The following is a 72,089-nucleotide window of genomic DNA, read 5'->3' on the forward strand; positions in this document are numbered from 1 at the left end:
TCTTTGCATAAAAGTAAATACTGAAAAGTAAAAGATAGGCCTGATACGTCTCCAACGTATCTATAATTTTTGATTGTTCCGTGCTATTATATTATCAATCTTGGATGTTTTATAATCATTTTATATCATTTTTGGTACTAGCCTATTGACCTAGTGCCAACTGTCAGTTGTTGTTTTCTGCGTGTTTTTTACATCGCAGGAAATCAATATGAAACGGAGTCCAAATGCAACGAAACTGCACGGAGATTTTTTATGGACCAGAAGACACCTAATGGGCCAAGGCTGCGCCTGGGGGGGGTGCTCTGAGGAGAGCACAACCCACCAGGGCGCGCCAGGACGCCCAGGCACGCCCTGGTGAGTTGTGCCCACCTCGAGTGCCCCCCGGACCGCCTCTTTGCTCTATAAATACCCCAATATTCCAGAAATCCTAGGGGAGTCGACGAAAATCAATTCCAGCCACCGCGGAGTCCATAACCACCAGATCCAATCTAGACACCATCACGGAGGGGTTCACCACTTCCATTGGTGCCTCTCCGATGATGCGTGAGTAGTTCTTTGTAGACCTTCGGGGCCGTAGTTAGTAGCTAGATGGCTTCCTCTCTCTTGCTGAATTCTCAATACAATGGTCTCTTGGAGATCCATATGATGTATCTCTTTTTGCGGTGTGTTTGTTGGGATCGGATGAACTTTGAGTTTATGATCAGATCTATCTTTTTATATCCATGAAAGTTATTTGAGTTTCTTTGATCTCTTATATGCATGATTTATTATAGCCTCGTATTTCTTCTCCGATATTTGGGTTTTGTTTGGCCAACTTGATCTATTTATCTTGCAATGGGAAGAGGTGCTTTGTAGTGGGTTCGATCTTACGGTGCTTGATCCTAGTGACAGAAGGGGAACCGACACATATGTATCGTTGCTAATAAGGAAAAAATGATGGGGTCTATCTCTACATAGATAGATCTTGTCTACATCATGTCATCTTTCTTATTGCATTACTCCATTTCTCCATGAACTTAATACACTAGATGCATGCTGGATAGCGGTCGATGTGTGGAGTAATAGTAGTAGATGCAGGCAGGAGTCAGTCTACTAATCTTGGATGTGATGCCTATGTATTGATCATTGCCTGGATATCGTCACGATTATTTGAAGTTCTATCAATTGCCCAACATTAATTTGTTTACCCACCGTTTGCTATTTTTCTCGAGAGAAGCCACCAGTGAAACCTACGACCCCCGGGTCTCTTTCTCATATTATTTGCCTTTGCGATCTACATTTCATTTGCTTTTATTTTCAGATCTACTAAACCAAAAATACAAAAATACCTCGCTGCATTTTATTCTTATTTATTTTGTCTGGCGTTCGACCTATCAATATACTACAATTTATTCACGTCTGTTTGCCTATCTTGAGGCGCCGCTACCCAAAAGGGATTGACAACCCCTTTTACACGTCAGTTGCGAGTATTTGTTATTTGTGTGCAGGGGATTTTTACGTTGTGTTGCTTGGTTCTCCTACTGGTTCGATAACCTTGGTCTCATAACTGAGGGAAATACCTACCGCCACTGTGCTGCATCATCCCTTCCTCTTTGGGGAAATGCCGACGTAGCTTCAAGCCGCAATCAAGGCCCTTCGCAGAGGAAAGCAGAGGTTGTCATGCGCTTTTTATTTGGATGCCCAAGCTCTTAATGCAAAGGAACGTAACGTTATATTGCCCCTTATGATAGCAACCTTTATTGTACAGTCCTTCGCTTTTATTACTTTTCCATCACAAGTTCGCACAACACTCAATTTTCCCTTACAATAAAAGATCAAACATATTTAGGAGCAATTTTTATTGCTTTATGCACCGATGACAACTTACTTGAAGGATCTTATTCAATCCATAGGTAGGTATGGTGGACACCCATGGCAAGAAACTGGTTTAAGTTTTTTTTGGATGTACAAGTAGTATCTCTACTTAGTACGAATTTTTTGCTAGCAAAAGATCCTAGGCAAACACCACATGTTGGAGGATCCATAAAATATAACTTCTATGCAAATATACCCAAACATAACTCACTATGTTGTCTTCCTTGTCCAACTTCAACTAATTTGCTCAGGTTTGAAAATAATTAATGGGTATTCACAATCATAGAAGATTCCCAAGATAATATATTTGCATGTGAAAGTTCTCTTCCTTATAGTAATCATTCATGAATTGCTTGTATGACCAATATTGTGATTGTCAAGCTTCAAAAGATTTCACTTTCTAAACCCAATGTGAAGCTACTACTAGGCAGGATATAATTTCAACTTCATGATATTCAATTCATTCAACAATTTACTCCTATATAAGTGAAGCACAAGAGTAAACAACGAACTACTCCAAAAAGATATAAGTGAAGATCAAGCGAGTAGTTTTGTAAATGGGTAGCCAATTGTGGATTCTCTCTTATTTAAAAACTTTTAGATTTAAGTATTTTCTTAAAACATCAAGCAAAACAAAATAAAATGACATTCCAAGAATAGCACAACTCATGTGAAAAAGCAAAAACTTAGGCTCAACCGATACTAACTGATAATTGTTGATGAAGAAAGGTGGGATGCCTACCGGAGCATCCCCAAGGTTAGATGCTTGAGACTTCTTGAAATATTATCTTGGGGTGCGTTGGGCATCCCCAAGCTTGAGCTTTTGCATCTTCTTAATTCCTTTTATATCACGGTTTCCATAAATCTTAAAAACTTCATACACATAAAACTAAACAAGAACTTGTGAGATAAGTTAGTATAAATCAATGCAATAACCTTATCAATATCTACTGTAGCAAATCACTAAAATTATTATTCAACATTGCATACTAGATGCCTCTGCATATTTAATACTCCTATCCTCAAGTAGAATCATTACACACACAGAATGATGTCTACTATGCAACCTTCTTCTTGTAGACTCGTGTTGGGCCTCCAAGCGCAGAGTTTTGTAGGACAGTAGCAAATTTCCCTCAAGTGGATGCCCTAAGGTTTATCAATCCATGGGAGGAGTAGGATGAAGATGGTCTCTCTTAAACAACCCTGCAACCAAATAACAAAGAGTCTCTTGTGTCCCCAACACACCCAATACAATAATAAATTGTATAGGTGCACTAGTACGGGTAAGAGATGGTGATATAAGTGCAATATGGATAGCAGATACAGGTTTTTGTAATCTGAAAATATAAAAACAGAGAGGTAGCAAGTGGTAAAAGTGAGCGAAAACGGTATTACAATGCTTGAAAACTAGGCCTAGGGTTCATACTTTCACTATTGCAAGTTCTCTCAACAATGATAAAATAATTAGATCATATAACAATCCCTCAACATGCAACAAAGAGTCACTCCAAAGTCACTAATAGCGGAGAGAACAAACGAAGAGATTATTGTAGGATACGAAACCACCTCAAAGTTATTCTTTCTGATCGATCTATTGGGCTATTCCTATAAGTGTCACAAACAGCCCTAGAGTTTGTACTAAAATAACACCTTAAGACACACATCAATCCAAACCCTAATATCACCTAGATACTCCAATGTCACCACAAGTATCCGAGGGTTTGATTATACGATATGCATCACACAATCTCAGATTCATCTATTCAAACCAACACAAAGAACTTCAAAGAGTGCCCCAAAGTTTGTACCGGAGAGTCAAGACGAAAACGTGTGCCAACCCCTATGCATAAGTTCACAAGGTCACATAACCCGCAAGTTGATCACCAAAACATACATCAAGTGGGTCACATGAATATCTCATTGTCACCACATATAAGCACATGCAAGACATACATCAAGTGTTCTCAAATCCTTAAAAACCCAATCCGATAAGATAACTTCAAAGGGAAAACTCAATCCATTACAAGAAGGTAGAGGGAGAGAAACATCATAAGATCCAACTATAATAGCAAAGCTCGCGGTACATCAAGATCGTGCCAAATCAAGAACACGAGAGAGAGAGAGAGAGAGAGAGAGAGAGAGAGAAAGAGATCAAACACATAGCTACTAGTACATACCCTCAGCCCCGAGGGTGAACTAATCCCTCCTCATCATGGAGGGCGCTGAGATGATGAAGATGGCCACCGGTGATGATTTCCCCCTCTGGAAGGGTGCCGAAACAGGGTCCCGATTTGTTTTTGGTGGTTACAGAGGCTTGCGGCGGCGGAACTCCCGATCTAGGTTCCTTTTCGGGGGTTTCTATATTTATAGGAATTTGTGGCGTCGGTTTCACGTCAGGGGGGGTCCACGAGGAGCTCACAAGGATAGAGGGCGCGCGCTCCACCCCTGTGGAGGCCTCGTGGCTCTTCTGGCCCAACTCTTTTGCTTCGGGGACTTCTTCTGGTCCATAAAAAATCACCATAAATTTTCAGCTCATTTGGACTCCATTTGATATTCCTTTTCTGCGAAACTCAAAAACAAGAAAAAAACAGAAACTGGCACTAGGCTCTAGGTGTTGGGGAACGTAGTAATTTCAAAAAAATTCACGCACACGCAAGATCATGGTGATGCACAACAACAAGAGGGGAGAGTGTAGTCCACGTACCCTCATAGACCATAAGCGGAAGCGTTATGACAACGCAGCTGATGTAGTCGTACGTCTTCACGATCGATCGACCCTAGTACCGAAAGTACGACACCTCCGTGATCTGCACATGTTCGGCTCGGTGACGTCCCACGAACTCACGATCCAGCAGAGTGTCAAAGGAGATCTTCGTCAGCACGATGTCGTGATGACGGTGATGATGAAGCTACCGGCGCAGGGCTTCGCCTAAGCACTACGACGATATGACCGAGGTGGATTATGGTGGAGGGGGCACCGCCACACAGCTAAGGGATCAATGATCAACTTGTGTGTTCTAGGGTGCCACCCTGCCCCCATATATAAAGGAGCAAGGGGGGGGGGGGGGAGGCCGGCCGGCCCTTGGGGCGCGCCAGCAGAGGAGGAGTCCTCCTCCTAGTAGGAGTAGGACTCCCCTTCCCTAGTCCTACTAGGAGGGGGAAAGGAAGGAGGAGAGGGAGAAGGAAAGGGGGGCGTCGCCCCCCTTCCCTAGTCGAATTCAGACCAAAGGGGTAGGGGGCGCGAGGCCTGCCCTGGCCGGCCCTCTCTCTCTCCACTAAGGCCCATGTGGCCCATTAGTTCCGGGGGGGGGGGGGAGTTTCGGTGACCCTCCGACACTCCGGTTTTCTCTGAAATCACCCGGAACACTTCCGGTGTCCGAATATAGCCGTCCAATATATCAATCTTTATATCTTGACCATTTCGAGACTCCTAGTCATGTCCGTGATCACATCCGAGACTCCGAACTATCTTCGGTACATCAAAAACACATAAACTCATAATACCGATCATCACCGAATGTTAAGCGTGCGGACCCTACGGGTTCGAGAACTATGTAGACATGACCGAGACACGTCTCCGGTAAATAAGCAATAGTGGAACCTGGATGTTCATATTGGCTCCCACAAATTCTACGAAGATCTTTATCGATCAAACCGCATAGCAACATAAGTTGTTCCCTTTGTCATTGATATGTTACTTGCCCGAGATTCGATCATCGGTATCTCAATACCTAGTCCAATCTCGTTACCGGCAAGTCTCTTTACTCGTTCCGTAATGCATCATCCCGCAACTAACTCATTAGTCACATTGCTTGCAAGGCTTATAGTGATGTGCATTACCGAGAGGGCCCAGAGACACCTCTCCGACAATCGGAGTGACAAATCCTAATCTTGATCTATGCCAACTCAACAAGTACCATCGGAGACACCTGTAGAGCACCTTTATAATCACCCAGTTACGTTGTGACGTTTGGTAGCACACAAAGTGTTCCTCCGGTATTCGGGAGTTGCATAATCTCATAGTCATAGGAACATGTATAAGTCATGAAGAAAGCAATAGCAATATACTAAACGATCAAGTGCTAAGCTAACGGAATGGGTCAAGTCAATGAAATCATTCTCTAATGATGTGATCCTGTTAATAAAATGACAACTCATGCCTATGGCTAGGAAACTTAAACATCTTTGATTCAACGAGCTAGTCAAGTAGAGGCATACTAGTGACACTCTGTTTGTCTATGTATTCACACATGTACTAAGTTTCTGGTTAATAAAATTCTAGCATGAATAATAAACATTTATCATGAAATAAGGAAATATAAATAACAACTTTATTATTGCCTCTAGGGAATATTTCCTTCAGTCTCCCACTTGCACTAGAGTCAATAATCTAGTTCACATCGCCATGTGATTTAACACCAATAGTTCACATCACAATGTGATTAACACCCATAGTTCACATCGCGATGTGACCAACACTCAAAGGGTTTACTAGAGTCAGTAATCTTAGGTCACATCACCATGTGATTAACACACAAAGAGTATTAAGGTGTGATCATGTTTTGCTTGTGAGAGAAGTTTAGTCAATGGGTCTTCCATATTCAGATCCGTATGTATTTTGCAAATTTCCATGTCAACAATGCTTTGCACGGAGCTACTCTAGGTAATTGCTCCCACTTTCAATATATATCCAGATTGAGACTTAGAGTCATCTGGATCAGTGTCAAAAAGTTGCATCAACGTAACCCTTTACGACGAACCTTTTGTCACCTTCATAAACGAGAAACATATCCTTATTCCACTAAGGATAATTTTGACCACTATCCAATGATCTACTCCTAGATCACTATTGTACTCCCTTGCTAAACTCAGTGTAGGGTATACAATAGATCTGGTACACAGCATGGCATACTTTATATAACCTATGTCTGAGGCATAGGGAATGACTCTCATTCTCTTTCTATCTTCTGCCACGGTCGGGCTTTGAGTCTTACTCAATTTCACACCTTGTAATATAGGCAAAAACTCCTTCTTTGACTGTTCCATTTTGAACTACTTCAAAAATTTGTCAAGGTATGTACTCATTGAAAAAACTTATCAAGCGTCTTGATCTATGTCTATAGATCTTGATGCTCAATATGTAAGCAGCTTCATCGAGGTTTTTCTTTGAAAAACTCCTTTCAAACACTCCTTTTATGCTTTCTAGAAAATTCTACATAATTTCCGATCAATAATATGTCATTCACATATACTTATCAGAAAGGTTGTAGTGCTCCCTGTCGGTGTCAAAACTGGCGGATCTCGGGTAGGGGGTCCCGAACTGTGCGTCTAGGCGGATGGTAACAGGAGACAAGGGACACGATGTTTTTACCCAGGTTCGGGCCCTCTCGATGGAGGTAAAACCCTACTCCTGCTTGATTGATATTGATGATATGGGTAGTACAAGAGTGGATCTACCACGAGATCAAGGAGGCTAAACCCTAGAAGCTAGCCTATGGTATGATTGTTGTAATGGTTGTGTGTCCTACGGACTAAAGCCCTCCGGTTTATATAGACACCGGAGAGGGCTAGGGTTACATAGAGTCGGTTACAATGGTAGGAGATCTACATATCCGTATCGCCAAGCTTGCCTTCCACACCAAGGAAAGTCCCATCCGGACACGGGACGGAGTCTTCAATCTTGTATCTTCGTAGTCTTGGAGTCCGGCTGACGATGATAGTCCGGCTGTCCGGACACCCCCTAGTCCAGGACTCCCTCAGTAGCCCCTGAACCAGGCTTCAATGACGATGAGTCTGGCGCGCATATTGTTCGGCATTGCAAGGTGGGTTCCTCCTCTGAATAATCCATAGAAGATTGTGAACACCGGGATAGTGTCCGGCTCTGCAAAATAATTTCCACATTCCACCGTAGAGAGAATATTATGTACACAAGTTCAATCTGCTGACGTATCTTGTAGCATGACATCACGCCACTACCAAGCTTTTACTTGAATCGTTTTTTATTATACCACCTCAGCGCGTTTAGCGAAGCAGTTTCCTTGGCACGTCTTGTCGAAGCAGAGATCGTGTTCCCCTTATTCCGGGATTCTCATCAATACGGACGTGGGTAACCCAACCGTGCCCGTCGCCACGCCCCCTCTATCGAAGGCGAGTCCCGAACGGTCACGGAGACGGCTCTTGGTATTCTCCCTCCTCATAATAGGACCAAGGCTCGTTTCTTTTCTTCAATCCTCCATCGAATCCTCTCCTTGCTCCAAGTTCCAACACCCAGAGCCCTAGATTCGAGCACTTTGGACCTTCAACAATGTCCGGTTCCGGCCTTCAGGGCCGGTGGATGCCCTCCTCCATCACGGAGGAAGACGTGGTAAAGCTGCGGGAGGCCAGGTACCTGTCCTACGAGGTTTCGCACAGGCTGCCCGCCGGAGGGCAAGCCATCCCCACCCCTGAGCCCGGCGAGTATGTCATCTTTGTATCCCACCTCCGTCGGGGTTTAGGCTTCCCGATGGATCCTTTTGTGAGAGGGCTCATGTTCTACTATGGGTTGGAATTCCATGACCTGGCTCCGGAGTCTATCCTCCATATTTCCGCGTTTATTGTTGTCTGCGAAGCCTTCCTCCGCGTCACCCCCCACTTCGGCCTGTGGCTGAAGACCTTCAATGTGGAGCCGAAGATGATCGGGGGGCGTCAAGAAGAGTGCGGCGGGGCGGCCGTAAGGAGGAGGGCCGATTCCCCGTGGCCCGAGGGCTCCTTCCAAGAGGAGCTCGGCTTGTGGCAGCAGGAGTGGTTCTATATCACCGCTCCGAAGGGCAGCAGGCAGAAGCCGCCGCCCGTATTCCGCTCGGGACCTCCTCGACGGTTGATGTCGTGGGTCAACCAAGGGCTCAACTGGGGGCCGTCAAAAGACGTGCCCCTATTGCAGGGCCGGATTCGAGACCTCCAGGCGAGGGAGATCGATCTGGTCGTGGTGATGCAGGTTATGCTGATTAGGCGTCTCCTGCCCTGCAAACGCCGTCCTCTCCGGCTATGGGAGTTCAATCCGGAGGGACCACGGATTCTCCAACACTTTATGGGTACGACACCCGTGGAGATGTACGAGTTGTTCTTCGGATCACGGGCGGTGTGTCCGGAATTGACCGAGGACGCTGGCCTAAGCTGCAATCGCCCGGATACTCAAGTAAGTAGCTCAGTGTTCGGACGTATCGTCTATTTGCCTTTCTACAATTCGCCCTTTAACCCGTTATCCTTCAACAGGAGTGGATAGCGCAAGCAAAGCTGATACGGTGTCCGGCCCCCCTCCCAGAGACCGCGCCGGATCCCGTGCTGGTCCAGATGCTGGAAGTTGCGCCTTTAGAAGAAGGCGGAGGGGAAAATAAGGGAGCTACCGCCTCGACCAAGGAGGCTCTTGAAAAAGGGGGGATCGAGAATCCCTCCCTCCAAGGGGAGAAGAGGACCGCCTCTGGAGACCCGGAGGCCAAAGCCCCTAAGCGGGGGAAGAAGTCTTCACCAGAGGGTCCTGCGTCCGGGGAGGCCCCGGCCGCACATCTCCCCCAAAGCATCAGCCCTCCAGCGAGCCGTAAGTAGAAAAAAGAGAGCTCGGTAATAAGAGACATCCCTATTTGTGCTTCTGAGGATAACCGAATTTTTACCTTGTAGTTCGGATCTCCGACCTTCTCAGATGAGCTCATCTTCGGGGGATCTTCGTCCGGAGATGGTGGAGAGCGAGACGCCTCCGTCCGCTGCGCCGTCGGATAGGGCGGACGAGCCTGAAGTGTCATCACGGAGGGTATCCCGAGCCCGGCAGAGCCTAAGAGTTCGGCGCCGACTAGTGTTCGGCCGGGGGAGCTGAAGGATCTGCTTGAGAGGGCGTCCATCTCAGAAGATCACCGTGCATTGATGAGTACGGTGATTGGAAGAATTTTGTCCGCCGAAAGCGGATTGCATAATGCCGTCAGGAGTTTGCTGGCGGGGTTTGAGGTATGTAAAAATGACACCCCTTTTTAACAGTTTTGCACATAAAGTGCACCCTGTATAGATAGTAGCCCCTGAGACTCGGTAGGTTGTCGAAAGCGACAGCGTGCCGAGGATCAAAATCGCAGGTGTTGAGTGTCACCTTTCCTATGCAGGTGGCGGATAGTCCGGGGGCTAGCCGGACTGAAGGAGTTGCTGAATTAAAGCGGCAACTCGATGTTGCGGATGCGGACATCGCGCTAATCAACAAGCAAGTTGACGAGTCGCAAGGTAAGTTGTTTCTCCGCAGTCATCTATTAAGGGAGCAAAAGCCCACCTCTTACAATATTTGTGCTTGACGCAGATGGTGCTGCTGCTGTGGAGGGCCTTCGGGCAGAACTTGCTCAAGCCAAGGAGCAAGCCAGAAGGAGTGATGCGGCTGCCTCGAGGGCGGCCGAGGAGTTAGAAGCCGAAAGGGCTGCACACTGCCGAAGCAGGGAAGAGATGGCCGAAACGGCCGTTAAGTTGAAGGATGCTACCGACCGTAATGAGGCTCTTGAAAAGGAGCGCCTATCGGAGCGAGAAGACCTGGGGAAGGCCACCGCCGAAGCCAAGGATGCCCGTTCTGCAATGCGGGCTATAAAGGAGGAGCTGTGCCAGGCCGGGGACATTGTGGCTGGCAAGCCTTTTCTGCTGCGCCGCAGATTTACGGATCCAAAGTATGCTCAGCTTGGCCAGCTGTGGGGTCCGGAGGATCCTTATATGGACTTAGCGGCGAGTGCGGCGGATGCCGTTGTGCACTTCCGAAGTCAGAAGGATCACAAGACGGAAGAGCTGTTTTGGTCTCAATTCCATAGTCCGGATCGTTCACTTCCGCTGACTGATCGATTGGCCGAATGGGCTGAGCTGAATAGGTTGTCCGGACTTGCCATGACGGATATCGTGACTCATGTCTGGCCGGATAGGCCCAAGCCGAAGAGCTATTTTGGCTTATTGCAGCAGTTTCTTGGGGCGGTGCCGCATATCAAGGCGATGAAGCGGTCGGCCTGCATAGAGGGTGCGCGGATGGCCCTCGCCCGTGTGAAGACACATTGGACAGAGATGGATGCCACCGCTGTTGCAACCCAGGGTTCGGACGAAAGCCGGTTACCCGCCGAGCACTATTTTGGGGAAGTTCTGCGTGGTGCTCGTGTAATAGAGTCGCAGTGCTCAAAAAATGTCACGTTCAAATGAACGTTTAATTTTGTAAAACAATGTTTATGATGTAAGCGCTTTTTATACTTGTGCGTTCAAGTATTGAAATATCTCCTATGCGGCCGTTTATGTATACGTGTGTATAACCTGAAAGATGGCAGTCTTCGGCTTCAGCCCCCACGCACAAGGTGCGGGGGTGTTCGCAAAAATAGCGCATTTTCACACTTAATCCGACGTCTCGGTCCTGTTAAGGAGGTGGTAGCGTAGCAAACGAGGCAACCGGACTATGATGCTTTATCACTTTCACTTAGCCATTGGAGTTCGAGGGTGGGACTACGATATAGCCCCTGGGGGCACCGCGCTCTCCGAATTCGGGGCGCGTGTGTGCCTGACCGGGAAACGGTCCTTCGTCAAAGCGGAGGAATTCTAAACATTCCGGTGGTCGATCGAGTGGTTGACCAGTCTCTCGCTGTATCATGACAGTCAGTTTTCGGCTTTCTCTACTGAGGTGCTCGCCCAGCCGAACTGGGGCACAATCGCAGTAGTTCTCCTGGTGCCGCGTTAGCCGATGATACGGAATGTAAGGCAGCAAAACACAGGAGCCGGGCAAACCCAACATTTGACCAAGGACATGATTCGGAGCAGATGCATATAAGGCCTAACTCGAGACGCCGAACACTCCCTAAGGTGTTCGGTCTTTATAATAATGGGCAGAACAATGCCCTAAGCCCCTAGTGTCCAGGTACGGGCGAGGTCCTCTGACGCGGCCGATGCCAAAACGTCAGTCTCCACTCTGGTTATAATGAGAAACCAAGGGATTATAGCAACAAGAGACAGTAAAAAAGGTTTACGCAGGGTCTTAATCTGAAAAGAATCCTTGCGACGGGTCCCTACTGCACGTCTGCGCCTGTGTCTCCGTTGTGCCGTTATCCTGGACGGGTATGCACGTTGTTCATCTGTAAAAAGAGAGGAACTTAGTTTGAAAGGAAATCGTGCGAAAAAGTGCATGAAAAATATTAATAAATGAATAAAGCGGAGTCTATATTAGCTCATTATTGCTTATACGCACAGCCCCTTGTGAAGGGGTGTGCGGCTAGGGAGCCCCTAGCTTATTTATGCCGGACTCGTCTAGCCGTGTCCGGGGTCTTTGAATGACCCTCTTAATGAAATGATGCCATGTGGACCGGGCATTTTAAGTGTAAGAGACGCGTAATGTGGTATGGCGTTAAAGCGGACAAAAGCTTCACGTCCCAATAGTGCTTGATAGCTACTTTTGAATGGGGCGACATGGAAGATTAGCTTTTCGCGTCGGAAGTTGTCCGGTGACCCGAACACAACTTCTAGTAATAAGGAGCCTGTGCACTTGGCGTAAGGGCCTGGCGTCACTCCTTTAAAGGAAGTGCGGCTATGTCGAATTTTAGTAAGGTCTATCCCCAACTTGCGGATTGTGTTCGGATATAGCAGGTTTAAATCGCTGCCGCCGTCCATCAGGACTTGTGTAAATTGTAGTCCGTCGATTATAGGATCCAATATCAGAGCAGTCCATCCTGCATTTCGAACACTTCTGGAATAATCCAGGTGGTCAAAAGTGATTGGTTTTGACATCCAATCTCGAGGTTCCGCTGGGGTGGACCGTGCGAGACCCATCTTAGCGGGTGCCGCATTGTTTTTCCGTATTATCACATGAAGTGAGTTTACTGCTTTGACTTCTTGTGGGAAAGTCTTTTGTTTTCCGGTGCCCTGCTGGTGGGGTTCGTCATCGTCCTCGCTTGGTGCGTCAAGCCCCTTGTGTTCGGCGTTGAGTCGGCCGGACTGTTTGAAAACCCAACAATCTCGGTGGGTGTGGTTTGCAGGCCTTCCGGAGGTACTGTGGATTTGACATATCCGATCCAAAATTTTGTTTAAGTTGGATAGCTCATCACTGTTGTCCTTAAGAGGCAGTGTTTTGTTGTTTGGCCGCGAGCTTTTGAATCCGGCGTTGACCGCCGTGTTCTTTGGGCTTTTCTCTTTATTCCGGCGCTGATCTTTTCTGCGCCGTGATTTTCCGTTTCCATCTCTGATCTCGGATGTACTTGGGTCGCTGGTGCTGCATCTTGCTAGCCAGCTGTCTTCCCCCGCGCAAAAGCGAGTCATGAGGCTTGTTAGCGCGGACATTGTCCTCGGCTTCTCTTGGCCGAGGTGTCTGGCGAGCCATTCGTCTCGGACGTTGTGTTTAAAAGCTGCTAAGGCTTCAGCGTCCGGACAGTCGACTATTTGGTTCTTTTTAGTAAGGAACCTGTTCCAGAATTTGCGCGCTGACTCTCCGGGCTGTTGAGTTATATGACTTAGATCGTCTGCATCCGGAGGGCGGACATAAGTCCCTTGAAAATTTGCTCTAAACGCGTCCTCAAGCTCTTCCCAACTTCCAACAGTGTTTTCTGGGAGGCTTTTGAGCCAATGCCGAGCTGGCCCTTTGAGCTTGAGGGGTAGATATTTTATGGCGTGGAGATCATCTCCTCTAGCCATGTGTATGTGTAGTATATAATCCTCTATCCAGACTCCAGGGTCTGTTGTTCCGTCGTAAGCCTCTATGTTTATGGGTTTAAACCCTGCTGGGAATTCATGATCCAGCACCTCATTGGTGAAACATAGTGGGTGTGCGGCGCCCCTGTATTTGGGTGTACCGCTGTCTTCGAACACTTGGCGTGTTGTGATGCTTCCTGGGGCCCTCTTTTTTGGCCCGTAAATGGACCTGGCTGGGCCATCTGTTTTCCCAGGATCATGAGTCGGCTTGTGTGCGGCGCCGCTTGTAATTTTTGGCCTATCATCTGGCCGTCTATCCGGCCAGGCGGCCTCTTTGTTTTTTGACTGTGGGGGATCTATGGCTTCCTCGTCAAATTTTGGCAGCAGCTTGCGCTTCGGGTAGCTCTTTGATTGATGGCCATTGCCGTATTTGTCTGCGGTTTTGAGCACTTTGCTCCACCTCATTCTGAGTATGTCTTCCGCTGTTTGAGCTTCCGTTTTTCCTTCTTCAGACTTCTTGCAGTGGCGACGAGTCTTTTGCGAAGGCTCTTATTCTCCGGTGGTGTGTCCGGCGTGAGGTCGTCTGGACTGTTGGTTTCGCCGGGCATGGATTGATTATCCGATTCGTCCTGTTCGGACGGTTGCTTGGTTGCCTGTTCGTCGTCCACTGGTTTTCCCTGCTCTATTGCTGGGTCATTAGGAGCGCTGTTGTTGTCGAGGCGGGACTTAGGGCGGCGTCTGCGTTGCTGTTTTGGTTGTTTATCGGCGGGATTATCCTTTGCCGCGCCCCGTTGGTCCTCGTTATCGCTTCCTTTTGGGGTATCCACCATATATACATCATGGGTTGGGGTGGCCTTCCAGTGCTCTATGAGCGCTGGTTCTTGATCGTCTCCGGCATCGTCGTCCATACCGTCGATGTCTTCGGAGTCGTAGTCTAGCATGTCGGTTAAATCGTCGAAAGTGGCTACAAAGTGGGTGGTGGGTGGGCTTTGAATTTCTTCGTCGTCCGCATCCCAACCATCCTGGCCGTAGTCCAGCCAGGGCTCTCCGGATAGCGAGAGATGCTTTAGCGAATTTAAGATGTCGCCAAAGGGCGAGTGCTGAAAGATGTCCGCAGCGGTGAACTCCATGATCGGCGCCCAATCGGATTCGATTGGCAGGGGCGCAGGAGGTTCGGAGTCCGGCAGGGAGTCCGGCACCTCGGAGTCACGAGCTTTATAAGGGACGGGGTCAGTGTTCGGCTCCATCGCCGTGGAAGTTGCAGCTCCCGAGGCGGTGTCCAGCCACCCGTCCTCGATCTGCGCGATTGGCTCCGGACTATGGGTCAGAGCAGATTCGTGTGCGGCCTCCGAGGTACTGTCCGGCGGCAGAGTTAGATCATGCCCATCGCGACAGTGCGGCACGCTCGGCTACGGATCGGATCCATCGGAGATCAAGTCTCCGCGGATGTCCACCGTGAAGTTTATGCTTCCAAATCTGACTTGACGGCCAGGGGCGTAGCTTTCGATCTGCTCCAGATGGCCAAGTGAATTAGCCCGCAGTGCGAAGCCGCCGAATACAAAGATCTGTCCGGGGAGAAAAGTCTCACCCTGGACGTCGTTGTTGTTGATTGAAGAAGCCATCAAGCCTATCGGTGACGACACAGAGGAACTCTCAATGAAAGCACCAATGTCGGTGTCAAAACCGGCGGATCTCGGGTAGGGGGTCCCGAACTGTGCGTCTAGGCGGATGGTAACAGGAGACAAGGGACACGATGTTTTTACCCAGGTTCGGGCCCTCTCGATGGAGGTAAAACCCTACTCCTGCTTGATTGATATTGATGATATGGGTAGTTCAAGAGTGGATCTACCACGAGATCAAGGAGGCTAAACCCTAGAAGCTAGCCTATGGTATGATTGTTGTAATGGTTGTGTGTCCTACGGACTAAAGCCCTCCGGTTTATATAGACACCGGAGAGGGCTAGGGTTACACAGAGTCGGTTACAAGGAGATCTACATATCCGTATCGCCCAGCTTGCCTTCCACGCCAAGGAAAGTCCCATCCGGACACGGGACGGAGTCTTCAATCTTGTATCTTCGTAGTCTTGGAGTCCGGCTGACGATGATAGTCCGGCTGTCCGGACACCCCCTAGTCCAGGACTCCCTCACTCCCACTCACTTTCTTGTAAATACAGGCTTCATCGCAAGTCTGTATAAAACTATATGCTTTGATCAACTCATCAAAGCATATATTCCAACTCTGAGATGCTTTGCACCAGTCCATGGATGGATCGCTGGAGCTTGCACATTTTGTTAGCACCTTTAGGATCGACAAAACCTTCTGGTTGCATCACATACAACTCTTCTTTAAGAAATCCATTAAGGAATGTAGTTTTGACATCCATTTGCCAACTTTCATAAAATGTGGCAATTTGCTAACATGATTCGGACAGACTTAAGCATCGCTACGAGTGAGAAAATCTCATCGTAGTCAACACCTTGAACTTTGTCAAAAACCTTTTTCGACAAGTCTAGCTTTGTAGATAGTAACACTACTATCAGCGTCCGTCTTCCTCTTGAAGATCCATTTATTTTCTATGGCTTGCCGAGGGAGTCCAGGATTAAGGGGTCCTCGGACAGCCGGACTATATACTTTGGCTGGACTGTTGGACTATGGAGATACAAGATTGAAGACATCGTCCCGTGTCCGGATGGGACTCTCCTTTGCATGGAAGGCAAGCTTGGCAATTCAGATGTGTAGATTTCCTTCTCTGTAACCGACTCTATGTAATCCTAGCCCCCTCCGGTGTCTAAACCGGAGGGTTTAGTCCGTAGGACAACAACAATCATGATCATAGGCTAGCTTCTAGGGTTTAGCCTCTACGATCTCGTGGTAGATCAACCCTTGTAATACTCATATCATCAAGATCAATCAAGCAGGAAGTAGGGTATTACCTCCATCGAGAGGGCCCGAACCTGGGTAAAACATCGTGTCCCCTGCCTCCTGTTACCATTAGCCTTAGACACACAGTTCGGGACCCTCTACCCAAGATCCACCGGTTTTGACACCGACATTGGTGCTTCATTGAGAGTTCCACTGTGTTGTCGCGATAAGGCTTGATGACTCCTTCAATCATCTTTAGCGACGCGGTCCAGGGGAAGGTTTTCCTTCCCGGATAGATCTTTGTATTCGGCGGCTTCGTACTGCGGGCCAACTCGCTTGGCCATCTGGAGCAGATCGATAGCTACGCCCCTGGACATTAGGTCAAGTTTGGAAGCTTGTACTATACTGCCGACATCCGCGAAGAATTGATCTTCGACGGATTCGAGCCCATGTCAGGTGCGCCAAACGGTCACGACGGATTCTTTGGGAGATCGCGCCTGTGGCGGCGCCGGGAATCAATCCGGAGCAGATCGTTCCTTTCGAGGACGGGTGGATAGACCCTGCCACGGAGGCCGCACACTCATCGGCGTTTGAGCTGAACATTGATCCACCTCCTGTGAGGGTGGTGTCATCGGACCCTTGGACTCGCCTCCGGCTACAGGATCCGAACCGCGTACGTCCGTGCCTATCGAATCTGATTGGGCACCCGCCATGGAGTTCACCACCGCGGATATTTTTCAGCACTCACCCTTGGGTGATGTGCTAAACTCATTAAGGTCTCTTTCCTTGTCGGGAGATACTTGGCCGAACTATGTCCGTCTTGGGTGGGAAGCGGACGACGAAGAACTTCGTTCCCCACCCACCACCCACTTAATAGCCACTGTCAATGACTTAACCGACGTGCTCGACTTCAACTCCGAAGACACCGACGGTATGGACGACGATGCAGGAGAAGAACAGGAACCACCGCCTATAGGGCGCTGGATAACCACCTCATCATATGATATATATATGGTGGACACCCCCAAAGAAAGCAATGGCGATGAGGCAACGAAAGATAACCCCTTGGAGAAGCAATCTAGACATCGGCGTCATAGGCGCCGCTCCAAGCCCCGCCATAGCAAAAATAGCAATACTAGCACAAGAGATAACAATCCGGATGGTGCCGAAGACGAAAATAATCCTGCCCAGCCAGGCTTCGAGTAGGCCAAGCAAGAGGATAGGCAAGCTAGCCCTAAGGAACAGGTGACAGATGGGGAATCAGAGGATGATAATTACATGCCTCTCTCCGAAGACGAAGAGAGCCTTAGCGACGAAGAATTCTTCGTGCCTGAGGATCCCGTCGAGCAGGAGCGCTTCAAGCGCCGGCTTATAGCCACTGCAAAAAGCCTAAATAAAAAGCAGCAACAGCTTCAAGCTGATCAAGATCTGCTAACTGATAGATGGACCGAGGTCCTGGCTGCCGAGGAATATGGACTCGAGCGCCCTAGCAAAAGCTACCCAAAGCACAGGTTGCTACCTCAACTTGAGGAGGAGGCTTTAAAGCCCACGCTACCAGCGCATGATGCGGCTGATCGGCCACCCCGTGGCTGCGACAAAGCGGCGTACCAGCCCGGAGTCCAGCCCACACCCCGGCGCCAAACAAACAGTAACAATAAGGCCCGGGGCTCCAGGCATGACCTGCGAGACAAATGGAAAAGAGCAGGACAGTCAAGGTCAATCTACGGATCAAGGGGGCGCGCCCCAACGCGTGACGAGGATCGTCACGCCGGACACACTAACAAATCCGGCCGGGCCAAACACAATGAAGCCCGGCACAGAGGTGCCGCACATCCCCTATGCTTCACTGATGAAGTAATGGATCATGAATTCCCAGAAGGGTTTAAACCCGTGAACATTGAATCATGCAACGGTACCACAGACCCAGCAGTATGGATAGAAGATTTTTTTCCTCCATATTCACATGGCCCGCGGAGATGATCTACATGCTATCAAGTACCTCCCACTAAAACTCAAGGGACCGGCTCGGCATTGGCTAAATAGCTTGCCGGCAAACTCCATCGGGAGTTGGGAGAACCTGGCAGACGCATTCCTTGACAATTTTCAGGGCACTTATGTGCGGCCACCGGATGCTGATGATCTAAGTCACATAACCCAACAGCCCGGAGAGTCAGCCAGGAAATTTTGGACCCGGTTCCTAACCAAAAAGAACCAAATTGTCGACTGTCCGGATGCCGAAGCCTTAGCGGCCTTCAAGCTTAACATCCATGACGAGTGGCTTGCCCGACATCTCGGCCAAGAAAAGCCAAAGTACATGGCAGCCATCACAACAATCATGACCCACTTCTGTGCAGGCAAGGATAGCTGGTTGGCTCGTCGCAACAACACAGCAACCAATCCTGGCACATTGAAAGCCAAGGATAGCAAAGACAAACCACGGCGCAACAAACACAAGCGCCGCAAAAACGGTGATAGTGCCGAAGACACGTCAGTCAATGCCGGATTCAGTGGCTCCAAGTCCGGTCATCGGAAGAAGTCATTCAACAAAAACAATTAAGGCCCGTCCAGTTTGGACCGCATACTCGACCGCCCATGCCAAATTCATGGCACCCTAGGAACACCAGCCAACCACACCAATAGAGAATGGTGGGTCTTCAGACAAGCTGGCAGGTCAGATGCCGAAAACAAGGGAAAGGGGTCTCAAAGAGACGATGACGACGAAGATCCCCGATCACCGAATACAAGAGGACAGAAGAAATTCCCTCCCCAGGTGAAAAGGGTGAATATGATATGCACAAGCAACACTCCCAAGTGGAAACGTGCACTAAGGAAGGTCTATACAATCGACCCAAAGTTTAACCCATGGTCCTCTTTCCCGATCACTTTCGATCGCAGGGACCATCCTACCAGTATCCGTCATAGCGGTTCGGCCGCACTGGTCCTCGACCCCATCATTGACGGATTCCACCTCACACGAGTCCTTATGGATGGAGGCAGCAGCCTGAACCTGCTATACCAGGATACAGTATGCAAAATGGGCATCAACCCCTCAAGGATCAAGCCCACAAAAACCACCTTTGAAGGTGTTATACCAGGGGTAGAGGCCTGTTGCACGGGCTCAATCACACTGGAGGTGGTCTTCGGATCTCTGAACAATCACCGTACCGAAGATTTAGTCTTCCACATCGCCCCCTTTCACAGTGACCATCAGGCACTGCTCGGACGAACCGCGTTCGCTTGGTTCAGCGCGGTGCCACACTATTCCTAGCGTAAATTAAAGATGCCCGGTCCGTGCGGCGTCATCACGGTTAATGGCAGATCAGAACCCCCCTCACCGCCAAAGAGTCTACTACCGCTTTAACAGCAAGAGCAACGAATGTCACCTTCCAGCCGAACCTCGAGTCGACGGCCAAGCTCCTGGACACCGCCAAACGAGTCCGAACTACTGCGCGACAGGATAGCCCGGCTCACCCGGAGCTTAATTAAAAACACTCCGAAAAAGATAATATAAGCCACATACTGCGGCTCAACCGCTCCGTGGCGCCAAACCATTTCTTGCATTTTCTTTGCAGATTCACCCTTACGTAGGCCAGGATGGGTGGCGTGGGAACAGTTCGAGCGTGTAAGGGAATCTCTAGATATTCCCCTCTATGATCATCCGACTACACTCCAAGTCCAAACACAACTTCCCCACGCCTGGTATCAGCAGGTTCCGCAATCATATTTCTTTTTGTCACATCATCTGTACTCACACGCATTGACGTATTACTCAAATACAACTTGTGGATTTATGTGATGCTCATCTATTGCTATTTCTTATATAAAAATATTTTGTTAAAAGGCGGCTGCTTATCGCGATATGCCTTAATATGCCAGGGGCTTCATCACCCCAATACTACGGCAAAATAGTCCGAACACCTTTACGGCAGTTCGGCACCCCGAACTTATAGCATTATTTGCATTAGCTCCGAATCATGTCTTGGGGTCAATAGTTGGGTTTGCCCGGCTTTTATGTTTTGGTACCTTACATTCCGATATATCGGCTAAGGTAGCACTGGGAGAACTACTGCGATTGTGTCCCGGTTCTTCTGGACGAGGACCTCAGTAGAGAAAGCCGAAAACTAACTGTCATGATGTAGCGAGAGCTGGTCAGCTGTTCGAGAGGTTCTAAAATCTTTAAGGATTTCTTCCGCATAATTCCATAACCAATGCAGCGTGCTATGGATTGGCCTTTTCCGATCAGGCGCTTATAGAGCTCCTCGTGCGGTCTTCCGAACACCAGGGGTTGCGCCTACCTTCCTTGTGAAAAACTCCCATGGCTAAGTGAGAGCGATAAAGCCCTATAGTCTGATTGCCTGGTTCGCTGTGCTGAGAACCTCCTTTAGGGACCCAAAGCTGGGACAAAGAGTGCTCAGGTTCATCCCGAACACCCCCGTACTCACTACGTGGGGGCGGAAGCCGACGACTGGCCGACTCTCAGGATTAATATATAAAATGGCCGCACAGGAGGAAAAACTTTCATACAACAAGCAACAAATAATAGAAAATGACCTTGTTCAAATATTAGAAAGGACAAACATGAACGTATTCATGGAAATATAATGTCCTTGGTGCATTGCTCCACCGCAAGGCGGGCTCCTTACAAGACACCTTCATAATATAGTTCCGGCTTGCGGTGCTCCTTCCCCTCCGGCGGTCCCTCGGTCATCAGCTTTTCTGCATCCATCTTCCGCCAATGCACCTTTGCGCGGGAGAAGGCCATTCGCGCACCTTCTATGCAGACCGACCGCTTGATGACTTCGAGTCGAGGGCAGGCACTCACAAGCCACTTCACGAGACTGAAGTAACTGCTTGGAATTGGCTTAGCAGGCCACAACCGAATAATTAAATCCTTCATGGCTAGCTCGGCCGCCTTATGCAGCTCGACCAACTGCTTCAGTTGATCGGAGAAAGGCACCGGATGATTCGGCGCCAGATACTGCATCCAGAAGAGCTTATCCATAGTATTCCTCTCTTCTGCTCGGTAGAATTGGGCGGCATCAGATATGCTGCGCAGCAGCTCCGCAAATACCCCTGTATACATCAAAACTCAAGCTATAAAACTTGATTTTCTCCTCTCAAATACCCGCTTTGTATATAAAAAGCCTTACCAGCCGCAATCTTCCTCGCCTCCTGAATTTCCTTCAGGGCACCCTGGGCTTCCCCCTGGGCATCACTGGCGCCTTGGCGAGCCTGGGAGAGTTTGGATTCTTTCCCTGATAAACTCTGCTCCAAGGACTCGCATTTCTTCACGGCCTCCTGAAGCTCCCGCTAAGCTTCAATAACTCTGGCCACGTGCTTCTCACGGAGAGCCTACTCTACAGCTGCCTTCTTTTCGGCTTCGGCCACAACCTTCTTCAGAGCCTCAATTTCGGCCATCACCCCTCGAGCATATTATCAAAATATTTTCATCATGCACACTCATTCATTCGTGCTAAATAAAACAAGGTTTCTGCATACCTTGGTTACCCTCCAGCTGTTTCATTTGGCCAAGTTCTCCTTTGGTCCGCCCCAGACTATGCCTCAGTCCGGATACTTCCACAGCATGAGAGGCGGCAACCGCTACAGACGCCTGCTTATAAAAAAAGTGATAGATGTCATCAAGTGAGTCTCCTATGAACATAAATTAGATCCTCTGTCCGGTTCTTTCTTTCACCGAACAGTGTATCAGGGGCTGCTATCTATACCATGACACTCTTCCAAACTTCATAAAACATACCTCAAAGCCTCTTATAAGGCTGATACAGGATTCATTTAGTCCACTCTCAGCAGACTGAATCTTCTCAATCACCACACCCATAAGGGCACGGTGTTCATCAACAATGGAGGCACCCTTCAGCGCCACCAATAAAGCATCCGACACCTCTGGTTGGACAGAGGTTGCTAGTGGAACAGACACACCTCCTCCAGCTGACGGAGGTCGCCTGCCTGACCCTACGACCTTATGGGTCTCCAGAATTGTGTCTGGCTGGGGGCTGGATTCAAGATAACCCCTGCCGTCGATGTTTACGGAAGCCTTCTCTCCCGTATGTCCGGACCCTGAAGTCTGGCCTCCTGGCGCCGCATTTGCGATCTTTTCCCCTCCCTGGCCTGGGTCCTTCTGGGACGAAACCTCGGTTTTAGACATATGTTTGGGGGAGGGGGCCTTCGGGGGTGTCCCTCTCTCCATCGCATCCGAACCCAACAAATCCTCTAACGACGATTGTTCGGCACGGGACCTCACCGGACTGAAAAAGTACGACTCAGATTAAAATATCACGTCGTGACAATTCTGGAAACATGAGCGTGCTCGGATTTTATACTCACGAGTTCACCAGGGGCTCGGCCCTGGGATCCCACTCCGGGCTGCTATCGGCGGCGGCGGTGGACTCCTCTTGAAGAGGAGTTCTCCCCTCTTAGGCGAATCGGCCTCCAAGGATGTGGAGGCCGTCCTCTTCTTCTTTCCCCCCAGCGGGGGATTTGTCTTCCTCCTCCTCCTCGTCCTCTTTGGAGGAAGAATGGGCATCGGAGTCCTCGGATTTTGTGTCCGAGGTTCCACGACGATGGAGGCCGCCCCTGGTCTTCTTGGCCGCCTTTTCGACTTTCTTCTTCGGCGCCTTATAAGGCGTAGGGACCAGCATCTTCATCAGAAGTAGGCCGGCCAGTTCTTCTGGCAGCGGGGCCGGACAATAGATCCTCCCCGCCTTCTTTGCCCAGACCTAGGAAATTGATGGGAAATGCGTTAAGGATGTGTAGATAAAACACATGAATTGTCAAACATGCAGTTACTTACCGAACTTGCGGGGCGGGACGGTTGGTACCCGCGGTCCTCGGTGGAGTCCAGCCACGGTTTGCCAGACTTAAAAAGTACCTTCCATATGTATTTATGCGTAGAGCCAAAGAGCTCTAGCAGGGTCTGGTGCTTGGCCGGGTCGAACTCCCATAGATTGCAAGCCCGGTGTTGACATGGTAGAATCTGGCGAATCAACATCACCTGGACTACATTGACAAGCTTGATGCTCTTGTCTTCCATGTCTTGGACGCACGTCTGGAGCTCTGATAGATCGTCAGACGAAGCCCAGTTCAGGCCCTTCTTGTGCCAGGACGTAAGTCGCAGGGGGGCACCGGATCTGAACTCTGGAACGGCGGCCCATTCCTTGCCACGCGGCTCGGTGATGTAAAACTGCTGCTGCTGCCACTCCTTGACGGAATCATTGGAAGTCCCTGTCGGCCATGTAACATTGGGCATCTTGCTCACCATGGCGCCTCCGCATTCGGCATGCTCGCCGCTCACTACCTTGGGCTTCACATTAAAAACCTTCAGCCATAAGCCAAAGTGCGGCCGGACGCGGAGAAAGGCCTCGCACACGACTATGAATGTCGAGATGTTGAGGAAGGAATTTGGGGATAGATCATGGAAATCAATCCCGTAATAATACATGATGCCGCGAACGAATGGATGAAGGGGAAAGCCTAGCCCACGGACAAAATGAGGGAGGAATACCACCCTCTCGTGGGGTTCCGGAGTGGGGGTGATCTGTCCCGCCGTCGGAAGATGGTGGCCAATTCTCTTGGCCAGATACCCGGCCCCTCGAAGCTTTTTGATATCCTTCTCCCGAACGGTAGAGGCCATCCACTTGCCTCCTGCTCTAGATCCGGACATCTTTGGGAAGCCTTTTTGGGCGGAGAAGAGGAGCGCTTGGGCACTAGGGCTCGAGCGGAAAGGAATGGATGAGTAGAGGAGGGCGTGGGTGAAAAAGGGAGTTCTTATCCCCTTATAAAGTCAGCAGAGATCCTGCGCCTCCCCACTTGCCCGCTAAAAACGGTTATTCCCCCAAGTGCCACATTTGATGGAACAGTTGGGTTACCCACACCCGTATTGATGAGAATCCCGTGATATGGGGACATGATCTCTGATTCGACGAGACGTGCCGATAAAGCTGCCTCGCGACATTTGCAGTGGCAGGTTGTGAAAAACGGCTTGAATAAAGACCGGACCGCGACGTGATGTCATAAAAAACCGTCAGCAGATCAGATCTTCGAATATTGTGCTCTCTACGGTGGTATGTGGAATTTGTTTTGCAGAGTCGGACACGATCCTCATGTTCAATATCTTCTATGGAGTATTCGGAGGAGGAACCCGCCTTGCAATGCCGAAGACAATCTGCGCGCCGCACTCATCGTCATTGAAGCCTGGTTCAGGGGCTACTGAGGGAGTCCTGGATTAAGGGGTCCTCGGACAGCCGGACTATATACTTTGGCTGGACTGTTGGACTATGGAGATACAAGATTGAAGACTTCGTCCCGTGTCCGGATGGGACTCTCCTTTGCATGGAAGGCAAGCTTGGCAATTCGGATGTGTAGATTTCCTTCTTTGTAACCGACTCTATGTAGTCCTAGCCCCCTCTGGTGTCTATATAAACTGGAGGGTTTAGTCCGTAGGACAACAACAATCATAATCATAGGCTAGCTTCTAGGGTTTAGCCTCTACGATCTCATGGTAGATCAACTCTTGTAATACTCACATCAGCAAGATCAATCAAGCAGGAAGTAGGGTATTACCTCCATTGAGAGGGCCCAAACCTGGGTAAAACATCGTGTCCCCTGCCTCCCGTTACCATTAGCCTTAGACACACAATTCGGGACTCCCTACCCGAGATCCGCCGGTTTTGACACCGACACTTGCCGATCAATGGGCAAGTCAACCGAAGTCCACACTTTGTTCTCATACATGGATCCCATCTCAGATTTCATGGCCTCAAGCCATTTCGCGGAATCTGGGATCATCATCGCTTCCTCATAGTTCGTAGGTTCATCATGGTCAAGTAACATGAACTCCAGAATAGGATTACCATACCACTCTGGTGCGGAACATACTCTGGTTGACCTACGAGGTTCGGTAGTAACTTGATCTGAAGTTTCATGATCATCATCATTAGCTTCCTCACTAATTGGTGTAGGAGTCACTGGAACTGATTTCTGTGATGAACTACTTTCCAATTCGGGAGAAGGTACAATTACCTCATCAAGTTCTACTTTCCTCCGACTCACTTCTTTCGAGAGAAACTCCTTCTCTAGAAAGGATCCACTCTTAGCAAAAAAGATCTTGCCTTTGGATCTGTGATAGAAGGTGTACCCAACATTTTGTTTTTGGGTATCCTATGAAGACGCACTTCTCCGATTTGGGTTCGAGCTTATCAGGTTGAAACTTTTTCACATCAGCATCGCAACCCCAAACTTTAAGAAATGACAGCTTAGGTTTCTAGTCAAACCATAGTTCATATGGTGTCGTCTCAACGGATTATACGGTGCCCTATTTAACGTGAATGTAGCTATCTCTAATGCATAACCCCCCAAAATGATAGTGGTAAATCGGTAGGAGACATCATAGATTGCACTATATCCAATAAAGTACGGTTATGACGCTCGGACACACCATTATGCTGTGGTGTTCCACGTGGCATGAATTTGTGAAACTATTCCACATTGTTTTAATTGAAGACCAAACTCGTGACTCAAATATTCATCTCCGTGATCAGATCGTAGAAACTTTATTTTCTTGTTATGATGATTTTCCATTTCACTCTGAAATCCTTTGAACTTTTCAAATGTTTCAGACTTATGTTTCAGCAAGTAGATATACCCATATCTGCTCAAATCATCTGTGAAGGTCAGAAAATAATGATACCTGCCGCGAGCCTCAACACTCATCAGACCGCATACATCAGTATGTATTATTTCCAATAAGTCTGTTGCTCGCGCCATTGTTCCGGACAACGGAGTCTTAGTCATCTTGCCCATGAGGCATGGTTCGCAAGCATCAAGTGATTCATAATCAAGTTATTCCAAAAGCCGATTAGCATGGTGTTTCTTCATGTGCTTTACACCAATATGACCTAAACGACAGTGCCACAAATAAGTTGCACTATCATTATTAACTTTGCATCTTTTGGTTTCAATATTATGAATATGTGTATCACTACTATCGAGACTCAATAAACCATTTATATTGAGTGTATGACCATAGAAGGTTTTATTCATGTAAATAGAACAACAATTATTCTTTGACTTAAATGAATAACCGTATTGCAATAAACATGATCCAATCATATTCATGCTCAACGCAAACACCAAATAACATTTATTTTAGGTTCAACACTAACCCCGAAGGTAAAGGGAGTGTGCGATGGTGATCTTATCAACCTTGGAATCACTTCCAACACACATCATCACCTTGCCTTTAACTAGTCTCTGTTTATTTTGCAACTCCCGTTTCGAGTTACTGCTCTTAACATCTGAACCAGTATAAAATACCAAGGGATTTCTATAAACACTAGTAAAGTATACATCAATAACATGTATATCCAATATACCTTTGTTCACTATGACATCCTTCTTATCCGCCAAGTATCTAGGGCAGTTCCACTTCCAATGACCATTTCCTTTGTAGTAGAAGCACTCAGTTTCAGGCTTGGGTCTAGCTTTTGGCTTCTTCATGGGAGTGGCAACTTGCTTGCCATTCTTCTTGAAGTTCCCTTTCTTTCCCTTGCCCTTTTACTTGAAACTAGTGGTCTTGTCAACCATCAACACTTGATGCTTTTTCTTGATTTCTACCTTCGCCGATTTCAGGATCATGAAGAGCTTTGGTAATCATTTCCATTATCCCTTGCATATTATAGTTCATCACGAAGTTGTAATAACTTGTTGATAGTGACTAGAGTACTCTGTCAATCACTATCTTATCGGGAAGATTAACTCCCACTTGATTCAAGTGATTTTAGTACTCAGACATTCTGAGCACATGCTCACTCGTTGAGCTATTCTCCTCCATCTTGTAGGAAAAGTACTGTCAAAGGTCTCATACCTCTTAACATGGGCATGATTATGAGGTACCAATTTCAACTCTTGGAACATCTTATATGCTTTGTGGAGTTCAAAACATTTTTGAAGTCCCGGTTCTAAGCCGTAAAGCATGGTGCACTAAACTATGAAGTAGTCATCATACCGATCTTGTCAAACGTTCATAATGTCTGCATCTGCTCCTGCAATAGGTCTGTCACCTATAGCGGTGCATCAAGGACATAATTCTTCTGTGCAGCAATGAGGATAATCCTCAGATCACGGACCTAGTCCGCATCATTGCTACTCTCATCTTTCAACATAGTTTTTCTCTAGGAACATATCAAAATAAACGGGGAGTTACATCGCCAGGTATTGATCTACAACATAGTTATGCAAATACTATTAGGACTAAGTTCATGATAAATTAAAGTTCAATTAATCATATTGGTTAAGAACTCCCACTTAGATTGTCATCCCTCTAGTCATCTAAATGATCATGTGATCCAAATCAACTAAACCATGTCCGATCATCACATGAGATGGAGTAGTTTTCAACGGTGAATATCACTATGTTGATCATATCTACTATATGATTCACGCTCGACCTTTCGGTCTCCAGTGTTCCGAGGCCATATCTGCACATGCTAAGCTTGTCAAGTTTAACCCGAGTATTCCGCGTGTGCAAAACTGGCTTGCACCCGTTATATGTGAATGTAGAGCTTATCACACCCGATCATCACGTGGTGTCTCGGCACGACGAACTTTTGCAACGGTGCATACTCAAGGGAGAACACTTGTACCTTAAAATTTAGTGAGAGATCATCTTATAATGCTACTGTCGAACTAAGCAAAATAAGATGCATAAAGGATAAACATCACATGCAATCAATATAAGTGATATGATATGGCCATCATCATCTTCTTCCTTTGATCTCCATCTCCAAAGCACCATCATGATCACCATCGTCACCGGCGCGACACCTTGATCTCCATCATAGCATCGTTGTCATCTCGCCAACTATTGCTTTTACGACTATCGCTATCGCTTAGTGATAAAGTAAAGCAATTACACGGCCATTGCATTTCATACAATAAAGCGACAACCATATGGTTCCTGCTAGTTGCCGATAACTCTGTTACAAAACATGATCATCTCATACAATAAAATTTAGCATCATGTCTTGACCATATCACATCACAACATGCCCTGCAAAAACAAGTTAGACGTCCTCTACTTTGTTGTTGCAAGTTTTACGTGGCTGCTACGGGATGAGCAAGAACCGTTCTTACCTACGCATCAAAACCACAACGATTTTTCGTCAAGTATGTGATGTTTTAACCTTCAACAAGGACCGGACGTAGCCACACTCGATTCAACTAAAGTTGGAGAAACTGACACCCGCCAGCCACCTGTGTGCGAAGCACGTCGGTAGAACCAGTCTCGCGTAAGCGTACGCGTAATGTCGGTCCGGGCCGCTTCATCCAACAATACAGCCGAATCAAAGTAGAGAGAATTCCTTATTTAACACTGTCTTAAAATTTATTGCCTTATTTAACACTGAGAAACTTTTCATTCCTTATTTAACTCTGAGTCTAAATTTTATGCCCTTTATAGCACTTTCGTCCATTTTAAGCCTTAATGGTGTTAAATTATACATCGAAAGACCTATTTGCCCCTCATGTGATATGTGACCAAAATTTTACGTGTATGTGTGTATCCAGCCAACTCGTTTTGCTATGCGTGTGACGGTGTGAGCCAATTTCTATGGAAAATCGATCGAGTGCTTCTGGTAGCTCTTTTGTACGTGCCACTGCAGGGACGTCTCCTTCTTGTGTGTGAGTTTCTGTTGATGCGAGCTGCCCACCCGTAGGTTAGGTGTATGTGTACATATCTTATTACATGAGACATGCCCATTACCTTTATGAGCTCCTCTACTTTAGCTGGGTACATACAGGTATTTAGATATGCATAGATGTATGTGTACGTGGCCGTCCAGCGCATGGTATTCAAATACGTAAGCGTACTTTCCGGCAGTGGCGAAGCCAGCTACTCCCAGTGGAGTATTTAGCTGTTGGCTTATACTCCCTCTGCCCCAAAATAAGTGTCTCAATTTTGTATTAGCTCTAGTACAAATTTGTACTAAGCTCAAGACACTTATTTTGAAACGAAGAGAGTATTATTTTATTAAGCAATGTTCTTATATTTCTTTATGGGGGAGTACATTTCACCTAGGAAAGAACTAGCTTTGCCTTCTCTCCCAGTGGAAACACATATCCTACATTTTTCACTTCCTCTCATTAATACAACCAAACTGATTACATTTCTTACATAGCATCCACACACACAGACGAGCCACAAACTGGCCCTAATATTCTGCCACATGCACATACTAACCAACTAATCATTGTTTAATTACTCGGTCACCTAGGAGGTCAAGTACCTACTTATGTTCTTCCGTTTTAGCTTCAATCATGTACGTCTTTTATTCTTCTGCTCTATCATTGTCAAAGACTAATAATTGATTACTTTATAATTTAGTAATTGGGGATCGGTCATTCATATAAGCTTCATCTAGTGGGGTTAAATTTTGGTCACATACTCCATAAGGGGCAAATAGGACTTTTCAGATGTCATTTAACACCGTTAAGGCTTAAAATGGACGGAAGTGTTGTAAAGGGAATAAAATTTAGACACGGTATTAGATAGGGAAGAAAGAAATTTCTAGTGTCAAATAGGGAAACAATATTTAAAATAGTGTTATATAAGGAATTTTCTCATCAAAGTATGACATGCTGGTAAGCAGTATGACTATTATAGCCCACAACTCACTTGTGTTAAACTTGTGCCTATAACATCTACACATAAACTTGGCTCGGATGCCACTGTTGGGGAACGTAGTAATTTCAAAAAAAATTCCTATGCACACGCAAGATCATGGCGATGCACAACAACGAGAGGGGAGAGTGTAGTCCACGTACCCTCGTAGACTGTAAGCGGAAGCATTATGACAACGCAGTTGATGTAGTCATACGTCTTCACGATTGACCGATCCTAGTACCGAAAGTACGACACCTTCGCGATCTGCACATGTTCGGCTCGGTGACGTCCCACGAACTCACGATCCAGCAGAGTGTCGAGGGAGAGCTTCGTTAGCACGACGGCGTGATGACGGTGATGATGAAGCTACCAGCGCAGGGCTTCGCCTAAGCACTACGACAATATGACCGAGGTGGATTATGGTGGAGGGGGGCACCGCATGCGGCTAAGGGATCAATGATCAACTTGTGTGTTCTAGGGTGCCCCCCTGGCCCCGTATATAAAGGATCAAGGGGGGAGGCCGGCCGGCCCTTGGGGCGCACCAAGAGAGGAGTCCTCCTCCTCCTAGTAGGAGTAGGACTCCCCTTTCCTAGTCCTACTAGGAGGGGGAAAGGAAGGAGGAGAGGGAGAAGGAAAGGGGGGCGCCGCCCCCTTCCCTAGTCCAATTCGAAACAGAGGGGGAGGGGGCGCGCGGCCTGCCCTGGCCGGCCCTCTCTCTCCACTAAGGCCCATGTGGCCCATTAGTTCCCCGGGGCGGGGGGTGGGGGGGGGGGGGGGGGGGAGGGGGGGTTCCGGTAACCCTCCGGCACTCTGGTTTTCTCCGAAATCACCCGGAACACTTCCGGTGTCCGAATATAGCCGTCCAATATATTAATCTTTATGTCTCGACCATTTCGAGACTCCTCGTCATGTTCGCGATCACATCCGGGACTCCGAACTATCTTCGGTACATCAAAAACACATAAACTCATAATACCGATCATCACCGAACGTTAAGCGTGCATACCCTACGGGTTCGAGAACTATGTAGACATGACCGAGACACGTCTCCGGTCAATAACCAATAGCAGAATCTGGATGTTCATATTGGCTCCCACATACTCTACGAAGATCTTTATCGGTCAAACCGCATAAGAACATACGTTGTTCCCTTTGTCATCGGTATGTTACTTGCCCGAGATTCGATCTCGGTATCTCAATACCTAGTTCAATCTCGTTACCGGTAAGTCTCTTTCCTCATTCCGTAATGCATCATCCCACAACTAACTCATTAGTCACATTGCTTGCAAGGCTTATAGTGATGTGCATAACCGAGAGGGCCCAGAGATACCTCTCCGACAATCGGAGTGAAAAATCCTAATCTTGATCTATGCCAACTCAACATGTACCATCAGAGACACCTATAGAGCACCTTTATAATCACCCAGTTATGTTGTGATGTTTGGTAGCACACAAAGTGTTTCTCCGGTATTCGGGAGTTGCATAGTCTCATAGTCATAGGAACATGTATAAGTCATGAAGAAAGCAATAGCAATATACTAAATGATCAAGTGCTAAGCTAACGGAATGGGTCAAGTCAATCACATCATTCTCTAATGATGTGATCCTGTTAATCAAATGATAACTCATGTCTATGGCTAGGAAACTTAGCCATCTTTGATTCAACGAGCTAGTCAAGTAGAGGCATACTAGTGACACTCTGTTTGTCTATGTATTCACACATGTACTAAGTTTCCGGTTAATACAATTCTAGCATGAATAATAAACATTTATCATGATATAAGGAAATATAAATAAGAACTTTATTATTGCCTCTAGGGCATATTTCCTTCACTAGGTTGATAGGTTAGTCCCAAAAATTATATAAAATAGCATATATATGCATAAAAAACATTTAAGATAGATAATATAATAGCATGAAATAATAAAAAAAATTATAGATACGTTGGAGACGTATCACAGACATAACAACAATCTGCCAAAACAGGACAATCTGTAATGGATGAAGAAGTATCCATACTTATTTAACTCAAAAAATTCTGAAAATTTAACACACTATAGAAAATTTATTAGAGCTTATTTTGTAAAAAGTTTCAACATTTTATCACATTCTGACTTTTCTCAGTAATTTTTGCAACAACGACAAACTTTCTGTTTTGAAACAGCAACTCATATACTTGCAAAATAAGCATGGCAAAGGCTACCCTTGCCACTTTTATTGAAATAAAAGATGCAGAACATTATTGTAAATAACAACAAGCAAATTCTAACAAAATAAAATGACGCTCCAAGCAAAACTCATATCATGTGACGAATGAAAATATAGCTCTAAATGTGGTTACAAATATTGTTGGAGACGAAAGAGGGGACGCCCTCCGGGGCATCCCCAAGCTTAGTTGCTTGGATTTTCCTTGAATATCACCATGGGGTGCCTGGGGCATCCCCAAGCTTAGTGTCTTTTCACTCTTTATTCTCCTCATATCGTCATCTCACCCAAAACTTGAAAACTTCAATCACACAAAACTTAACGGAACTTCATGAGATAGGTTAGTATGATAAAGAGCAAACCATTCACTTTGGTACTGTCAAAGACAAGATTCATAATTGTTCTCACACAATGCCTACTGTACCTTATCATTTCCACAATTTATATTGAGAAATATAAGCCATAGAAACTACTCCCTCTATCCCAAAATATAAGAACGTTTTTAACACTACACTATTGCCAAAAATGTTCTTATATTATGGGATGGAGGGAGTAGGAAACAAGCAAACTATGCACTGAAAACAGAACAATCTGTAATGATCTGGAAAACAACCATACTTCTGCTACTCCAAAAATTCTGAAAAATTAGGACAACATAGGGAATTTTTATATCTATCACCTGTAAAAACAAGTGCAACTTCAATGCATTTTTAGCTAGGCATGATGATTTCAATGATGCTCACATAAAAGATAAGAATAGAAACATAAAGAGAGCATCATGAAGCATATGACTAGCACATTTATGTCTAATATGCGTAGGGATTTTGTGAGAAAATAATTTATGGGAGAAAGAATCAACTACCATAGGAAGGCAAAACAAGTGCAACTTCAAAACTTTCAACACATAGAGAGGAAACTTGATATCATTGAGATATGTAAAAGCATATGTTCCTCTCTCATAATAATTTTCAGTGGCATCATGAATGAATTCAACAATATAATTATCACATAAAGCATTCTTTTCATGATGCATAAGCATAGAAATTTTGCTACTCTCCACATAAGCACATTTATTCTCATGAATAGTAGTGGAGCAAATTCAACAAAATAACTATCAGGAGATACTTGATTGGCATGATCAATTTAAGCATTAAAATCATGATGACAAGTTTCATGGTTATCATTATTCTCTATAGCATACATTTCATCATCATAATCATCATAGATAGGAGGCATGCTACCATTATAACAAATTTGCACATCAAATCTTGGGGGACTAAAAATAGCATCTTCATCAAACATAGCATCCCCAAGCTTATGACTTTGAATATCACTAGCATCATGGATATTCAAAGAGTTCATACCAACAACATTGCAATCATGCTCATAATTCAAAGATTTTTTTGTCAAACATTTTATAGAATTCTTCTTCTATCAATTGAGCAATATTTTCCTTTCCATCATTTTCCCGAAAGACATTATAAAGATGAACAATATGATGCAACCTCAATTCCAGTTTTTGTAGTTTTATTTTTATAAACCAAACTAGTGATAAAACAAGAAACTAAAAGATTCAATTGCAAGACCTAAAGATATACCTTCAAGCACTCACCTCCTCGGCAACGGTGCCAGAAAAGAGCTTGATGTCTACTACGCAACTTTATTCTTGTAGACACGTGTTCTCCAAGCGCAGAATTTTGTAGGACAGTAGCAATTCTCCCTCAAGTGGATGACCTAAGGTTTATCAATCTATGGGAGGCGTATGATGAAGATAGTCTCTCAAACAACCCTGCAACCAAATGACAAAGAGTCTCTTGTGTCCCCAGCACACCAAATACAATGGTAATTTGTATAGGCGCACTAGTTCGGCGAAGAGATGGTAATGAAAAGTGTAGTAATGATAGTAGATGTTAGTTTTTGTAATAGTAACAATAAAAAATAGCAAGGTGATACGTCTCCAACGTATCTACAATTTATGAAGTATTCATGCTAATATATTACCATTCTTGGATGTTTCACAATCATTTTATAGCAACTTTATATCATATTTTGGGACTAACCTATTGACCCAGTGCCCATTGCCAGTTGCTGTTTTTTGCTTGTTTTTTACACCGCGGGAAATCATTATTAAACAGAGTCCAAACACCGCAAAACTTTTTGTGGATTTTTTATGGACCAGAAGACATCCAATGGGCCAGAGCAGCACCTGGGGGGGGGGGTGCCCCGAGGGAGGCATAACCCACCAGGGAGCGCCTGGGCGCCCAGGCGCGCCCAGGTGGGTTGTGCCCACCTCAGTGGTCTCCCGCACCTCCTCTTCGCCCTATAAATGCCAAATATTCCAAAAACCCTTAGGGAGACCCTAGATCATAAGTTCTGCCGTTGCAAGGCTCAGTAGCCATGAGAAACCAATCTAGACCCTGTTCCGGCACTCCGCCGGAGCGGGAATCATCACCAGTGGCCATCTTCAGCATCTCGACGACCGCCACAATGAGGAGGGAGTAGTCCACCCTTGGGGCTGAGGGTTTGTTCCAGTAACTATGTGTTTAATCTATCTCAATCTCTCTCTCTTTCTCTCTCTCATGTTCTTGAGATGTCATGATCTTGATGTATCGCTGGCTTTTTAATATAGTCGGATCATATGGTGCTTTCCCCTCTCTATCTTATTGTGATGAACTGAGTTTTCCCTTTGAGATTTTGTTTTATCGGATTGAATACTTTTATGGATTTGAGAGCACTTGATATATGTCTCGCATATGAATACCCGTGGTGACAATGGGGTATTATTTTGATTCACTTGATATATGTTTTGGCACTCAACTCGCAGATTCCCAAGCTGACATTGGGGTAATCTACGCATAGGGGTTGATGCACGTTCTCGTATTTGTTTCTCCGGTAGAAATCTTGGGGTACTCTTTTAGGTTCTTTGTGTTGGATTGAGTATTATGAATCTGAAATATTTGGTGTTATTTTAGTACGAACTCTTGGATAGATCGATCGAAAATAATAGCTTCGAGGTGGTTTCGTACCCTACAAATGATTTCTTCTTATGTTCTCCGGTATATAGGAACTTTGGAGTGATTATTCGTTGCACGTTGAGGGGTGGTTATAAGATCCAAGTATATTAGCATTCTTGAGAGATTGCACTAGTGAAAGTACGGACCCTAGGCCTCATTTTCAAGCATTGCAATAATGTTTGTGCTCCGTTTTATCAATTTCTACCTTGTTGTTTTTTATTGTTCTTATTACAAAAACCAATATCTACTATCCATATTACACTTGTATCACCATCTCTTCGCCGAACTAGTGCACCTATACAAATTACCATTGTATTTGGTGTATTGGGGACTGAGGGAGTCCTGGATTAAGGGGTCCTCGGACAACCGAACTATATACTTTGGCCGGACTGTTGGACTATGAAGATACAAGATTGAAGACTTCGTCCCGTGTCCGAATGGGACTCTCCTTTGCATGGAAGGCACACTTGGCAATTCGGATATGTAGATCTCCTTCTTTGTAAACCGACTCTTTGTAACCCTAGCCCCCTCCGGTGTCTATATAAACCAGAGAGTTTAGTCTGTAGGACAACAACAATCATAATCATAGGCTAGCTTCTAGGGTTTAGCCTCTACGATCTCGTGGTAGATCAACTCTTGTAATACTCATATCATCAAGATCAATCAAGCAGGAAGTAGGGTATTACCTGCATCGAGAGGGCCCGAACCTGGGTAAAACATCGTGTCCCCTGCCTCCTGTTACCATTAGCCTTAGACGCACAGTTCGGGACCCCCTACCCGAGATCCACCGGTTTTGACACCGACATTGGTGCTTTCATTGAGAGTTCCACTATGCCGTCGCTATAAGGCTTGATGGCTCGCCTTGTTGTCAAGGACAACATCACCTCTGGAGGATCCCTGGTTGTAGGCCAAACTCTCCAGCTGGGCGGTTTCATCATGGCCGCCCGTTCGGCCGCCACACCGACGATGACTTCTCAGGTCATCAAGAACAGCCTCCACGTCAGCCCAGAATTCACCGAGCAGATGGATCCAATGGAGCTCTCCTCCCTAAACGAGCTCTTAGATTGCATCGCTGCCCTAGGAGTCGCTATGGACTATGATCGGATCGGGCTTAAACCCGACCTAAGGGAGATTAACTCTCCGCCGATCACCCATCAGATAGCGGTGGTGGAGGAATAAAACATCAATTCTTCCTCTATTTTGAGGACGAACTATGTCCGGATTCCCGAGCTCTTCGAGGCGGATACCCGTCTATGGGAGGAAGTGACCCAGGCTTCGAACTTAGAATCGAGCAACGGGCCACAAATATTGGGCAACATCCGGGAGCTCGGACTGGCAAACTCAGGAGCTCCTTTGCCCCTGGGTCTCAGATTGGGTCAGGATATGGACTTAAGTCTACCCACCCACCCAGACACAAGTGATCTCTCCCACATCAGACAAGAGCCCCAAGAGACAGTACGCCATTTTTGGGCAAGATTCCTCCTTGTAATGAGCAAGGTTAAGGACTGTCACGAGAAAGACGCAATCTCATTCTTTTGCAAAAATTGCACGGACAAGGGAATTCTCAATGCCATAAGTCGTCGTGACATAGCACACTTTGCCGACTTGGCAACCATAGTACAGAAGTACTGTGCGATGGAAAGCGCCTGGAAAACCCAAACAAAATTCTGGGATCCTCCGGCCCTAACTAAACCCCTCGTCCGAACTAAAAGGGTGCGCTCTCACAAGTCGCCCAACCCAATTACAAAGAATCCAAAGCCCTCTACAGGGCGTGGAACCGTACTGGAGGGATGGCTCAACAGGCCACGCAAAATTCACAGCACACCCGGTATCATACCAACACACAGCCTTAGAGCATGTTGCTACTCTGGTAGGTGGCCAAGAGCGGCGAATACATTCTCATCAACAATACCGCAGAGCACCATCCTGCAGAAAATAACAATACAGTACCGACAGTCTTCGAGACTTTCGCCTCAAACAACAGGCGCAAGCGAGCGCTCCGCAGCCTCGCCGAAATCTGCCACGTCGCAGCAACAAACCTGTCGAACGATCGGCCATAACCTTCAATGCCAGCAACGAACCTCAATTCCGAACAGTCCGAGCACCAGCTGCTTTGGTCCTTAGTCCAATTGGGGACGGATTCTGACTAACTAAAGTGCTCATGGACGGCGGCAACAGATTAAACCTCATCTATGAGGAAACTCTTAACAAAATGGAAATAGATAAGAGCCGCATTGAGCAAAGCAGCACGACCTTCAGAGGAATCATCCCTAGTCGGGAGGCACGATGCGCGGGAAAAAACACTGGATGTAGTATTCGGCACTCCGGAGAATTATAGGTCTGAAGAAATCACATTCCAAGTGGCCCCGTTTAGCAGTGATACCACACCCTTTTAGGACGGGATGCATTCACAAGCTTCCAAGCTATACCCCATTACAGGTACATGAAGCTCAAGATGCCGGGGCCCAATGGAATTATCACTCTAGCCGGTGATCCGGACATAGCACTCCGCGCTGAAAATAAAACCGCCGCACTAGCCCTGGAGGCATTATCCGAAGCCCTCACGGCCGAAGAGTTAACTGCGCTGTGCTCCCCAGTGGACAGGGACACGTGATACTCGACAAACGACCCAAGTCCACCTCTTTTAAACTAGCAGACGAAATAGTCAAATTCCAGGTCCACCCAACGGATCCTTCAAAAACAACATCAATTGGGGCACAACTGAACCCCACAATAGACGCCGCACTATGAGAGTTCCTGCGCGAGAATTGGGACATCTTCGCCTGGCATCCTTCAGACATGCCAGGTATCCCGCGCAGGCTGGCCAAACATAGCCTAAATATACTAAAAGGATACAATCCGGTCAAGCAGACTCTTCGGTGCTTTTCAGAACCCAAGCGACAAGCCATGGGAGAGGAGCTAGCCAAGCTACTCAAAGCCAGATTCATCAGAGAAATAAAACATCCGGACTAGCTAGCAAACCTTGTGATGGTACCAAAGAAGGACAAATCCTGGCGCCTATGCATCAATTTCAAAGACCTCAATAAGGCTTGCCCTAAGGATCCCTTCCCCCTCCCCCGCATCGATCAAATTATCGACGCTACCACAGGACACGACTCATTGTGTTTCCTTGACGCATACTCCGGATACCATCAAATCAAGATGGCGGAGTCCGTTCAAGCCGCAACGGCATTTATCACTCCATACGGCCCTTTCTGTTTTAACACCATGCCTTTCGGGCACAAAAACACCGGTGCAACCTATCAACGCATGATTCAGACATGCCTGGAAACACAAATCGGCAAAATAGTGGAGGCTTATGTAGACGATGTGGTCATCAAAACCAGACACGTCGAATCATTAATAGACGACTTGAGGCTTACGTTCGACAACCTACGAACATATGACATCAAGCTCAACCCGGAAAAATGCGTTTTCGGCGTACCAGCCGGAGAGCTCTTGGGCTTCATTGTTTCCAATAGAGGAAACGAAGCAAACCCGGCTAAAATCCAAGCTCTGTCATAGTTGGCTACCCCAACAGACCTCAAGCAAATCCAGAAATTAACTGGATGCGTGGCCGCCCTAAGCCGCTTTATCTCCCGATTAGGAGAAAAGGCACTACCTCTTTATCGCCTTCTTCGACGCACCAAACACTTTGAGTGGACGGATGCAACTATGGCTGGGTTGGAAGAAATAAAAGCCCTCTTGGCCACCAATCCAATCCTGGCAGCGCCAAAAGTTGGCGAACCCATGCTACTATACATAGCTGCAACACACCAGGTTGTAAGCGCAGTGCTCGTCGTCGAACGAGAGACAGATGGACATAAATTCCTACTACAAAAGCCCGTATACTACGTATCCACTGTCCTCACTCCATGGAAGTCATGGTACCCACACTATCAGAAGATAGCATACGTGGTCTTCATGGCATTCCGAAAGCTACAACACTACTTTCAAGAGTGTTCAATCACGGTGGCCTCCGAAGTACCACTCAATGACATAATAAATAACCATGATGCCATGGGCCGGATTGCTAAATGGGCTATCGAGCTCCTCCCGTTCGACATAACATACAAACCATGGCGAGCCATTAAGTCGCAAGTACTGGCTGACTTCATCACCGAATGGACAGAAGCCGAACTCCCTAAAGAGTACGGCGCGTACTCCAATTGGATCATGCACTTTGACGACTCTAACATGCTAGCTGGTCTAGGGGCTGGCGTCGTCCTGACGTCCCCCACCGGAGATACAGTCCAATACATACTCCAAATACTCTACACAGATTCCAACAATGCAGCCGAGTATGAGGCATTATTGCATGGTCTTCGGATGGCAGTCTCCATGGGTATTCAATGCCTAGAAGTACGTGGGGATTCAAATCTCGCAATATCTCAAATAAATGGAGACTTTGACGCCAAAGACCCGAAAATGGCGGCCTACCGCAATGCCGTTCTCAAAATATCATCTCGATTCAAGGGGCTCGAATTCCACCATGTGGTTCGAGAAAACAATTAAGCGGTGGATATTCTCGCCCACATCGGCGCTAAACGCGACCCCGTCCCACCAAATATTTTTTTGGAAAGGCTGTTCAAGCCATCCGTGGTATGGGAAGGGGAGACCGGTATACCAGTCCGGATCCGCATACAACCCCAGATACTGAACAATCTAATGTAATCGGAGGCTCCGCTACCGAAATCGCACCTTTGGCCCACGTGATTATGGCGGTCATCGCCCCGTGGACGGAACCCTTCCTAGCCTACTTAAATAGGTAGGAACTCCCGGAGGACCAAAATGAGGCATGCTGCATTGTGCGGCGCTCTAAAGCCTACAAAGTCCACGAGGGAGAGCTTTATAAGAAAAGCGCGACCGGAGTGCTCCAAAGGTGCATCTCCGAAGAGGAAGGACGGCAGCTCCTGGCCAAAATTCATGCCGGACTTGGCGGCCACCATGCCGCAGCTCGGGCGCTCGTAAGCAAGGCCTTCCGTATAGGTTTCTACTGGACGGCAGCCCGGGCAGACGCACAAGACCTTGTCCAACATTGCATCGGTTGCCAGCTTTTTGCAAATCAAAGCCATATGCCACCCACCGCCCTCCAAACAATCCCCATAACTTGGCCCTTTGCGGTCTGGGGGCTCGATATGGTTGGACCCCTTAAAGGAGGAAGCCATAAGAAGAAATACTTGTTGGTCATGGTCGATAAATTCACCAAATGGATAGAAGCCAAACCAGTTAAAACGGCCGAATCCGGACCAGTGATAGACTTTATATCCGGGGTCGTACACCGCTACGGTGTCCCCCACAGCATCATCACCGACAACGGCTCAAACTTTACAGCCAATGAGGTGAAAGCCTGGTGCAGCAAAATGGGCATAAAACTTGACTATGCCTGCGTCTATCACCCCCAAACAAACGGTCAAGTCGAACGAGCAAATGGTCTTATTATGAGCGGCATTAAACCCAGACTAGTGCGATCCTTGAAGGAATCAGATACGCACTGGGTCGAGGAGCTTGACTCCGTACTATGGGGGCTGCGGACCACGCCAAATCGCACAACCGGATACACACCATTTTTTATGGTGTACGGTGCAGAGGCAATGCTACCCTGCAATATCATCCATGACTCACCTAGATTGCGCATGTACGAAGAGAGAGAAGCTGAGCTGGATCGGCAGGACAGCTTAGATGCCCTGGAGGAGGAGCGTGACATTGCAAAGGCCCGTTCCACATTCTATCAACAGCAGGCTCGAAGGTATCAAAGCAGAGAAGTGCGGGCCAAAACTTATAACATTGGCGAACTCGTTCTACGCCTACCAGAGAAGAAAAAGGACAAGCTCAAGCCCAAGTGGGAGGGTCCCTTCATCAGTGACAAAGTTCTCACTGGAGGTGCGTACCGCCTGCGGTGATGCATCAGACAATCGACTCGAGCCGAACCCATGGAACGCGTCCAGACTCCGAAGATTCTATGCCTAGTGCCGAACTCTGTGTTTGTCTCCTTACCTCCGTCTTCCCTTTTAAATTTTATCGTCTCTCTCTCTCTCCTTTTTATATATAGCTTTAAAAGCTTCAAGTACGCTTTGACCGCACACTCATGCCGCGCTATGCATGCTCAATATACCTGGGGGCTTCTTATACAGAAGCTTAATATAGTTACCTTCTGGGCTTTATGCCCACCACATATGCGTCATTTCCCCATATGTGCCTTTTTCCACCATTATATGCATCGATATGACTTAAGTTTTGGCCAAGCTGGGTTGCCTGGCTCTTGTGTTTATGCCCTACATTCCCGTTAATTCGGCTAGGGCATAAGAGGAGAAACTCTGCGATTGTTACAGCCAGGTCAGCTGAATGTGTACCTCAAACTGGGTGAAGCCGAAAGCTAGCGTTCTTAAGGGAATATTCGGTCGGTGAACAAAAGATGTCTTTTACCTATTACAAAATGTGCCCTCAGATGCTTATATCCCGCGTTATTTTTCGCAGTTCGGACATGCACATTAATGCATGCGCACCCAGGGAAAGGAACCCTTAATGGAACTATTCTCCCTGGAAGATGTTTCTTACTACCCATGTAATATAACATAACTAGTTGGGTACTTGTCTGTTCAAGCACTTATGACCCCTACGCCTGGTTTCCACGCGTGCCCCGGTTTTTTCATAACTGAGCGGGTATTCGGATACACTCCGGATCGTCGTGTCCAGAGGCTGAAGCAAAAAGGTCGTCCAGGAAAAATGATTTACAATCCGGCTAGGGACAAATGTGTCCTTCGAAGTACAAAAGTCACTTAGACTGACTAAATTCTTCTTCTATACCATCCAACAGGCTGTCTAGCCTACAGTCCCGTTGGGAATACTTAGCGGCTAATGCTACCTGGTCATATACCAGACTTACAGGGATCTCTTTCCCATCTGATCCTACAGGTCTGACCTTGGCCATGTGGTTCGGGTCAACCTTGGTATATCGCGTCTTCACCATGGCCCAGGCTTCCCTCGCACCTTGTCGGAAGGCTGATATCTTCCATAATCAGAAGCACCACCGTGCTCCCTTGAGCATCTCCACAAGCTCCCCCATGCCTCCTGGCAGGGAGGCGGATGGCCACAAGGCTTGGGCAATGCCCCGCATCACCTGCCTAACTTGTTCGTGCAGTTGTGAGAGCTCCGGCCGAAGATCGCCTGCAGATCCAGGCATCTCCTCTTCGGGACGACCTGCAGCATGCCTACAGACATAATTCTGTTAGCACGCTTCTTCGCCGAACTTTATAGTGGTTCGTCAGAGCACTTACTGAATATGCCGTGTCGAAGCCTCTTATTCTCCTTTACGGAGTCATCAAGCTGGGCCCAGACATCCTTTAATTCGACGTCCAGTCGGATGTTCGCGTCCTGGAGAGTATTTTTCTCCTTTATAACCTTTGTAAGCACACGCTCGCCAGCCTTCAGCTGTCGCTGAACATGTTGCTCCTCCTCTGGTACGATCTCTGGATTGCCTCCGGGATTGTCTGCAGAATCTATTGTTAGAATCGCATTCATGCCGAATACTTAACTGGTACATGCCATGACATTATTTTCGTTCAAAGCAAATATTACCAGATGGGGCCTTCGCAGACCCCTCCATTACGGCAATTGCGGCCCGCAATTGGGCTTTGCACTCCTCCAGCTCTTTAGACAGCTAGGTATTCTTCTCTGTCAGAACCTATGCACACGACGATCCTTAAATCAGTTGTGCCAACTATTTCAAGTCTCAGGGGCTACTGATATACATACTTATCAAATTTTCTTACCCGTATATCCTTTATGTACTGGTCCGTGGCCCTGGCGAGGCCACCTTGAGCAGCCCAGATGTACGCGTCCCCTGAGTTGAAGGCATCAAACGCCTCTTCAGAGAAATTAGGGTCGCGTAGTGCGGCCCATCGGCGCCTATGATTTATGGCGCTCTCCACTTTGGAGTTTGTAGCAGAAAATCTATCTGCATCCTCTGTTGGAGGATCGTCCGTGTTGACCTTTACCCTTGATTCCGGCCTCGCAGTCCGGCTGGTGGAGGCATGACCGGCAGGCTCTCCGGATACAGTCTGGCGAGCATTTTTTCTGCCAGAGGACAATGGACATTGTTATATTTTAACGATGATAATTTCATGGCAGGTTTTTAAATATACCTTTGCAGCCGCGTCTCGGTCCTGACTACCTTCCTTTTAAGCCTACCTGGCTTCGGTGCCTCTTGTTGGCGAGTCACCGCGGGTCCGGCTTGGCGCCCCGATGGCCTTCCCTAAAAAACGCAATATATGTGCGGTGGGAGAGGTGCGAAGAGGGATTCCTTTTTGGTAGTCAGGACTCTGGTCCTACTTACATGTGATCCAGGGAGTAGACTGGGATAATCAGCTATGATGGCCACCAACGCACCCTCGCATCTTAATTGATAAAATGTCCTGTCAACGAGCTCCACAAACATGTCCGAATCTTCTTTGAGTCCGGGTCGAGGGCCCGGTGGGGGTCCTCTGGCTGTGGAGACGGGTTGTGAACGTCCCTCATAGCTCTTCACAGTTCCTGCTACGAATTGACAAGGTAAATATTTGTGCTAAACAATGCGGGAAAGACTGGAACAAAAGATAGCGACTCACCCAGCTTGGGGGGTTGTACATGGAGAATCCATCCCGTGGCTTGATATGGATGAACGCCTCCTCTTCTCCTTTGTACAAATCAGATAGTATCTTCGCCAGAGCGGCGGGAGAGTCCAGGCCTTTACGGCCGCAACGGGTGGCATTGTCTTCCCCATTGAAGTGCCACATGGGTTTCCCCTGATATTGAAGTGGCTGCACTCCCTGCATTATACATATGGACATAACCTCAATTATTGTCAGTCCTGATTTGGCCAGTATATTTATCCTGTTCATCAGGAAAAGGATCTCTCTGTTATCTTCCTCCTGAGGGCTCCTGGGGCACCAGCTGTGGCGTTTCTTCAACAGGGCATTTACAAACTCAGGAAGGCCTTTCCGAATAGGGTCTGGAAGAGGGACATCCTCCATGTAGAACCACTCCGAAGGCCAGTCTTCGGATGTCTTCTAAGGGGTACCGGATAGGTATCCGGTCCCGGCGATGCGCCATATTTCAGCTCCGCCCACTTGATATGCCGACCCCTCCGGAGTGTGGGGTACGAGGCAGAATAGCCTCTTACACAGCTCGAAATGGGCTTTGCAACCCAAAAATAGCTCGCAGAAGGCAACGTAGCCTGCGATATGCAGTATGGAGGCTGGGGTAAAGTTATGCAGCTGGAGGCCATAGAACTCCAGGAGCCCGCGGAGGAAAGGATGGATTGGAAATCCTAGTCCCCTCAGCAAATAGGGAATGAAGCATACTCGCTCTCCCTTGGATGGGTTTGGATAACTCTCCGCTTGCTCCCCGCCATTATAAGTGGCTAGTCCAGCTCGGACGAGAACCATGTACGCAGGTGGGAGAAACCCCTTGGTCTGCAACTCTACTAGTCGGCTGTAGGGGACAGAACATTTCTCCCAATCACCTGGCCTAGTGCTACGGGAGCGAGAGGAGGAGCCGCGACGACCGGCCATGGTGGTATAGATCTTTCCGAACATGCTCTGATGAATGCTCGCTGGGAGGAGATGGTGAGGTTTGGATATGAGGATCCCCGTCTCTTTAAATAGATGATTTACTCACAGGTTCGGGGTGGCAAATGTAAAAACACCTCGACTTCTCGCATTCGCTCGACACGTGGAGACATCCATTATTAAAGCATGGAAGCCGAGGAGCGCAACATTGATGAGGAGCCGAACACTGCTCGCTACTACAATACTCTGGAGAACTTGGAGAAGAACTCGCCTTGCAATGCCGAAGACAATCTGCGCGCCAGACTCATCATCATTGAAGCCTGGTTCAGGAGCTACTGAGGGAGTCCTGGATTAAGGGGTCCTCGGACAGCTGGACTATATACTTTGGCCGGACTATTGGACTATGAAGATACAAGATTGAAGACTTCGTCCCGTGTCCGGATGGGACTCTCCTTTGCGTGGAAGGCACGCTTGGCAATTCGGATATGTAGATCTCCTTCTTTGTAAACCGACTCTTTGTAACCCTATCCCCCTCCGGTGTCTATATAAACCGGAGGGTTTAGTCCGTAGGACAACAACAATCATAATCATAGGCTAGCTTCTAGGGTTTAGCCTCTACGATCTCGTGGTAGATTGATACGTCTCCAACGTATCTATAATTTGTGATTGTTCCATGCTATTATATTACCCTTTTTGGATGTTTATGGGATTTATTATACACTTTTATATCATTTTTGGGACTAACCTACTAACCGGAGGCCCAACCCATATTGTTGTTTTATTGCCTGATTTCGAAGAAAAGGAATATCAAACGGAGTCCAAACGGAATGAAACCTTCGGCATCGTGATTTTTTGAAAGAATATCATCCTGGAGGCTTGGAGATCAAGTCAGAAGATACTCGAGGAGCCCAGGAGATAGGGGGGCGCCCCCCTACAGGGCGCGGCCCCCTGTCTTGTGGACCCCTCGAGCACCCTCGACCGACTTCTTTCACCTATATAACCCTACGTACCCTAAAACCGTCGAATATCAAGATAGATCGGGAGTTCCGCCGCCGCAAGCCTCTGTAGCCACCAAAAACCTCTCGGGAGCCCGTTCCGGCACCCTGCCAGAGGGGGAATCCATCACCGGTGGCCATCTTCATCATCCTGGCGCTATCCATGATGAGGAGGGAGTAGTTCACCCTCGGGGCTGAGGGTATGCACCAGTAGCTATGTGTTTGATCTCTCTCTCTCTCGTGTTCTCTCTATGGCACAATCTTGATGTATCGCGAGCTTTGTTATTATAGTTGGACCTTATGATGTTTCTCCCCGTCTACTCTCTTGTGATGAATTGAGTTTACCTCTTGGAGTTATCTTATCGGATTGAGTCTTTACTTTGAGAACACTTGATGTATGTCTTGCCGTGTTTATCTGTGGTGACAATGGGATATCACGTGCCACTTGATGTATGTTTTGGTGACCAACTTGCGGGTTCCGCCCATGAACCTATGTATGGGGTTGGCACACGTTTTCTTGACTCTCCGGTAGAAACTTTAGGGCACTCTTTGAAGTACTTTTATGTTGGTTGGATGAATCTGAGATTGTGTGATGCATATCGTATAATCATGCCCACGGATACTTGAGGTGACAACGGAGTATCTAGGTGACATTAGGGTTTTGGTTGTGTCGTGGTATTCTCACGGGGGGTGCAAGACGAATATGCCACAAGGTGGCTTCGTGTGAGGGCAAGACTGCTACTGATAGGCCCGGGAGCGGGTATGTGAATAGCACGCGGTAGTTTACCCAGCTTCGGAGCTCTCCGGAGAGATAATACTCCTACTGCTGCATGTCTGAGTGTATCTGATATATCTAGTACGGAGTGCTCCTGGAGCTGTATCTGAGGTCAGTGCCATAGGCATCTGGCTTTGTATATGCCTGTATGAGGCATGCTCTAGTGGCCGGCTATGCCCATGGCTTATGGCCAAATGGATGTGTGTGAGCTCATGCGTGAGTGTCTTGTGTGGATGGATGGATGGATGCTCATTATATAGTGTGGGCTAACTTAGAGAGTAAGCTAGGTAGTGGCATGTGCAAGGCATGGTGGGTGTCATCCTTGTCCCCTGGATCACTTCATAAATAGTGCCAGGGGACAAGTGACACTATACATGATGGCTAAGGTGACACGTGAATAGTGCTCGGGTACATCCGTCTCGTTGGTGTCTCGTTGATGTCGGGTCGGGCTGCAGTCGGCAGCCGACTGGTTGGCGCAGTCGGCAGCCGGGAAGTGGCCGGGCAGGGCAGTCAGACGGGGAGCCGGCAGGAGCGGCTGGGCAGTCAGACTGAGGTGCTTTGCTAGCCCCGATGTCTTGAATAATTGTCTTGCCGTCTTAGGGGTACCTGTCGCCAATTACTCCGATAGGTTGATTTGTGTCTTAAGGTGTTATTCTAGTACGAACTCTTTTATAGATTGATCCGAAAGAATAACTTTGAGGTGGTTTCGTACCCTACCATAATCTCTTCGTTTGTTCTCCGCTATTAGTGGCTTTGGAGTGACTCTTTGTTGCATGTTGAGGGATTGTTATATGATCTATCTATGTTATTATTGTTGAGAGAACTTGCACTAGTGAAAGTATGAACCCTAGGCCTTGTTTCCCATCATTGCAATACCGTTTACGCTCACTTTTATCATTAGTTACCTTGCTGTTTTTACTATTTCAGATTACAAATACCTTTATCTACCATCCATATTGCACTTGTATCACCATCTCTTCGCCGAACTAGTGCACCTATACAATTTACCATTGTATTGGGTGTGTTGGGGACACAAGAGACTCTTTGTTATTTGGTTGCAGGGTTTCCTGAGAGAGACCATCTTCGTCCTATGCCTCCTACGGATTGATAAACCTTAGGTCATCCACTTGAGGGAAATTTGCTACTGTCCTACAAACCTGTGCACTTGCAGGCCCAACAACGTCTACAAGAAGAAGGTTGTGTAATAGACATCAAGCTCTTTTCTGGCGCCGTTGCCGGGGAGGTGAGTGCTTGAAGGTATATCTTTAGATCTTGCAATCGAATCTTTTTGTTTCTTGTTTTATCACTAGTTTAGTTTATAAAAGAAAACCACAAAAAATGGAGTTAAGCTTGTCTCATACGCTTCATCTTTTTAATATCTTTCGTGAGTATGATGGAAAGGAAAATTGTGCTCAAGTGCTAGAAAGAAGAATGCATTAAAATGCTTGGTACTAAATATTTGAATGATGAGCATGATTGAAATGTTGTTAGTATAAACTCCTTCAATATCCATAGTGCTAATGATGATTGCTCTAGTCATGATGAAAATATCTCTTATGAGCATGTCAACTTTTGTGGAGTGCATGTTTGCATGAACACACCAAATAGAGAAGATATATATTGCAAGAGGCATAAGTATTTAGAAACTAAGAAGTTGCAAGAAAGGCTAGATAAGAGACAATTTAAGATATCTTTCCCGTTGTGAATTTTGCAATAAACAAGATCATTTACATCTCCAATGCAAATTGTTTCATGATCGGATCATGTCCAAAAATTGTGATGATTTGATCTCCCTTTCTCATTACAATGAACTTAGATTGCAGTGGGTTGTGAAGAGTTGAAACGTTTAACTAAGCCTATTCCAGAATTTAATCTTAAGCATTTTCTTGATATTGATCTAGAAAAGATTTATATGTTTTGTGCGGAGAATTGCATTGAAAATCCTTATATTGCCAATTACCTAAAGAAAAGAAAGCAAATAGAATATGATGAGAATACTAATGAAAGGGAAGAGACTTCCCAATATCCTCCTATTATTTCTCATGATGAATCAGGTAACGAGGAGGATCTTTCTATTCAACCAATCTCATCAATAAGGAGCTCAAAGAGGAAGGTTGAACCCACACATAATATGAAGAATAAAATTAAAAGAAGGAGCAACAAAGGTAGAAAGGTATCCCTACCAAATGATGTTGCTCCTACTACTCATTGTGATGATGATAATTGTTTTACTATTGGTGCTATCCATATTTTTAATGATGAGAGTGATTATGCTTATGATATGAAAGGGCCCAAGCTTGGGGAATCTATGTTTGATTAGGATGAAATATTTGAGAATATATTTGTTGGAATTAATGTTTGTCCCAAGCTTGGGGATGCTATGTTTAATGAAGATGATATTTTTAGCATCCCAAGTTTTGATATGCAAAGTTGTTATGATGATAGCATACCTCATACCTATGATGATTATATTGATGAAAGTGGGGTTGGAAGAGTGTCAACTTTATTTAGTGATTCCACTATCTTGGGAGAGGTTTCAATCGATTTTGATGAGAACGAAGTCGCTAGTTATGATGATTATTGTGGTGAAACTTATGATATAAAAAGTAGTGATGATTATATTTATAAAACTTATCATGATTATGATTACCCTTTTTCTGAACATTACTCTTTTAGTGTGGAAACAATTTGTAGTGTTCAAGTCTCATATAATACTCCCACTATTCCGAATGAGAAGAATTTTGCTTATGTGGAGAGTAGTAAAAATTCTATGCTTGTAGATCATGAAAAGAATGCTTTAGGTGCTGGTTATATTGTTGAATTAATTCATGATGCTACTGAAAATTATTATGAGGGAGGAACATATGCGTGTAGGAATTGCAATAATATCAAGTTTCCTCTCTATGTGCTTAAAATCTTGAAGCTATGCTTATTTTACCATCCTATGCTAGTTGATTATTGTTCCCATAAGTTGTTTGCTCACAAAATCCCTATGCATAGGAATAGGGTTAGACTTAAATGTGCTAGTCATATGCTTCATGATGCTCCCGTTATGTTTCAATTTTTATCTTTTATGTGAGCATCACTGTCATCATCATGCCTAGCTAGAAAGGCATTAAAGAAAAGATCTTGTTGGGAGACAACCCAATATTTATCCTTACTGTTTTTGTGTGTCCACATGATTATGATACTGTAGTAATCATGTTTTATAGATTTTGTTTCAATAAAGTACCAAGTAAGACCTTTAGGATGGCTTTTGGTGATAGTTGTGTTGATCCTGCTGAAAATCAGAAAGTTTTGCACCCAGTAAATTAGTTTTGTTAATTCACAGAAACGTTCTTCTGATATGATTCTTTTTGCTCTGGACTGGTACGCAAATTGCTTAGGACTTCCTAATTTTGTAGGATTTTGGGAGTTCCATAAGTATACGTTTGATACAGATTACTACAGACTGTTCTGTTTTTGACAGATTCTGTTTTCTATGTGTTGTTTGCTTATTTTGTTGAATCTATGAGTAGTATCGGAGGGTATGAACCATAGATAAGTTGGAATACAGTAGATTTTACACCAATATGAATTTATAATGAGTTCATTACAGTACCCAAGTGGGAGTTTTATTTTCTTATACTAACAGAGCTTATGAGTTTTCTGTTGAGTTTTGTGTTGTGAAGTTTTCAAGTTTTGGGTAAAGATTCGATGGAATATGGAATAAGGAGTGGCAAGAGCCTAAGCTTGGGGATGCCCAAGGCACCCCAAGGCAATATTCAAGGACAACCAAGAGCCTAAGCTTGGGGATGCCCCGATGGCATCCCCTCTTTCGTCTTCGTTCATCGGTGACTTTACTTGGAGCTATATTTTTATTCACCACATGATATGTGTTTTGCTTGGAGCGTCGTTTTATTTTGTTAGTTTTTGCTTGCTGTTATTTAGATTAATATTTTGCATCTTTAGTTTCAATAAAAAATTCAAGGATAGCCTTTACCATGCTTATTTTGCTAGTATACATGTTGCTGTTTGAAAACAGAAAGTTTACCGCTGTTGCAAAAATTCCCTAGAAAAGTCAGAGAATTATATAATGATGAAACCTTCTGCATGATGAGATCTGATAAATTTACTACAGTGGGAATTTTATTTCATAATTTTTGGAGTTAGGGATTTATTGATACTCTTGCATTCTTTACAGACTGTACTGTTTTGGCAGATTGCTGTTATGGTTGCATTGTTTGCATATGTTTGCTTATTTAATGATTCTATTTGAGGATAGGAGTATTAAATATGCAGAGGCATTTAGTATGCAATGTTGAATAATAATTTAGTGATTTGTTAAAGTAGAAAATGATAAGGTTTTGCATTGGTTTATACTAACCTATCTCACGAGTTCTTGTTGAGTTTGTTGTGGATGAAGCTTTTGATAAATAGAGAAACCATGATATGAGAGGAATTAAGGAGACACAAAAGTTCAAGATTGGGGATGCCCAAGGCACCCCAAGATAATATTTCAAGAATTCTCAAGCATCTAAGCTTGGGGATGCCCCGGTAGGCATCCCACCTTTCTTCAACAACTATCGGTTAGTATCGGTTGAGCCTAAGTTTTTGCTTCTTCACATGAGTTGTGCTATCCTTGCAATGTCATTTTATTTTGTTTTGCTTGCTGTTTGAATACAATACCAAGATCTGAAATTCCTTAATGTTAGAGAGTCTTCACATAGTGCACAATTATTCGACTACTCATTGATCTTCACTTATATCTTTCGGAGTAGTTTGTCATTTGCTCTAGTGCATCACTTATATCTTTTAGAGCACAGTGGTGACTTAATTGCTAGTCTCTCATGCTTCACTTATATCTTTCTGAGAGCCTTTTAAAACAGCATGGTATTTGCTATGGTTACAAAGTTGGTCCTAGAATGATGAGCATCCAAGTTGGGTATAATAAAAACTATCATAGGAAGTGAATTGGATGCTATGATCAATTTGATACTTGATAATTGTTTTGAGATATGGAGGTAGTGATATTAAAGTCATGCTAGTTGGGTGATTATGAATTTAAAGAACGCTTGTGTTGAAGTTAGCAAGTCCCGTAGCATGCACGTATGGTTAAAGTTGTGTAACAAATTTGAAACATGAAGTGTACCTGGCTTGTGCATCCTTATGAGTGGCGGTTGGGGACGAGCGATGGTCTTTTCCTACCAATATATCCCCCTAGGAGCATGCGCATAGTACTTGGTTTTTGATGACTTCTAAATTTTTGCAATAAGTATATGAGTTCTTTTGACTAATGTTGAGTCCATGGATTATACGCACTTTTACCTTTCTGCCTTTGCTAGCCTCTTCGGTACCGTGCATTGCCCTTTCTCACCTTGAGAGTTGGTGCAAACTTCACCGGTGCATCCAAACCCCATGATATGATACGCTCTATCACAAATAGACCTCCCTATATCTTCCTCAAAACAGCCACCATACCTACCTATTATGGCATTTCCATAGCCATTCCGAGATATATTGCCATGCAACTTTCCACCGTTCCGTTTATCATCATCATGACATACTTTACTTTTGTCATATTGCCATTGCATGATCATGTAGTTGATATCGTATTTGTGGCAAAGCCACCATGCATTATTTTTCATACATGTCACTCTGGATTCATTGCACCATCCCGGTACTCCACCGGAGGCATTCATATAGAGTCATATCTTGTTCTAGTTTCGAGTTGTAATCCATATGTTGTAATCAATAGAAGTGTGTAGATCATCATTATTAGAACATTGCCCAAAGAAAAAAAGGAAAAAAAAGAAGAAAGGCCAAAAAAAGAAAGGCCCAAAAAATAAAAAGAAAAAAAATAAAATAAAAATAAAAAGGGGCAATGTTACTATCTCTTTTTCCACACTTGTGCTTCAAAGTAGCACCTTGTTCTTCATGTAGTGAGTCTCATATATTGTGCTTTAAAGTAGCACCACGTTTTTCATGTAGTGAGTCTCATGAGTTGTATTTTTCATACTAGTGGGAATTTTTCATTATAGAACTTGGCCCGTATATTCCTACGATGGGCTTCCTCAAATGCCCTAGGTCTTTGTGAGCAAGCAAGTTGGATGCACACCCACTAGTTTTCTTTTGTTGAGCATTCATTTATAGCTCTAGTGCATCCGTTGCATGGCAATCCCTACTCCTCATGTTGACATCAATTGATGGGCATCTCCATAGCCCGTTGATTATCCTCGTCAATGTGAGACTTTCTTCTTTTTTGTTTTCTCCACACAATCCCCATCATCATATTCTATTCCACCCATAGTGCTATATCCATGGCTCACGCTCATGTATTGCGTGAAGGTTAAAAAAGTTTGAGACTATTTAAGTATGAAACAATTGCTTGGCTTGTCATCGGGGTATAGAAGTTGGGAACATCTTTGTGTGACGAAAATGAAGCATAGCCTAACCATATGATTTTGTAGGGATGAACTTTCTTTTGCCATGCTATTTTGAGAAGACATGATTACTTTGATTAGTATGCTTGAAGTGTTACTATTTCTTTTATCAATATGAACTTTTATGTTGAATCATTTGGATCTGAAAATTCATGCCACAATAAAGAAAATTACATTGAGAATTATGCTAGGTAGCATTCCACATCAAAAATTCTGTTTTTATCATTTACCTACTCGAGGGCGACCAGGAATTAAGCTTGGGGATGCTTGATACGTCTCCAATGTATCTATAATTTTTGATTGTTCCATGCTATTATATTACCCTTTTTGGATGTTTATGGGCTTTATTATACACTTTTATATCATTTTTGGGACTAACCTACTAACCGGAGGCCCAACCCATATTGCTGTTTTATTGCCTGTTTCAGTATTTCGAAGAAAAGGAATATCAAACGGAGTCCAAACGGAATGAAACCTTCGGCATCGTGATTTTTTGGAAGAATATCATCCTGGAGGCTTGGAGATCAAGTCAGAAGATACTCGAGGAGCCCAGGAGATAGGGGGCGCGCCCCCCCTAAAGGGCGCGGCCCCCTGTCTCGTGGACCCCTCGAGCACCCCCCGACCGACTTCTTTCGCCTATATAACCCTACGTACCCTAAAACCATCGAATATCAAGATAGATCGGGAGTTCCACCGCCGCAAGCCTCTGTAGCCACCAAAAACCTCTCGGGAGCCCGTTCCGGCACCCTGCCGGAGGGGGAATCCATCACCGGTGGCCATCTTCATCATCCCGATGCTATCCATGACGAGGAGGGAGTAGTTCACCCTCGGGGCTGAGGGTATGTACCAGTAGCTATGTGTTTGATCTCTCTCTCTCTCTCTCGTGTTCTCTCTATGGCACGATCTTGATGTATCGCGAGCTTTGTTATTATAGTTGGATCTTATGATGTTTCTCCCCCTCTACTCTCTTGTGATGAATTGAGTTTCCCTCTTGGAGTTATCTTACCGGATTGAGTCTTTACTTTGAGAACACTTGATGTATATCTTGCCGTGTTTATCTGTGGTGACAATGGGATATCACATGCCAGTTGATGTATGTTTTGGTGACCAACTTGCGGGTTCCACCCATGAACCTATGCATAGGGGTTGGCACACATTTTCTTGACTCTCCGGTATAAACTTTAGGCACTCTTTAAAGTACTTTTATGTTGGTTGGATGAATCTGAGATTGTGTGATGCATATTGTATAATCATGCCCACGGATACTTGAGGTGACAATGGAGTATCTAGGTGACATTAGGGTTTTGGTTGATTTGTGTCTTAAGGTGTTATTCTAGTACGAACTCTTTTATAGATTGATCCGAAAGAATAACTTTGAGGTGGTTTCGTACCCTACCATAATCTCTTTGTTTGTTCTCCGCTATTAGTGGCTTTGTAGTGACTCTTTGTTGCATGTTGAGGGATTGTTATATGATCTATCTATGTTATTATTGTTGAGAGAACTTGCACTAGTGAAAGTATGAACCCTAGGCCTTGTTTCCCATCATTGCAATACCGTTTACGCTCACTTTTATCATTAGTTACCTTGCTGTTTTTACTATTTCAGATTACAAATACCTTTATCTACCATCCATATTGCACTTGTATCACCATCTCTTCGCCGAACTAGTGCACCTATACAATTTACCATTGTATTGGGTGTGTTGGGGACACAAGAGACTCTTTGTTATTTGGTTGCAGGGTTTCCTGAGAGAGACCATCTTCGTCCTATGCCTCCTACGGATTGATAAACCTTAGGTCATCCACTTGAGGGAAATTTGCTACTGTCCTACAAACCTGTGCACTTGCAGGCCCAACAACGTCTACAAGAATAAGGTTGTGTAGTAGACATCATAGATCAACTCTTGTAATACTCATATCATCAAGATCAATCGAGTAGGAAGTAGGGTATTACCTCCATCGAGAGGGCCCGGACCTAGGTAAAACATCGTGTCCCCTGCTGATACGTCCATTTTGCATCATGCTTTTATGTCAATATTTATTGCATTATGGGCTGTTATTTCACGTTATGTCACAATACTTATGGTTATTCTCTCTTATTTTTACAAGGTTTACATGAAGAGGGAGAATGCCGGCAGCTGGAATTCTGGGCTGGAAAAGGAGCAAATATTGAAGGCCTATTCTGCGCAACTCCAAAAGTCCTGAAACTCCACGGAATATCTTAAAATAAATAAAGAAAAATCGTCGCCAAAGATGAAGGCCAGGGGGCCCACACCCTGCTCACGAGGGTGGGGGGCGCGCCCCCCTACCTCGTCGGCCCCCTGGTGGCTCTCTGACGCCCATATTCTCCTATATGAAGTCTTTCGATGAGAAAAAAATAGAAGGCAACCTTTCGGGATGAGACTCCACCGCCACGAGGCGGAACCTTGGCGGAACCAATCTAGGGCTCCGGCAGAGCTGTTCTGCCGGGGACACTTCCCTCCGGGAGGGGGAAATCAGCACCATCGTCATCACCAACGCTCCTCTCATCGGGAGAGGGCAATCTCCATCAACATCTTCACCAGCACCATCTCATCTCCAAACCCTAGTTCATCTCTTGTATCCAATTCTTGTCTCCAAGTCCGGGATTGGTGCTAGTAGGTTGCTAGTAGTGTTGATTACTCCTTGTAGTTGATGCTAGTTGGTTTATTTGGTGGAAGATAATATGTTCAGATCCTTTATGCATATTATTACCCCTCTGATTATGAACATGAATATGCTTTGTGAGTAATTACGTTTGTTCCTGAGGACAAGGGAGAAGTCTTGCTATTAGTAGTCATGTGAATTTGGTATTCGTTCGATATTTTGATAAGATGTATGTTGTCTAACCTCTAGTGGTGTTATGTGAACGTCGACTACATAACACTTCACCATTATTTGGGCCTAGAGGAAGGCATTGGGAAGTAATAAGTAGATGATGGGTTGCTAGAGTGACAGAAGCTTAAACCCTAGTTTATGCGTTGTTTCGTAAGGGGCTGATTTGGATCCATATGTTTCATGCTATGGTTAGGTTTACCTTAATACTTTTGTTGTAGTTGCGGATGCTTGCAATAGAGGTTAATCATAAGTGGGATGCTTGTTCAAGTAAGAACAGCACCCAAGCACCGGTCCACCCACATATCAAATTATCAAAGTACCGAACGCGAATCATATGAGCGTGATGAAAACTAGCTTGACGATGTTCCCATGTGTCCTCGGGAGCGCTTTCCCTATTATAAGAGTTTGCCCAGGCTTGTCCTTTGCTACAAAAAGGATTGGGCCACCTTGCTGCACTTTATTTACTTTTGTTACTTGTTGGTCGTTACAATTTATCTTATCACAAAACTATCTGTTACCACTTATTTCAGTACTTGCAGAGAATACCTTGCTGAAAACCGCTTATCATTTCCTTCTTCTCCTCCTTGGGTTCGACACTCTTACTTATCGAAAGGACTACGATAGATCACCTATACTTGTGGGTCATTAAGACTCTTTTCGGGCGCCGTTGCCGGGGAGTGAAGCGCCTTTGGTAGGTGGAATTTGGTAAGGAAAAATTTACATAGTGTGCTGAAATTTTCTGTCACTTGTTACTATGGAAAGTAATTGTCTGAGGGGCTTGTTCGGGGTATCTTCACCCCGTCCAATAGAGCAAAGAGTTGCTCCTCAACCTACTGAACCTACTGAACCTATTGAAAATGAAACTCCTTTTCAGATTCCTTCGGGTATGATGGAAAAACTGCTAGCTAACACTTTTACAGGAGATGGAACAAAGCATCCTGATGAACATCTACGCTATGTGGATGATGTTTGTGGACTATTTAAGCTTGCAGGTATACCCGATGATGTTGTTAAGAAGAAGGCCCTATGCATCTATGTGATGATATGAGATCATGGAACTATAAAAGATTGAAATTGGAATTTCATCAAAAGTATTACCCTATGCATCTTGTTCATCGTGATCGCAATTATATATAAATTTTTTGGCCTCGCGAAGGAGAAAGCATCGCTCAAGCTTGGGGGAGGCTTAAATCAATGTTATATTCATGCCCCAATCATGAGCTCCCAAGAGAAATAATTATGCAAAGTTTTTATGCCCGGCTTTCTGATAACAATCGCACCATGCTCGATACTTCTTGTGCTGGCTCTTTTATGATGAAGACTATTGAATTTAGATGGAATTTATTGGATAGAATTAAACGCAACTCTGAAGATTGGTACCTCGACGAAGGTAAGGAGTCAGGTATGACACCTAAGTTTGATTGTGTTAAATCTTTTATGGATACCGATATTTTCCGTAAGTTTAGCACTAAATATGGACTTGACTCTGAGATAGTTGCTTCTTTCCGTGAATCTTTTGCTACTTATGTTGATCTCCCCAAGGAGAAGTGGTTTAAATATCATCCTCCCATAGAAGTAAAAGTAGATGCACCTATTAAAGTTAAAGAAAAGACTGTCACTTATAATGATCCTATTGTTCCCACTTCTTATGTTGAGAAACCACCTTTCCCTGTTAGAATAAAGGATCATGCTAAAGCTTCAACTGTTGTTCGTAAAAGCAATATTAGAACTTATACACCTCCTAAGCAAGTCAAAGTAGAACCCAATATTGCTATTGTTAAAGATCTCTTGTCTGATAATATTGATGGGCATGTTATTCAATTCTATGGTTAAACTGCTAGAATTGCTAAACCTTGTGCTAGAGATAAACATAGACCTGTGGTAGGCGTGCCTGTTATTTCTGTTAAAATAGGAGATCATTGTTATCATGGCTTATGTGATATGGGTGCTAGTGCTAGTGTGATACCCATTGACTTATACAAAGAAATTATGCGTGATATTGCACCTGCTGAGTTAGAAGATATTGATGTTACAATTAAACTTGCCAATAGAGATACTATATCTCCAATAGGAATTGTTAGAGATGTTGAAGTCTTGTGTGGAAAAACCAAATATCCCGCTGATTTTCTTGTTCTTGGTTCTCCACAAGATAGCTTTTGTCCCATTATATTTGGTAGACCCTTCTTGAATACTGTTAATGCTAAGATAGACTGCGAAAAGAATGTTGTTACTATTGGCTTGGGTGATATGGTTCATGAGTTTAATTTCTCTAAATTTAGTAAACAACATCGTGAGGAAGAATTTCCTAGTAAGGATGAGATTATTGGTCTTGCTTCTATTGCCGTACCTCCTAGTGATCCTTTAGAACACTATTTGCTAGACCATGAAAATGATATGTTCATGAATGAAAGAAGGGAAATAGATGAAGTATTCTTTAAACAGGAACCTATTCTGCAACACAATTTGCCTGTTGAAATCCTAGGGGATCCTCCTCCACCCAAGGGTGATCCCGTGTTTGAGCTTAAACCGTTGCCTGATAATCTTAAATATGCTTATCTTGATGAAAAGAAAATATATCCTGTCATTATTAGTGCTAACCTTTCAGAGCATGAAGAAGAAAGATTATTGAAAACTCTGAAGAAGCACCGTGCCGCTATTGGATATACTCTGGATGATCTTAAGGGCATCAGTCCCACTCTATGTCAACATAAAATAAATTTGGAAGCGGATGCCAAACCAGTTTGTGATCCTCAACGACGTTTGAATCCTAAAATGAAAGAAGTGGTAAGAAAAGAAATACTCAAGCTTCTGGAGGCAGGTATAATTTATCCCGTTGCTGATAGTCAGTGGGTAAGTCCTGTCCATTGTGTCCCTAAGAAGGGAGGTATTACTGTTGTCCCTAATGATAAAGATGAATTGATTCCGCAAAGAATTATCACAGGTTATAGGATGGTAATTGATTTCCGCAAATTAAATAAGGCTACTAAGAAAGATCATTACCCCTTACCTTTTATTGATCAAATGCTAGAAAGATTATGCAAACATACACATTATTGCTTTCTAGATGGTTATTCTGGTTTTTCTCAAATACCTGTGTCGGCTAAAGATCAATCAAAGACTACTTTTACATGCCCTTTTGGTACTTTTGCTTATAGACGTATGCCTTTTGGTTTATGTAATGCACCTGCTACCTTTCAAAGATGCATGATGGCTATATTCTCTGACTTTTGCGAAAAATTTGTGAGGTTTTCATGGACGACTTTTCCGTCTATGGTTCCTCTTTTGATGATTGCTTGAGCAATCTTGCTCGAGTTTTGCAGAGATGTGAAGAAACTAATCTTGTCTTGAATTGGGAAAAGTGCCACTTTATGGTTAATGAAGGTATTGTCTTGGGGCACAAAGTTTCTGAAAGAGGTATTGAAGTTGATAAAGCCAAGGTTGATGCTATTGAAAAGATGCCATGTCCCAAGGACATCAAAGGTATAAGAAGTTTCCTTGGTCACGCCGGATTTTATAGGAGGTTCATTAAGGACTTCTCAAAAATCTCTCGGCCTCTGACTAATTTATTACAAAAAGATGTACCATTTGTCTTTGATGATGATTGTGTAGAAGCATTTGAAATACTTAAGAAAGCATTAGTCTCTGCACCTGTTGTTCAGCCACCTGATTGGAATTTACCCTTTGAAATTATGTGTGATGCTAGTGATTATGCTGTAGGTGCTGTTCTAGGGCAAAGAGTTGATAAGAAATTAAATGTTATCCATTATGCTAGTAAGACTCTAGACAATGCTCAAAGAAATTATGCTACTACCGAAAAGGAACTTTTAGCAGTTGTATTTGCTTGTGATAAATTCAGACCCTATATTGTTGATTCTAAAGTAACTATTCACACAGATCATGCTGCTATTAAATATCTTATGGAAAAGAAAGATGCAAAACCTAGACTTATTAGATGGGTTCTCCTGCTGCAAGAATTTGATTTACATATTGTTGATAGAAAAGGAGCTGAGAACCCCGTTGCAGACAACTTATCTAGGTTAGAGAATGTTCTTGATGACCCACTACCTATTGATGATAGCTTTCCTGATGAACAATTAAATGTCATAAGCACTTCTCGTAGCACTCCATGGTATGCTGATTATGCTAATTATATTGTTGCTAAATTTATACCACCTAGCTTCACATACCAACAAAAGAAAAAGTTTTTCTATGACTTGCGACATTACTTTTGGGATGACCCACATCTTTATAAAGAAGGAGTAGATGGTGTTATTAGACGTTGTGTACCTGAGCATGAACAGGAACAGATCCTACGCAAGTGTCACTCCGAAGCTTATGGAGGACACCACGCTGGAGATAGAACTGCACATAAGGTATTGCAATCCGGTTTTTATTGGCCTACTCTCTTCAAGGATGCCCGTAAGTTTGTTTTGTCTTGCGACGAATGTCAAAGAATTGGTAATATTAGTAGACGTCAAGAAATGCCTATGAATTATTCACTTGTTATTGAACCATTTGATGTTTGGGGCTTTGATTATATGGGACCTTTTCCTGCCTCTAATGGATATACACATATTTTAGTTGCTGTTGATTACGTTACTAAGTGGGTAGAAGCTATTCCAACTAGTAGTGCTGATCATAACACTTCTATTAAAATGCTTAAGGAAGTTATTTTTCCGAGGTTTGGAGTCCCTAGATATTTAATGACTGATGGTGGTTCACACTTTATTCATGGTGCTTTACGTAAGATGCTTACTAAATATGACGTTAATCATAGAATTGCATCTCCATATCACCCGCAGTCTAGTGGTCAGGTAGAATTGAGCAATAGAGAGCTCAAATTAATTTTGCAAAAGACTGTCAATAGGTCTAGAAAGAATTGGTCCAAGAAACTGAATGATGCATTATGGGCCTATAGAACTGCATATAAGAATCCTATGGGTATGTCTCCGTATAAAATGGTTTATGGAAAAGCATGTCACTTACCTCTCGAACTAGAACATAAGGCATACTTGGCTATTAAAGAGCTCAACTATGATTTCAAACTTGCCGGTGAGAAGAGGTTATTTGATATTAGCTCACTTGATGAATGGAGAACCCAAGCTTATGAAAATGCCAAGTTGTTTAAAGAAAAGTTAAAAGATGGCATGACAAAAGGATACAAAAGCGTGACTTTAATGTAGGTGATTATGTGTTGCTATACAACTCTTGTTTAAGATTTTTTGCAGGAAAACTTCTCTCTAAATGGGAAGGTCCCTATGTTATCGAGGAAGTCTATCGTTCCGGTGCCATAAAAATCAACAACTTCGAAGGCACAAATCCGAAGGTGGTAAACGGTCAAAGGATCAAACACTATATCTCAGGTAATCCTATAAATGTTGAAACTAATATTATTGAAACCGTAACCCCGGAGGAATACATAAAGGACACTTTCCAGAGCGTTCTAGACTCCGAAAAGGAATAGGTATGTGGTACGGTAAGTAAACCGACACCAAAACAAGTTTTAAGGCAATATTTCTCCGTTTTGGAATATTTAGAAAAATAGAAAAATAAGTAGCAGTCCGGGGAGGACACGAGGCCTCCACGAGGGTGGAGGGCGCGCCCTACCCCCCTGGGCGCGCCCCCTACCTCGTGAGCACCTCATGTGCCCTCCGAACTCCGTTTCCTTGCACGATACATATTTTGGTCGGTAAAAAATCATTATATATACTCCCGAAGGTTTTGACTCTCGTATCACGCAAATATCCCCTGTTCTTGTTTCGAGCTGTTTTTCTGACAGGTCTAGATCATCATGACGACCCCAAGTGCTTCCAAGGACAAGTTCTTTGAGAAGGTGATCAACCCTTACCTCGCGGAGGTGCTGCGACACCCTCAACCATTGATATGCATGATGGGTTGCTGCACATCCGCGATGTTGAGGGACCAAAGGGAACCGGAAGCGTGGACTCGAGGCTCGAAGCAATGGAGCAACAGGTTTTCAAGTGCCAGGGGATGGTGGAGCGTGGAATCAACGCTACCCACAAGATGCTCGCGGAGTTCACCAACAACTATGAGCCGGATGCCAAGAAGACCGAGGAGGCCATCTTCAAGCTACATGAGAAGATCGAGCACCTCCAAGCCCAAATCTATGATCTGCAAAACCAAAACTGTGAGTATGAATATAGATTCAAAAGGATGAGTTTGGCTGCAGATTTGAGGATTCCGGAGACTCGATCGTCCTTCTATGATGGTGAGCCTATGCCATGGAAGGTGGACGACAAGCTTGCATCATCAACAATACCTCCACCGCCAACAACAAAGAAGGAGATATAATCACATGGGTACGGGCACTCCCCTTGGCAACTGCCAAGCTTGGGGGAGGTGCCCTGGTATCGTATCACCATCACAACTCCTATCTTTACCGTTTTTCTTAGTTCGATCCTATTAGTAGTATCTTGATTTAGTAGAATAAAGTCATGGCATGATCTAGTTTTGAGTTTTGCTTTATGATCCTTCTTTGTAATCGAGTCCGTGAGCTATATAATAAAGATTGGTGTTGAGTCAAGGGTTTGATTATTTTACCATGATCTTGGGTGATTAGAAGAAAAAGAATAAAAAGAATCAAAGAGTTCATATTGATCTTATTGAAAGTAATGACTTCACATAGAAAGAGTATGATGATTAAAAGTTGTTGGGAGTTGGCAAATATAGCTTTGGTCATCGTTGCAATTAATAGGAAGTAATAAGGAAAGAGAGGTTTCACATATAGATATATTATCATTGACATCTTTTATGATTGGGAGCACTCATTAAAATATGACATGCTAAAGAGTTGAGGTTGGACAAGGAAGACAACATAATGAGTTATGTTTTCTTACATCTGAGATAAAGTATGTTGTCATGGATCCTCTACCGTGTTGAGCTTGCCTTTCCCCCTCATGCTAGCCAAATTCTCAGCACCAAGTAGAAATACTACTTGTGCTTCCAAATACCCTTAAACCAGTTTTGCCATGAGAGTCCACCATATCTACCTATGGATTGAGTAAGATCCTTCAAGTAAGTTGTCATCGGTGCAAGCAATAAAAATTGCTCTCTAAATATGCATGACTTATTAGTGCGGAGAAAATAAACTTTGTACGAACTTGTTGTGGACGCAATAAAAGCGACGGATTGCATAATAAAGGTCCACATACAAGGGGCAATATAAAGTGACGTTCTTTTGCATTAAGATTTTGTGCATCAACCCTAAACGCGCATGACAACCTCTGCTTCCCTCTGCGAAGGGCCTATCTTTTATTATTATCCTCTACCTTATGCAAGAGTCACGGTGATCTTCACCTTTCCATTTTTATTTTATCCTTTGGCAAGCTCAGCATGTTGGAAAGAACATGATATATATATCTAATTGGATGTAGGGGAGCATGAATTATTATTGTTGACATTACCCTTGAGGTAAAAGGTTGTGGGGAAAAACTATAAGCCCCTATCTTTCTTTGTGTCCGATTAAAACTCCATAACCATAAGTATTGCGTGAGTGTTAGCAATTATGAACGACTAAGTGATAGTTGAGTATGTGGACTTTCTTTTAAGCTCTGACATAGACTCTTTTCGATGTTATGATAAATTGCAATTGCTTCAATGACTGAAGTTATAATTTGTTGGTGCTCAATAAGGTTTTTGATTCATACTTTGGCTTTGTGAAAAGATCATCGCTTGAACATAAGTAATCATATGACAAAATCTATATATGTTGCTGTTATGAAATAATCATGATGCCTTCATGTTCATATTTTATTTTTATCGACGCCTCTACCTCTAAACATGAGGACATATTTATTGTTATCGGCTTTTCGCTTGAGGACAAGCGAGGTCTAAGCTTGGGGGAGTTGATACGTCCATTTTGCATCATGCTTTTATGTCAATATTTATTGCATTATGGGCTGTTATTTCACGTTATGTCACAATACTTATGGCTATTCTCTCTTATTTTACAAGGTTTACATGAAGAGGGAGAATGCCGGCAGCTGGAATTCTGGGCTGGAAAAGGAGCAAATATTGAAGGCCTATTCTGTGCAACTCCAAAAGTCCTGAAACTCCATGGAATATCTTAAAATAAATAAAGAAAAATCATCGCCAAAGATGAAGGCCAGGGGCCCACACCCTGCTCACGAGGGTGGGGGGCGCGCCCCCCTGGGCGCGCCCCTACCTCGTGGGCCCCCTGGTGGCTCTCTGACGCCCATCTTCTCCTATATGAAGTCTTTCGATGAGAACAAAATAGAAGGCAACCTTTCGGGACGAGACTCCGCCGCCACGAGGCGGAACCTTGGCGGAACCAATCTAGGGCTCCGACAGAGCTGTTCTGCCGGGGACACTTTCCTCCGGGAGGGGGAAATCATCACCATCGTCATCACCAATGCTCCTCTCATCGGGAGAGGGCAATCTCCATCAACATCTTCACCAGCACCATCTCATCTCCAAACCCTAGTTCATCTCTTGTATCCAATTCTTGTCTCCAAGTCCGGGATTGGTGCTAGTAGGTTGCTAGTAGTGTTGATTACTCCTTGTAGTTGATGCTAGTTGGTTTATTTGGTGGAAGATCATATGTTCAGATCCTTTATGCATATTATTACCCCTCTGATTATGAACATGAATATGCTTTGTGAGTAATTACGTTTGTTCCTGAGGACAAGGGAGAAGTCTTGCTATTAGTAGTCATGTGAATTTGGTATTCGTTCGATATTTTGATAAGATGTATGTTGTCTAACCTCTAGTGGTGTTATGTGAACGTCGACTACATAACACTTCACCATTATTTGGGCCTAGAGGAAGGCATTGGGAAGTAATAAGTAGATGATGGGTTGCTAGAGTGACAGAAGCTTAAACCCTAGTTTATGCGTTGCTTCGTAAGGGGCTGATTTGGATCCATATGTTTCATGCTATGGTTAGGTTTACCTTAATACTTTTGTTGTAGTTGCGGATGCTTGCAATAGAGGTTAATCATAAGTGGGATGCTTGTTCAAGTAAGAACAGCACCCAAGCACCGGTCCACCCACATATCAAATTATCAAAGTACCGAACGCGAATCATATGAGCGTGATGAAAACTAGCTTGACGATATTCCCATGTGTCCTCGGGAGCGCTTTTCCTATTATAAGAGTTTGTCCAGACTTGTCCTTTGCTACAAAAAGGATTGGGCCACCTTGCTGCACTTTATTTACTTTTGTTACTTGTTGCTCGTTACAATTTATCTTATCACAAAACTATCTGTTACCACTTATTTCAGTACTTGCAGAGAATACCTTGCTGAAAACCGCTTATCATTTCCTTCCGCTCCTCGTTGGGTTCGACACTCTTACTTATCGAAAGGACTACGATAGATCCCCTATACTTGTGGGTCATCACCTGCCTCCTTTTACTATTAGCCTTAGACGCACAGTTCGGGACCCCCTACCCGAGATCCGCCGGTTTTGAGACCGACAGGGACACAAGAGCCTTTTTATTATTTGGTTGCAGGGTTGTTTGAGAGAGACTATCTTCATCCTACGCCTCCCACAGATTGATAAACCTTAGGCCATCCACTTGAGGGAAAATTTCTACTGTCCTACAAAACTCTGCGCTTGGAGGCCCAACACGTGTCTACAAGAATAAAGTTGCGTAGTAGAGATCAAGCTCTTTTCTGGCACTGTTGCCGGGGAGGTGAGTGCCTGAAGGTATATATTTAGATCTTGCAATCGAATCTTTTAGTTTCTTATTTTATCACTAGTTTGGTTTATAAAAGAAAACTATAAAAAGAAAAATGGAATTGAGGTGGTCTCATATTGTTCATCTTTATCATGTCTTTCTTGAAAATGATGGAAAGGAAAATTGTGCTCAATTGTTAGAGGAAGAAGTCAATAAAATGTTCGGCACAAAATATTTGAATGATGAGCATGATTGCAATGTTGTTAGTATGAATTCTATGAATATCCAAAATACGAATGATGATTGCACTTGTCATAATAAAAATGTTACTTATAAGCATGTCAATTTTTGTGGAGTGGAAAGACTTTGTGACGGCGTGCCTTACAGGGAAGATAGATTTTGCTAGAAGCATAAACATGATAGAACCAATTCTTTGCTCATGATAGATGAATTTTCTACAAAATTGTGTTCTCTTTGTCCTATTACTTATGAACTTTGCAATAAGGTTGGTGTCGTAGAATTGTCATGGCAGATGTCCTAGTGTGAGGACTTAGTCGCGAGGCCAACACATCTATGTGGTAGCTTGAGAGGGGTTGAGTGGAATCGAGAGATGCAAATACAAGACAAGGATTTAGACAGCTTCAGGCCCCGGGAAACATCATCCAGTAATAGCCCTACATGCTGTTTGTGGCTAGGTCTCATTATGATCATGTGGGAGTCACCAGCAAGCCAGCTCTTTGTGTCTAGCCCTAGAGATTTCTTTTTCTCCTCCTTCTTTGGGAGCCCTGCCCCTCCTTATATAAGTTGAAGGGGCGGTTTAAATGACTAGTCCTAGTAGGATTAGGATTACTCTATTACAAGTGGAGTCCTAGTCTTGCTTCCTTTGTAAGGGAATATTCCTTATGCTTTCCTCTTAAGCCGGCCCACCATAACATAAGCCGGCCTTTTGGGCCTTGGGCCTAGTCTTGTATATGACCCTCCGTCGGAACCATTAGTGTGTCGCCAAGCTCGTGAGTCGTCAGACCAGTGAGCCGCCAGACTCGTGAGTCGCCAATCCTCCGGCGGGTTACTAATGAAACGCCAAGCCCAGCCGGGTCATACTTCCGGCCGGGTCATACCGCGGGGTATATCCCCGACAGTTGGTCATCTTAATTTCCAATGCAAACTTTTTCATGATCGAATCATGGCTAAATATTGTAATGATTTGATCACCATTGAACTTTATAATGAGATTTGTCTGTTTTTGGGGAGTGAAGAATTGACACATAAAAATAGTTGGCTTGAAGTATTCATTCTCACAGATGATATTGAAATTAATCTAAAAAATATCTATATGTTTTGCAAGGTAAATTGCAATGAGAATGCTTATATTGCCAACTATAGAAAGATGGGGAAACCAATAGAATATAAAAGGAATACTAATGAAAGGGTAAAGATTTCTACTTTCCCTCCTATTGTCTCTCATGATGAAATAGGTGATGAGGAGGAGCTCCCTATTCAAACAGTCTCATCACTAAGAAGCTCAAAAAAATTAATTAAACCCACACATGATATGGTGAAGAAGAAGAAAAAAAGAAAGAAAAGAGGTAAAAAGGTACCTCTCCCAAATAATGTTGCTCCTATTATTGTTTTGCCTCATGAAAATGAATCAAAAATAATTATAGAAGATGATGCAGTTGATGATAATATTGCTTCTTTGTCTTATGGCACAATGTCCGAGAGCACTATTGATAATGATTTTATTATGCTATTGCTTGTTGTGATGATTATGATTGGGAAGATAATGATAGTTCTTATAATCTTGGAAATATTTTTGGCCCAACATGGGAAATTATGATAATAACAATTGTTATACCGTTGGTGCTATTCATACTATTAATGATGAGAGTGATTATGCTTATGATATGCCAAGCCACAAGCTTGGGGATGCTATGTTTGATGAGAATGACATGTTTGAGAATTTATTTGCTGCAATTAATGTTTGTCCCAAGCTTGGGGATGCTATGTTTAACGAGGATGATCTTTTTAGGCCCCCTACTTTGAATGATCAAATTTGCTATGATGATTGCATGCCTCCTATCTATGATGAGAACAAAGTTGCTACTTATGATGATTATTGTGATGATACATATATTATAAAAAGTAGTGATGATTATATTTATAAAACTTGTCATAGTTATGATTACCCTTTTCCTGAACATTACTCTTTTAATGTGGAAACAATTTATAGTATTCGAGTTTCATATGATACTCCCACCATTGTGAATGAGAAGAAACGTTCTTATGTGGAGAGTAATAAAATTTCTATGCTTGTGGATCATGGAAAAATGCTTTATGTGATGGTTATATTGATGAATCTATTCATGATGCTACTGAAAATTATTATGAGAGAGGAACTTATGATTCATGATGCTCTCTTTATGTTTCAATTCTTATCTTTTTATGCGAGCATGATTGAAACCATCATGCCCAGCTAAAAGGCATTAAAGAAAAGCGCTTGTTGAGAGACAATCCAACATTTACCCCTACTGTTTTTGTGTGTTCACATGATTAATCTACTTTACTAATCATGTTTTATAGGTTTTGTTTCTATAAAGTGCCAAGTAAAGCCTTTGGGATAGTGTGGATGATAGTTGACTTGATTTTGTGCAAAAACAGAAACTTTTGTGTCCAGTGCAGAAATTCTTATATTTTACTAGAACGTGGAAAAATTCTGATTTTTTTACAGGTGATAGATATACAAATTCTCTATGTTGTCCTAATTGTTCAGAATGTTCGGAGTAGCAGAAATACGGTTGGAGTACAAATTACTACAGACTGTTCTGTTTTTGATAGATTCTGTTTTCAATGCATAGTTTGCTTGTTTTCTAGTTTCTATGGCTTATATTGCTCAATATAAATTGTGGAAATGATATGCTACAGTAGAAATTGGGTGGAAACAATTATGAATCTTGTCTTTGACAGTACCAAAGTGAAATGGTTTGCTCTTTATCACACTAACCTATCCCATGAAGTTCCGTAAGTTTTGTGTGATTGAAGTTTTCATGTTTTTGGTGAGATGTCGATATGAGGAGAATAAGGAGTGACAATACCGTAAGATTGGGGATGCCCAAGGCACCCCAAGGTAATATTCAAGGAAGATCCAAGCAACTAAGCTTGGGGATGCCCCGGAAGGCATCCCCTCTTTCATCTCCAACATTATCGGTAACCTCACTTGGAGTTACATTTTTATTCGTCTCATGATATGTGTTTGCTTGGAGCATCATTTTATTTTGTTATAATTTGCTTGATGTTATTTAGAATAATGTTTTTCATCTTTTATTTCAATAAAAATGTCAAGTATAGCCTTTGCCATGCTTATTTTGTAAGTCTATATGTTGCTGTTTCAAAACAGAAAGTTTATCGCTGTTGCAAAAATTCCCGAGACAAGTCAGAATGTGATAAAATGTTGAAACTTTTTGCACAATAAGCTCTTATAAATTTTCTATAGTGTGTTAAATTTTCAGAATTTTGGAGTTAAATAAGTATTGATATTCATGCATTCTTTACAGACTGTACTGTTTTGACAGATTGCTATTATGTTTGCATTGTTTGCATATGTTTGCTTGTTTAATGGTTCTATTTGGGGATAGGAGTATTAAAGATGCAAAGATATGCAATGTTGAATAATAATTTTAGTGATTTTCTACAGTAGAGAATGATAAGGTTTTGCATTGATTTATACTAACGTATCTCACGAGTTCTTGTTGAGTTTTGTGTGGATGAAGTTTTTAAGATTTAGGGAAACCGTGATATAAAAGGAATTAAGGAGACACAAAAACTCAAGCTTGGGGATGCCCAAGGCATTCCAAGATAATATTTCAATAATTCTCAAGCATCTAAGCTTGGGGATGCCCCGGTAGGCATCCCACTTTCCTTCATCAACAATTATCGGTTAGTATTTGTTGATCCTAAGTTTTTGCTTCTTCACATGATGTGTGCTATTCTTGGAATGTCTTTTTATTTTGTTTTGCTTGCTGTTTTAATAAAATACTTAAATACGAAAGTTTTTAAATAAGAGAGAGTCCACAGTTAGCTACCTATTTACTCAACTACTCATTTGATCTTCACTTATATCTTTTTGGAGTAGCTTGTCATTTACTCTTGTGCTTCACTTCTATCCTATGAGTAAAATGTTGAATAAATTGAATATAATGAAGCTGAAATTATATGTTCATATCATGCCTAGTGGTAACTTCACATTGGTTTCAGAAAGTGAGATCTTTTGAAGCTTGACAATCACAATATTGGTCATACAAGCAATTCATGAATGATTAGTAGAAGGAAGAGAACTTTCACATGCAAATACACTATCTTGGAAATCTTTTATGATTGTGAGCCCCCATAAAAATATTATATGCCAAAATTGTTAACGTTGGACAAGGAAGACAACGTAATGATTTATGTTTGTTCATATTCACATAGAAGTTATATTGTCATAGATCCTTCAACATGTGGTGCTTGCCCCCTATCGTTGCTAGCCAAAAATTCCGCACCAAGTAGAGATACTACTTGTGCATCCAAAAACCCTTAAACCCAAATATTATTTTCAAGAGTCCACCATACCTACCTAAGGATTGATCAAGACCCTTCAAGTAAGTTGCCATCGGTGCAATAAGGCAATACAAATTGCTTCTAAAAGTGTTAGATCATTTACTGTAAGAGAAAATTGAGCGTTGTACGAACTTGTGATGGCAAAGAATAAAGGCGACTACTGCATAATAAAGGTTGCTATCATAAGGGGAAATATAACGTGACGTTCTTTTGTACTAAGGGATTGAACATATAAACAAAATGCGCATGACAACCTCTACTTCCCTCTATGAAGGGCCTACCTTTTACTGTTATCTATTTACTTTCATGCAAGAGTCAAAGTTTTTCTCTCTCTATTCCTTTTTGTTTTTCTCTTTGGCAAGCATCATGTGGTGAGGAAAGATCTAGGCACATATATCCAGTTGGATATGGGTAGCATGAGTTATTATTGTTGACATCACCCTTGAGGTGAATACGTTGGGAGGCGAAATTATAAGCCCCTATCTTTCTATGTGTCTGTTTGAAACGTTTTGCTCATGTGTATGCGGTGAGTGTTAGAAATCATAGAAGACTAGATGATGGTTGAGTCTGTGGAGCTCTTACTTAGACTCTGTTCAATAAGTTGAATTGCAATTGCTTGGAGACTGAGAACATATGTTGTTGAGTTTCAAGATAATTCATTGTTTGAACCTTAACATGTGAATTGGTTGCTACATTGTCATGATGAGTTTTATGAGAAAGAGTCTAGGGAAAGTGATTTAAATTATCATTGATAAAACTTATCCACTTTGCTAGCATTCACACTTGTTAAATTATTTCTTTTATCATTTACCTACTCGAGGACGAGTAGGAATAAAGCTTGGGGATGCTGATACGTCTCCAACGTATCTATAATTTATTAAGTATTCATGCTAATACATTATCATTCTTGGATGTTTTACAATCGTTTTATAGCAACTTTATATCATTTTTTGGGACTAACCTATTGACCCATTGCCCAGTGCCAGTTGCTGTTTTTTGCTTGTTTTTACATCGCAACAAATCAGTACCAAACGGAGTCCAAACACTGTGAAACTTTTTGTGGATTTTTATGGACCAGAAGACATCCAATGGGCCAGAGCAGCACCTGGGGGGGGGGGGGGGCGAAGGGTGCACAACCCACCAGGGTGCGCCTGGGCCCCCAGGCGCGCCCAAGTGGGTTGTGCCCACCTCGGTGGCCTCCCGCACCCCCTCTTCTCCCTACAAATTGGCAAATATTCCAAAAACTCTTGGGGAGACCCTAGATCAGAAGTTCCGCCGCCGCAAGGAATTGTAGCCATGAGAAACCAATCTAGACCCCATTCCCGCTCTCCGCCGGAGGGGGGAATCATCACCGGTGGCCATCTTCATTATCCTGGCAGCCACCACGATGAGGAGGGAGTAGTCCACCCTCGGGGCTGAGGGTTTGTACCAGTAGCTATGTGTTTAATATCTCTCTCTCTCTCTCATGTTCTTGAGATGTCACGATCTTGATGTATCGTGGGCTTTGTTAATATAGTCGGATCATATGGTGTTTCCCCCTCTCTATCTTGTTGTGATGAATTGAGTTTTCCCTTTGAGATTTCATTTTATCGGATTGAATAATTTTATGGATTTGAGAGCACTTGATATATGTCTTGCATATGAATACCCATGGTGACAATGGGGTATTATTTTGATTCACTTGATATATGTTTTGGCACTCAACCTGCAGATTCCCGAGGTGACATTGGGGTAATCTACGCATAGGGGTTGATGCAGGTTATTGCCTTTGTTTCTCCGGTAGAAATCTTGGGGCATCTTTGAGGTTCTTTGTGTTGGATTGAGTATTATGAATCTGAAATTATTTGGTGTTATTTTAGTACGAACTCTTGGATAGATTGATCAGAAAGAATAGCCTCGAGGTGGTTTCGTACCCTACAAACGATTTCTTCTGATGTTCTCCTCTAGATAGGAACTTTGGAATGATTCTTCGTTGCACATTGA

This window comes from Triticum aestivum, chromosome 6B (assembly GCF_018294505.1).
Source record: "Triticum aestivum cultivar Chinese Spring chromosome 6B, IWGSC CS RefSeq v2.1, whole genome shotgun sequence".
Classification (NCBI taxonomy): domain Eukaryota; kingdom Viridiplantae; phylum Streptophyta; class Magnoliopsida; order Poales; family Poaceae; genus Triticum; species Triticum aestivum.